Consider the following 72,089-nt stretch of genomic DNA (forward strand, 5'->3'; position numbering starts at 1 on the left):
GAGTCAACTTCAAGGACTGACACTCTGAGCACAGGACATTGTGAAAAGGTATCAGGCCTAAGTAGGGAAACAGACAGAATAATGGAATTCTCATGTCTATATTCTAGTGATTCTTCCCTCACTCCTAAAGAAGTCCTGTTGTTGAGGTGCGTTCTTCAATTTTAAAGATCTTCTAAAAATAAAGTTAAGACAAAGAAACGCTTGAGTTCACTAGAATATTTGTTTGCACGTTTTAGCATCTTCTTAGTATACAGTCAAACCAGTGTGGTATAACATTAATTAAATTGTTCTAAGGTAACCACAGTACAGAGTGTGTTTATCCCTCATGGCATTTCTGCTGATAAAAAGTATATAACATGGCTGAGGAACACCTGTTAAGTCCTCATAAGGATGTATCGAGAAGCCAAAATTGGAAATCTAAGAATTGAAGGGGAAAAGAGCAGAGCAACATCTGGTTATTTCTGAAAATCATTTTCCCCTTTTCATTTCTTTCTTCTCCTTTGTTTGTCTGGGTTTAGAATAGGTATAGTTTTCTCATGAAAAAAACTGCTAGCTGGCATCAACTTTCACAAACATAAAAAGAAAATGTTAAACGTTTTCTAATTGCTAGTAGGTGTTGTTGGAGAATTTCAAAGGGAGACTGTGTCTTGTCTTCAGAAACAATGCAGAAGCAATCCCTACTCATGGAATGTATTCCAAATAACACTTAGTCTTTTGAGAACCTTAGTTTAGCATTTTTGGAAGCACAGGATAGAATCTAGGCAGTTGGAGGGCTGGCATAGTATTCTAAAGTGAAGAGAAATGAGTGATATGTTAAAGGTATTGGTGGGACAGAGAGCAGGAAATTATACTTAAGCAACGTTAAAAAATGAATTGTTACAAAGAGACAGTATTTGGATGTATCTGCCTAGGCTAACCTATGTATCTGGGTGTGTTAGTTGCTTGGTCATACCTGACTCTTTGCGACCCCGTGGACTGCAGCCCACCAGGCTCCTCTGTCCATGGGATTCTCCAGGCAAAAATACTGGAGTGGGTTGCCATGCCCTTCTCCAGGGGATCTTCCTGACCCAGGGATCAAACTCAGGCTGCTGCATTGCGGGCAGATTCTTTACTATCTGAGCCACCAGGAAAGCCCCTAAACAGGGGACACTGTGGCTGCATAGGCCAGAAAATGAACCCGGACCTCCTGTGTGACAGGTGAGAATTCTACCACTGAACAACCTATATCTGCCTAATTCAAGAATATAGAAGATGACCTGATAAAGCAGGCGTGTGGATTGTGTTTTAAAATACATCTTTGAGTGGCTCTTCAGAATGTACAAGACTAATGCACATACCTTCATGGGGTGGCTATTAACCAACTGTTTAATTGTATGCTAGATTAGTCTTTAAACCAAGAATTATGGAAACCTGGGGGCAGGAGGAGAAGGGGACGACAGAGGATGAGATGGCTGGATGGCATCACCGACTCGATGGACATGAGTTTGAGTGAACTCCGAGAGTTGGTGATGGACAGGGAGGCCTGGAGTGTTGTGATTCATGGGGTCACAAAGAGTTGGACACGACTGAGCGACTGAACTGAACTGAACTGATGCTTGAGTAAATAAGCATTCAAAGCATTCTCTTGTAACATTTTTATATCCAACTGAGCTTTCATCCTTCTTCATTTGCATAAAATTTTGTCCAGAGGTTTGAAATGTGACAATTGTATCTACCATAGAAAAGTTTTCTTTTATAGCTATGTCAGAACAGCATTAAATTATTTTTTACTCTTTGAGATATATCCTCTCTCAATGGTGCTAGTGAGCTTGGGGCTTTTGGAATGCACAGCATTTTCCCCTTTGTTTTTCTGAATATCAAAGGTGCAAATGATGCTGTTGCTTGAGATTATTTCTAAGAGAAAGGGTGGTAAGAGATGGTTCTCTCCAATCCGGCTTCCCAGAGACCTTTTCATTGGCTATAATTACACTATGACCTTGTTTTTATTTTTGTATGAAGGATTTGACTTAGCTGGGAATAAAGAAGGACAATGAGAATTTGCACTGTGTCAGTGAGTGGGGTTATTCCTCGGCTAACTGTGGCATCATTTCCACCCCTAGAAACATACCACCAACAGCTCTGGAGATGGTTTGTGTCTTGTGGAAACGTAATGTGCAATATTGCTTGAATTTGAATTGTGAAAACACAGGAGAAGAAAATAAAGTGTCTCAAATAAATGGAATTTCAGGCTTAAAAAATATATGACTGACACCTTCTTTCTATGTTCCACCAGTTTATCATGGCCCATATACCAGTTCTTTTTTGGTGTCCACATCAAAAGGAGAATATGAGAGGATGGTAGAGAGTTATGGGAGCTTCACTGCTTCCAGTACCATGCTCTGGACCAAGAGGCAGGAATAAATGTGGGAGATCTTGGATTGCAGTGAGAGTCACTACAGAACAGTAGCGAATGGGAGAGGCCAGCAGGGATTTATGGTTCTGAATGCTGGCTCAGCCCGAGTTTAAGAAGGAACTGAAGGATCAGGGAGAAGTCAGTGGCTATCATGATGGTTTTATTTCTATAACAACTTCCAAGCAGGCTCTGAGGTAACCTCTAATGGTGTATTATACTAAGATCATCATACGAAAACTGACCATTGTTTAGCCAGTTAAAGGAATTTATTTTGTTTTATTTTAGTTAATATTGAATCATAATAATTTAATTTGCCTAAGCAAATTAATGAAACAAGTTTAGATCCCTATGAGTTATTGTTTTTCACAAGGAGAAAATTATACTTTTCCCTTGGAGAAAAGTATGGAGATATTTTACAAGGATTTCCTTCTTTTGTTTATAACATTGTTGATTGATTTCTTCTGAAATACAGAATTTTCTATCTGAATTGCTATTGATAGGGTGAATTTCAAAGAAAAGAAACAATAAGCAATAGAAATAAGGACTACATTGTGGCTCAGACAGTAACGAATCTGTCTGCAACGCAGGAGACACGGGTGCCATCCCTGGGTTGGGAAGATCCCCTGGAGAAGAGAAAGCTACACACTCCAGTACTTTTCCTGGGAAACCCCATGGACAGAGGAGCTGGTGGGCTACAGTCCATGGAATTGCAAAGAGTTGGACGACTGAGTGACCAACACTTTTAAGCCACTTTTCAGTAATGGTAGATATGTGAAGGCAAAATAGAAAAGAGTTGACGGCTGAATGTTACCTTTCTTTTTAAATGAGAGGTTTATTGAGGTATAATTCACATACTGAAAAATTTAGTCATTTAATGTGTATAAGTAAATGCATTTTTTGGTATATTTACCAATGTGTGCAACTTTGACCATAGTCAGTTTTTTTTAAATTTAAATTTACTTTTAATTGGAGGTTAATTTATTAAAATATTGTGTTGGTTTCTGCCATATATCAACATGAATCAGCCTTTCTATGTTGTAGAGTTGACCAAACTATTGAGTTTACCACATAACTCTGTAAATGGAAATTTTCAAGTTAAGCGTGCCCTACTATTTATGTTTGAAATCAAACCAGTAGTATTTCATTTCCTCACATGAAAGTGTACATTGAATTTCAGGGGTGCTTTTGATATTTAATTACTGTCCTTGTGCTTCTATAATATTGTCTCTTCCTGCTTCCAAAGTCATAGTATATTTTCATCCCAAACGTCATACCCTCCTAACACATAGAGAGCACTTTAATACGATTTTTTAAAAGAATGCTACAGAGGACAGCTAATTCAGTACATTCCAGTACAAATTCTTTTTAGAAAAAAAAAGAAAGACATCTCTACAGGCAAAGATACTGTGAAAATGATGTTAGGGCAAAGTATTACATGAAATTATAGTTTAGGATAACTGGTGGATGTGATTTAAGTATCTAAGGGCAGCTTAATTTCTTGAAAACCGGTTTTAAAGGAAAGGAAATTTTAAAAGTATTTATGGTCCCAAACTATGTCAAATGCTGGAGACAAGTAGGTTCTAGAGTTGACTTAAGCAAAAGGGTTTTCATTAGCATGGGCCTAGGGGGATGGGCAAAAGGTAAACAAAGCTGTTTTGGTTTTGACCTAGAGCAGTTACTATGAATACATGTCTGTTCACTCTGAGATAATGGCATTGAAGACAAAAACCTGTCTCCTCATTAAAACCAGTTTATGTATGACAACCAGGGTGCTGGCAAACCAGGTTATTTAGTGGGTGTTCAAAATCACGGAGTTAAACATCAGCTTCCTAAAGAGTTACGTTAGTACCATAAGGATGATGTTAGTTTACACCCTAAAATCATACTTACCCACAGACAGAAGTGCCTTGTTGGTTCTCTGTGACTTCATGTCCTTGGTGTGGGATGTATTCCAAACAAGGGCAGAAAGAATAGCGTGGCTTCTAGCTCTGTGTTAATTATTACTTACATGCTTGTTGCATGGGCTTCCCAGGTGGCAGTGGTGGTAAAGAACCCACCTGCCAATGCAGGAGACATATACTTACTGCATACTTCTCCCCACAGATGTCATTGTACTTCACCCCCCGACTCCTGGTCATTAGAGCAGTGGCAGCTGTTCCACAATGTGGTCAGTACTTAGATGTCACTCTGGCTACTTTGATGGCACTGGCAGTGCCCCTCTTTGGCAAAGTTGTAATGTGTATGTAGTTTACCTTTGATGCTGTTAGTTAAGCACCAAGCAGACTCTGAATGTGATCTGGGCTCAGGTTGTTTTGGAAGAAATCCAGATACAGGAAAGTCAAAAGCTAGGCAGTGCTTTTATATATATATTTCTTGGACTACTTGCACCAAAATCATTTGGTCCATATACAAAACAAATGCAGGTTTCGGGACCCCAGATTTACTGAATCAGAATCTCTGGAGGTGAAACCTAGAATCATTTATTCTTAACAAACTTTCCAGGTAATTCTGGAGTTGCAGGCTGAAATTAAGAGTCACTGAACCATGGTAATTAACCAGGACCCATGGATAATCCAAAATGGCAGCAGAAAAACATGGACATTTTTCTAATATGGTAAGATGAGCACCTCTTCGTGGGAGGGAAGTGCTATTGGCTTTTAGTGTTTCTTTTTCTGTGAAAAGTTTGCTTCCTTTTTCCTGTTTGAGGTCTTAATTATGGATTTATAAACACTCTTCACATGTAAGGGAAATTAACCTCTGTCATACGTGTTGTAATTATTTTCAGCTATTTTTTCTCTTTTGAGTTTCTCTTGGGTGTGTTTTAATTTTGAAATTGAAAAAGATTATATTTTTACACTGAATAGGCAGTTATAAAGAACCCTGCTATCTCTTAGTTCCCTATTGCTGCTGTTAAGAAGTTTTCTCGTGAAGTTTAGCTGGATAAGTCTCTGGGTTACACTGAATGTGCTGTAGTGTTCTCTTGCTGCCTTCCTCATTTCTATGGAGTCAGAAAGTAAAGAGGACATCTTTAAGGAGTCTGCCTTTCAGCTTTGACTCATCTACTGACCAGTGCTATGGAATGGGTTTCCGAAAAATGCTCTCTGATGATTCTTTAGCCTGCCTACATCACTAAATCTTGAAAGGCTGTGTCATTTGTTTTTAGAGAAATCTTCACAATTCATCTAGAGGAATATCTACTGCCTCAAAACTAGAACTTCCTAGTTTTGGCCCACGTTTCAGTGTACTTAGTGGATGTTGCATGTGTGTATGTAGGCTTTTGAAGGTAGATTGTTATTTTCAGCTATTACTTCATTTCATAGAGTTGAGTAGCATAAAAATATCTTGACTCAACTATCATTAATTGGAAATCTTCATTGTGTTCACTTTTATCACATTATTAGTTTTTACTGTTAGAAGTTAAAATATACTTTTATTTATTTCACATACTTTATCTCTAATTATAGCATCTTATTTGTCATGCTCATAGAATTACCTATTTACAGTTAAGGTCAATGTGCTATGCCAGTGTGGCATATTGAAATGGGTAAAAATTTACATATGGTTCAAATTCCAGAAATTTTTTTTTTTCAATTCCAGAAATTTTATAAACTGGGTTTGTTTCCATGAGTGAGTTAATTTATCTCTGTAAATAGCAGATTCCTTACCTATTTCTTTCCCTTGTAGATTTTAGGACATCAAATTAGATATATTTTTATAGAAAAACTAGCACTCAGTGCATTCTCTTTGAGTGCATTTCTTTCATGATTTATAGAGTGTATATATCTTTAATAGATTTGACATTTATTAAAACTTTTGGCATTAGGTGTAGATATACACTGTTTTTTCTATAAACTAGTATTCAGTTTTTTGTGTTACATATTAAATGTGATTTTATTATTGTTTTCTACTCTAGGTTGTAACACATTAATTTCTAACAATTTTGTATGTGTTTAAAATTTCGTTCTATATAGTTAATTTTTAATCCTCATCTTGGTTTTAATAATTTTAGAAATTCATTATATGTCTTAAAAATATGGCTTATTATTCTTACTTTGTGAATAATAATGTTTTAGACGGAGAGCTTTTAGGTTGTTAATAATGAGTATTGCAAAGAGAAGTCCAGCCAGATAGTTACTCAAATAGGACCTATAAATTACCTAACTTGGCCTGAGTTCTCCATTGCAGTTTACATCTGTGTTTTCTAGGGTCACATTTATTTTTGTCTTTATATTGAAAACAGATCAGTTTTCCTGGTGATAGATGTTCAATAATCATGTTTATAGAAGACAATCTATAAAGTGGAATATTAACTTATGAGTTTGTAGTGGGGGATTTTTGCCTTGGTAGGAAAACTGTAAAGTTAATTTTCTCTCTCCAGGTGCCCTCTACTTGTCCTAGCATTTAAGTTACCAACCACAAAATTGTTTATTGATCATTAATAGAGAGCAATGGAGAAGGCAATGGCACCCCACTCCAGTACTATTGCCTGGAAAATCCCATGGATGGAGGAGCCTTGTAGGCTGCAGTCCATGGGGTTGCTAAGAGTCAGATACGACTGAGCGATTTCACTTTCACTTTTCACTTTCATGCATTGGAGAAGGAAATGGCAACCCACTCCAGTGTTCTTGCCTGGAGAATCCCAGGGATGGGGGAGCCTGGTGGGCTGCTGTCTATGGGGTTGCACAGAGTCGGACACGACTGAAGTGACTTAGCAGAGAGCAAAGATGGATAGATATTTTGACATGCTCTTCACCTAAGCAGCAGGGGTATCTAGTAAAATATTCTTCCCATGTGAAAGAAATACCTTTATTTTTTCTCCCAGAGAACAGCATATGAAAAGGTATGAACGTCTACATATATTTGATTTCACCTGTCAGATGATCACTGATACAGGATTCTCAGAGCACTTCTCTATTACTATCATGATCTTTGTCATATGAAGAAAGCAACATTCTCATTGCAGTTTTTTGGACTCATTTTTCAGATATTTGAAAAATAGTTATATTTGGAAATAAACTATTTTTCTTTCATTAACCACTTAATTTTAACCACCTGCTAGTAAGGTCTAAATTTTTATATATCTAATTTTTCCCCAAATGTATTTAAGACATTTTAAGGAAAGGTACATTTTACAATCTAATGAATTATATTGTTCCTCACAAGACATCATCATGCCAAAGAATAATTTCAAAAGAGAATTTCTGGTGAGAACAGTGGAATTTGACATGCTCTGTGATGTAATCTAGGGGCTCAGTTCTCATACAGACTGTCGAGGTGAGAATGGATTTTAGAAAAACTGAAGTGTGAATGAATTGCATTTATTCATGTATCCAGAAAATAATGATTGAGTTTCTGCTTGTCACTATGCTGACCTCTCTGCATCACACATTAATTCAAGGCTCATCATTTAACTGCTTCCATATTCAAATAATGACAATAGAAATTTCAATGTACATTTTTCAATAAGCTAAGTGCAAGAATATATCTTCAAAACAGAGTAAATGATCATGTTGTCTTTAGAAATAAGTTGTTTGAGTGTTGGGACTACATACACAGAAAATGATGAATTTAAATGACTCATAGCCCTTGTTTTTGACAGTGAGTAGACATCAAAACCGATTATCTATCAAGGTCACTCCTAAATGGGTAACAGTAAAGCTAAGTCATGTATTATAAGAGAATGATTATATGTCTATACACTTTACAGGGACAAGCATCTAATTAATATAAATGATATAATATCATAAAGGTACAAGTTAATGACAAGGGGGACCTGAAGACTTTCCTATTTTACTTCATTGGATTTTATTATCCACTCTGTTGCTATATTAACTCATGATCATTCTTATTTACAGTGGAGAAAGGCCTGTCAAATCAGAAGATTCTGAGGTTTCGTGTCACATATTTTATCAGAGAGTGCTCTATAGAGGGTACCAGTGTTTGTGACAGATCCTTTCAGTACCCTCTGCATAAATTGCCCTCATTCCTAGGATAGTTTATCTTTATGGTGCAAGTACCACGCCAGCTCCCAGGGTTTTCCCCAGGAGGGATTTTCCCTTCCCAGACATGCTGAGCTTCAGTTGTCCATGATGATTCCTAGCTTTTATTGCCTGCTTTCCCTCCTCTCTTTCATCTCACCATTTACTACCTGTGGTTCCTCCTCTCCATCCTTTCCCTACAGATTACCCTCACATCCTATCTTAAGGTCTACTTCTGGGTGAAACCAATTGAAAATGTGATTAAAATAAACCAAGAAGCCTGGAGGAGTAATTTATCAAGCAGAAAACAGGCATATGTTTGGAGAGAGATATCTATTAATTTGAATGCAGCAAAGTGTTTTCCTTTGAAAAATGTGACCAGTTCCATTCTGGGTCCCACCGGATAGGAACTTTTATTTATTTATGTGTTTATGACTGTTCTGGATCTTCGTTGCTACGGGCTTTCTCTAGTTGCGGTGTTCGGGCCTCTCGTGGCAGTGCCTTCTCTTGCTGTGGAGTGTGAGCTGTAGGTGCATGGGCTTCAGTAGTTGTGGCTCTCTGGCTTAGTTGCACCATGGCATGTGAGATCTTCTTGGACCAGGGATTGAACCCATATCCCCTGCATTAGTAGGCAGATCCTTAACCACTGGACCACAGGAAAGTCCCAGATAGGAACTTTGATAAGAATTATAGCCTGAGATTTTGAGCAGTTGCAGGAAAGCTCTAGAGGCAGGGGATTTCGTCCCTAGGCTTTACATAAGGATGGCTAGGACACAGGCACAGAGCAGACTGGGATATCCCAAGTCTGGCATAATTAAGCTTGGTTTGTAAAACTAGAAAAAGTTAGCCTCCCAGAGTCAGCTGGAGTTTGTATTATTTGAACTCAGTCACCAAGTCCATGCTAAGAAACTGGCATCTGTTCAAAATTTTTGGCCAGTATTCTCCTTTTATATTTATTATACTTGAGTTCTTTCAAGATACTTTATAGTGGGATTTTAATTTACTGCTCAGTGCTTTCCAGTTTCTTTTTGCATGTTGCTGTTAAACTGTTTAGGGCTTTTGGTTTATTTTTGTCACTTGTTTTGCTACCAAATTGTATGGTCAAACCAGGTACTAGGACTCCATGGCGTCACAAAGAGTGGGCAAAACTGAAGCAACTTAGCACACATGGACACATGGAAGAGCTGGCAACAGGTGATCTTTTAAAAATACAAGCCTGATCAGAGTACTCCTCTGTCCAGGCTTTCCAGTGGCTCTCCATGTCACCAAGGAAGTCAGAATTCTTACAATGACCTGTGAGGTCAAACTCCATCTCACCCCTGGTACCTCTCAGATTTCATTTCTCATTGCTTTCCTTCTTTCACTCCACATGTAGGTCTCTTCTTCTTCCTTGAATCCCCCAAGCCACATGCCTACCTCAGAATGCTTGCAACTTTGTTGTCCCCTCGGCCTGTGCCTGTTGTCCCCTGTGCCTAGATAGACGAGGAGGGAAGTGAAGCTGACAGATGCGGAGAAAGTGGTGGGAGTCCAAAGAGTAATGAAGTGGAGGAATTGCAACAATCGGAATTTGTCAGCAAGTGAGCTGGGAGGATAAGCAGAAATTGAAAGAGAGGCATTTGAGGTCCTGCCATGCTGGGTTATGATGAGGAAGCAAGTGACTGAGGAAGCTGGGGGAGTTTGAGGTGTAGGAGCTGAGAATGTGGGGTACCGAATGCTTTATCCATGGAGTTGGAGAAGCTACAGAAGACAGAGGGCCAGAGTACAAGAGTCTTTAGTAAAAGTGGGAATGTTATAAAGAGGTCAGTAAAATAGCACAAGAAGAGAGGGAGGGAGAGATAAGCAGATTCCGTATGTCTGAAAAGGGGAAGATGATGATGATGAAGATGATAATGTTTTGAAAGTGGCATTGGAAAGCAAAAAGGAGATGTACCTCAATAAAGATGATGATATGATAATAAAGGCATGATTTTAAAAGTAAATAAGAAAATCTACTTAAAAGATATAAAATGCTGTAACAAAAAAATCAGAGTATGAAAGAAAAAGGTGAAAACATAAACATGCTTCAAGTATCGAATAAAAGCTTAAAATGCGTTATTGATCATTGACTTAGTTACATGATGCTGCTTAAGGCTGTGTTCTGATATAACTGAGTAGCATTCTAGAGCGAGGGTTCCTCAGTAAACATGAGAAGAAATGAATTAGGAAATCAAAAGTAAAAAATTTTAACAGCATGAAAATAAAATGATTTCTTCCCTTCTATGGACTGCAAATTATAACTAGATTTGATAACTCCTAATTATTCTTTATATGTTGAAACCCATCCCCACCTTGCAATTCAGAAAAGATGATGAAGGCATATGAATCATTTTATTGCTGTAAACATAACTCTTTAGAAATTACAAACCAACTTAAAATAGCCAACAGATGACCATGCAAGGAATTAGGACCCAAACAATCCCAAAATATTTGTACTGAAAATGGAAGAAAAGCACCTTGTTATAAACATCACCCAAGATGAATATTAGAGTTTAAAACTAGTTGTAAAATAGCGAAAGAAAAATAAGTTAGACTAAGTACAGTTTGATGATAAAGTGTTTAGTAATTCAAATATAACAAAATGGAGGAATGTAGACAACTAAACAATAGCTTATTCATTGTTTTAAAATTATTTGATGGAGAATAGATTGATCCACTTATGCTTTCATCCTAACATGATTTGAATAACTTAGAACTGGAAGACAAATTCTCTTTCATGGACCCGTGTATTCTAATACAATGTGAAATAAGTCTTACAAACACCAGGAGTCCCTCAAAAGTTAGAATTGATTAAATAGGCATGAGGAAATGTGGCAATTCCTTCAAAAGTTCGTTCTGGGTTTCATACGTTTTTCTGAAAAAGTGAGGGCTGTTTTGGCCAAGATTAAAACACCTTTAAACTCCTGATAAAGTCAAAGGCTGTCATATATGTTATACCCTGACTAACATTCAAATATTGGTATAAACTTAGAAATGAATTGTATATGTAGCAACTGAAAACATCCAGAATGAATATGTAATTTTTGAAGCTATATAATTAAAACTATGTCAGAATAGTACATTGAATAAAGATTATGAGGCTAAAAACTTTATACAAAAATGTAGAGCAGATGTCCAGATGAAGGCCTATAAATGACCCCTAATAGATACTTTTTCTATAAATTTTTCAGTGCAAATATGGTTATATCATGCAAGCTAATACTACCTAGCAGATGTATTTGAAATTCAGTGTTAAAATTAGCTCAAAATGGAGAGTAGGATGTTTTGTAAATATTAAACACTTTATTTTCAAACTATATATACATAACATATAAATAACTCTTTCTTCCTTCTCTTGTTAGGAGCAAGGTGATCTGAGACTCAGCTTGCAATACGGGTTTGAAATATAACTATTCATTTATAAAGATATTTTCATATCTTTACATCTATGGAATGATATAAGGTATATGAATTAGAGTAAAACATCTAAAGAGAAGGATTAAATTCTTCCTAAAGGCTGATCATTTAAAAAAAATTACGTGCCTTTAAATGACTTAGAATGGTTGCTGTCTTAAAAAGATTGTTTTAAAATTTAGGGATAAAGAATTATAACATCAATGTGTAATCCTGAAAAAAAATTTTATTTTGAAATTATCTTCCTAGGAAGATTGATGACTAACACTGCCATTTTTCTCTTTTGTCTCCCATGATTTTATGTAACTAATGGATCTTAATAACAATAGTTATTAAAGACAGTTACTCTGGCATTTGTTAGATTATCTAAAAAATGCCTCTGGAAGATACCAGGAGTCTTAAGAAAATACTTCTGTATGATATGTCATATCAAAATGACAAATACTAGCAATTAATTAATAATTATTTTTATTTCTTCAAACTCCTGGATCTAGGCATACTCAAGTATGCTTTATTTCTGGAAAGATTACCCATTATTTATGGAAACTCTAAATGAGAGAAATAAAAGAAAGACTCCCTGTGAATGATTTTATTTACATCTCTGCATTTTGGCATGCTAAAGACTATCAAAATTTTACATAGTCTACAGAGTCAATATAAGATGTATATTGTGGATTTGAAAATATTGATATCATTTGCTGTAACATAGAGCAAAATAGCTCTGGGTAAAATAATTCACTCACCATCCCCCTTTGACAAGTGTTGGAAGTCCAATAACTATTCTTTGATCTTATAACACTCTGGAAAATTAAGTAATTGGGGAAGACTAATCCTTAAAAGATTTTTGTCATATCTAGTTTCGCATTAGTGAGCACATATTAACACTGAATTTAGAAAAGAGAAAAAAATGCCTCTACCATACAATAGTAAATTTACCTCTAAGAATGCTTTGATTCTATTCAGAGATTTTTTTTAACCAGGTAACATTATATAGCAAATTCACGGAAATGACTTACCATAAATAGCATGTTACTAAAATTTTGAAGTTATAAAAATATATCATAATATATAATTTGGAAACTATTTATAAATTGGAGCATAGATAATCCAAGAGCTTATGACAAATCAAGAATGTAAAATTTAGGCTAGTGAGAAAATTCAGTTTGAGGGTGGAATAGAATAAGAAAATGGTTTATCTAGTACAACTTCACTCATGTTAACACAATATCATCAACTCTGTTAAAAGTTCCTAGTTGACCTCTTCAAAATAGCAGCAGAAGGTTGTTTTAAAAAGTACGAAACTTAGTTAAAACCAATAGTATGGTATTAATTTACTGAAACATTCTAGCTCCCCCCATTAAACATTTTACATTTTCTAAAAACAATTTTTTTAGATCCCCTTCAAATAATCTCCCCAAAGCATAACTATACTGCAGGCTTTTTCTCACAGCTCCTCCCAAATTCTTTAACTTAGAAAATGTGTAATAAAGAGCTGGAAATATAAAGGAATAACACTAAAAACACAATCTGAAAATGCAATCCTCTGGTTCTTTGGAAGATAATTTACCACTAGTGATGACAACAGTGTCAGGTGTTACTTGCTTCAGTCAGAGAAGTACACCTGGTAGGTTCTCCTTTATTAGGTCAGAGTCACAGTGGTAAAGGGAGAAATGAGTGTGATACCCTGCAACCTCACCAGTATACAATATTCATCACTATTGCATCTACCACTAAACACAAACTAGAATCAGAGAAGTCCTTGACTCCATAGGAACTGTAGCTGAAGCTCCAGCGCAGGATCCAGGCTCACACAGCACCAGTTCACCCCTAGTCAGTCTCACTCTGTTGTCACTCTTTCAGGGAATTTCCCTCCCAGGAAACACTTCCTAATTTGAGGTTTGTTTCATCTAATGCCGTTATTAAGGTGGGAGTGGCTGGTCACTTCTGGACTTGGATGTGTAGCCAGGTTTTTACTCTTTAATGGTTAAAGTGAAAGTGAAAGTGTTAGTAGCTCAGTAGTGTCCGACTCTTTGCGACCCCATGGGCTGTAGCGCACCAGTCTCCTCTGTCCATGGGATTTTTCCAGGCAAGAATACTGGAGTGGGTTGCCATTCCCTTCTCCGGGGATCTTCCTGACCCAGGATCGAACCCTGGTCTCCAGCATTGCAGGCAGATTCTTCACCCACTGAGCTATGAGGCAAGCCCTCTTTTAATGGTTAACCCTGGTCTAAATATGTGGTTGAGTTTTTATTTATATCATCTGTGACACTGACCAGACCAGGCATTTGGGGCACATTTCAAATTCTTCTCACATACTTGAGTGTCTATCGCATGTTTAGTTGTCTTTAAATATTGCCTGAGCTATATGAAATTTAAAAACCAAGCAAGGAGAATGATGACCATTGCCATCTTAAGGTCAGTGTTCTGTTCCACGTGCTGGAGATACACTAGAGGCCACACAAAAGCACAGAAGACCCTACAGGCACAAAGAAGCCCCTGTCTCAAGTTTTAGTTCATGGTCATGATTGCCTTAGTATTCATATACAAAAAAAAGTTATAAAGGCTCAGGAGAGCTCTTGCCCAATGGCACTGTTTCCATCGATTTTTCTCATTGTGGTGTCTCACCTTGTGCCACAATTTTCTTAGCACGTGGTTGTGCATCCTAAATCACATTGTTAGTTTTCTGGTGATGGGAATTAAACCTAAATCACAACGATGGTGAAAAAAGCATGCTGGGGTCCCCGGCTACTTGGTATACTGAACTGTACTGTACTTTGTGATTCGACTCCGGGTTGTGGTAGGGGAGGCGGAACCGAGCGTGTTGCTAAAGTGATGCTCAGAGGAACCCCTCAAGTGGCCAATGGTGGCTGTGCCCCCTAGGCTGCTACTCAGGCCCGCGCCACCTCCTAGGCTGCCCAGCCCGATGCCGCCACCACTTCCTCCACCGGCACTGCCCAGCAGGCTGCTGCTGCCGGTGATGCCGGAGCCGGAAACTACCCTCTCGGTCACAATCACGTTGTGGGTGTTCGATAACTCAGGGTGCATGCTCAGATTGCCCACTATGCCGGAAGTTGGCTGGATCACTCTTTCCGTCACTACTACATTCGAAGACTGCCTAGGATCAGGGATGGTCAGAGTGGTGGGCAGACTTGAACTTGGTGCTATTACCCTTTCTGTCACTATCACATTTGACCCGTCTCTCAAGTCAGGCATCTCTAGAATCCCTTGCAAGTCAGCACCGGAGATCGGACCGACTACCCGCTCTGTCACTACCACGTTTGATGCGTGTCGGTTATCGTGAATGTGGACAGTGGGCTTCAGAGTGCCCGAGGAGGTGTAAGACTCGGTCACGGTGACATTACCATAGCCCAGAGGATCAGGAATCGGCGTAGGGTGCTGTACCCCAGGTCCCGAGGGGTAGGTGTTCTCAGAGATGACGGTGGTGGTGCCGAAACGTGGGGAAATGGGTGGGTGTCCACCACCAGTGGGCTCTGTTCCCTGCGGAGGGCAGACCGGCTCAGTGTTGTCCGGTGGCCAAGAGGGATCAGAGTCTGGAAATGGCTCAACGTCTTTTCCCAGGCTGATGTCTGCCAACTTCTTAAACTTCGGCCCCAGTGTATCCAAGAAGCTGTCATCCAAGTCTTCTCCAATGAAGCTACAACAGCCCACAGAGCCCGCAGGGGAGCCTGCACCTTCAATATCGTAGATGAGCAGACAGTCATTGGATGGGCGTCCTTCGTCTTCATCTGCATAAGCATATGCTTTCTGAATTTGTAGATGAAAGAGAAAATGGAATGATGAATACATTTTTAATAGCAATAGAGGTCTTTATCATTATTTCTTCTTCCAGGGGTTTACCAGAAAACTACACGTAAAGCAAAATTCTAACATCTTCCAGAGACCCTTGTTGTTTAGTTGCTAAGTCGTGTCTGACTCTTTGCAACCCCATGGACTGTAGCCCACCAGATTCCTCTCTCCATGGGATTTTCTAGGCAAGGATACTGGAGTAGGCTGCCATTTCCTTCTCCACAGACTCTTTAGAAGTCGTTATGTAATTACTTGAAAGAGTTTGGTTAGAAATTACCTTAACTGTAATTTTGATAATATATTTTGATATTTATTTAGATGGACTTTTTCATGTTGGTGCACTTTGGACACAAAATCATGAAAAGAATCACATGAATTATTTTTCAACCAACTTAGAAGGACATACTTACACAGAACTTAAAGTATGCCAGAATTGTGTATTTTTTGGATTTGTTTAAAAGACACAGTTTATAGTTGATTTGGATTCATTTGGGATTGTACTTGTCTTCCTTCAGATGAAGTGAATATGGTGATTTATTTCAATGTGGTTTTTAAAGCAAGATAAGAGGAGAATTTGACCTTGGGTCTATGCTACTTTGAGGTTCAAAATCGAAGGTGACCAAAGACAGTTCTTAAAAATGGAACTTCTGTCAAGTTAAAGTGAAAGCACACAGACGAGTGTGCTTTTATCTCATCTTTCTTGTCTGCGATACTGGATTGCAAACTTTCAGGTTAAACAGAAACACCTAGCAAACCACTCATTGTGCCATTTCAATTCAGAATTATGTTTTGAGTCCTTACTGTTTGCCAGACACTCGATTAGGAAGTTGGCAATAAAGTAATGAGCAAAACCAGGTAAAGTCCCTTTCTCATAGGGTTTACATTTCAGTAGGATGAACCAGAAAATAACACATAAAGGTATCTGTCAGAAGGTGCAGAGTAAAGGAATAGAGAGATGGGGTTTCTCTTTCAGACAGAGTGGTCAGGGAAAGCATCTCATAAAGTGATGTTTGTTCAGAAACTGGAGTAAAGTCACTGGGAGAGTAAAGCAGAGAGAGAGAGAGGGTTCTGGACAGAAGGAGCTACAAGTGCAAAAGTTTTGAGGCAGAAATTGTACTTTTCATGAAAATAATATTCATGGGTAGGGACACAGATAAGAAATATGCCTATAGATTTCAGCAACAGTTTTCTTATTATTTGCTACTATTTGAAAGATTTTTACTGGTATTTCAGTTCAAAATATCAGCCACTGGGTTCAATCCCTGGGTCGGGAAGATTCCCTGGAGAAGGAAATGGCAACCACTCCACTATTCTTGCCTGGAAAATCCCATGGACAGAGGAGCCTGGCAGACTACAGCCCATGGAGTCAGACATAGACACGACTGAGCGACTTTTTCACTGTTTTTCTGATTAGGAGAGTTAATGAAGGTGTTTTAGGCCAGGATGTATAAGGACATAAAGGTATGAGAGACAGTCTCAGAGGTAAGAAATTTTTGAAGGTTTAAGTGTCCTATGAAGTATGCTACTGCTAAGTCGCTTCAGTCGTGTCCGACTCTGTGCTACCCCATAGACGGCAGCACACCAGGCTCCCCCATCCCTGGGATTCTCCAGGCAAGAACACTGGAGTGGGTTGCCATTTCCTTCTCCAATGCATGAAAGTGAAAAGTGAAAGTGAAGTCGCTCAGTCGTGTCCGACTCTGTGCGACCCCGTAGATGGCAGCCCACCAGGCTCCTCCATCCATGGGATTTTTCCAGGCAAGAGTACTGGAGTGGGGTGCCATTGCCTTCTCCGCTAATGAAGTATAACTAAGGGCAATTCTGTCTCTACCTGGAGATAGAAAAATTAATTATCTCTGGTTCTTAGAATATCCTAGAAGTGTACTATGGCTCTTGGGCCTACTCTTTCTTTTTTTAAAAAAATTTTATTGGAGTATTGTTGCTTTACAATGCTTTTGTTAGTTTCAGCTGTATAGCAAAGGGAATCAGTTATATGTGTTTATATATATATATATCCCCTTTTTAAAATTGCCTTTACTCTTACTATATCACTCCTTTACTCTGTGCTTGAAACTGAGCCAGTTACCAGCAACATAATGTAGAGCATGTACGGACGTGGGCATGTGACTAACAGATTCTAACAATGGAACATTCCATAAAACGTACAAAGTACTACAGAAATACACATAGAGAAACATCAATCCTATTTTGGATGAGAGAATGAACAGTTAACAATTTCAGAAAGGTGGAAATGTTTGAAGTGGATTGAAAGATGAGTGGGGGTTGGTAAGAGAGATGATCAGATAGAAGCATTCCAGGATGAACACAGCATGAAAAAAGACATGGGGGGGAGTGGACCAGCGTGAATAAGGCAGAGGCGCTTGGCAAGTGGGGTTGTTGGTAAGGAGTAACTGGAGATGTGAGGGCAGAGGTCAGCTGGTTAACGGCTATGTGAAGGAATTTTGGATTTTATTCCACAGGCAAAATAGAGCTGGGAGCCACTGGCTGTTTTAAAGCAGGGGAGTGCCGTCTATGGGGTTGCACAGAGTCGGACACGACTGAAGCGCCTTAGCAGCAGCAGCAGCAAAGTGCTCAAGTCAGAGTTTTAGAAATGTTATTCAACTGGAATATAGATTGCCAGCATCCATATCTAAAGACCAGAGGCTGGGAACCTAGTTAGGAGATGGCCACCATAACCTCGTTGAAAACAGTGGGGGTCTGGGGTAGAGGTGGGGCTTCCTTGATGGCTCAGCGGTGGAGAATCCACCTGCAATGCAGGAGACAGAGGAGATGGGTTCAATTCCTGGGTCAGAAAGATCCCCTGGAAGAGGGAATGGCAACCCACTCCAGTATTCTTGCCTGAAAAATCCCTTGGACAGAGGAACCTGGTGGGTTATAGTCCAAAGGGTCGTAGAGTTGGGCATGACTGAGCTACTGAGCAAGGGGTAAAGATATGGGTGCAGGATGGAGGGAAGGCATGGGGACAGAGAGCTTACCTGGCAGAAGTAACTTTCCATGAAGTTCATATTCAGCCCTCCTTCTCTACATTCCCTCATAGAATTTCTTCTTAGTGTTCCAGGATATTCTTGACATATCTCGGGTCCTCCTGACATTTTAACTCCATCTGTTAGTTCAAATCCTGTTGTTCTTTCTCCTCCTCCCAGATCTTGCATTTCTCTGCCACCATACTCATTTGTGTAAACTCCTAAAAGTGTTGATCAAATTAAATTTTACTTTCCAGTAAATTATATTTTAAATCTAGTAAACTGTATTTTCTCTAGCATATTATAAACTAAAAATTAGTAACTTACTCTAATGTATAGTTTCTTCATTTAGGTATGCAGTTGTGAGCGAGCAAAGAAATAAAATGAAGGTAATACATAAAGAATGGAGATTATAAATATGATATTGAGTTCAAAATAATATTATTAACCAATTTGTTAATCCAGTAATTATTTTTTGTCTGTTACATGTGTTAGTCACTAAGTCATGTCCGACTCTTTGTGACCCCATGGACTGTAGCCCACCAGTCTCCTCTGTCCATGGAATTCTCAGTAGCCATACCTTCTCCAGCGGATTTTCCCAACTCAGGGATCGAACCCGGGTTTCCTGCACTGCAGGTGGAATTTTTTACTGTCTGAGCTACCAGGGAAGCCCATCATTTGTTGAGAGGTTACTGTATGTTGTACTGGGATAAGAGGGCTCCGTAGAGGTTACAAAACCCTATCTATACTTAAGAGAGTTTGATTTCAAATTGGAGGAAAATACCCAAATTCTAAAAGTTAAAGAAAAAGTATAAGAATACTCAGCGTATATATATTAGACTCTAGCACAGGCACTCCAAAGCTTTCAGAGAAGAAAACACGGCTATGATGAGGGCAAAGGTTTGCATGGAGACTCTGGGATTTGCATTTGAATGTGAGGAGTGAGTAGAAGTCTGTTATAGTATTCCATGTAGATGAGATAAAAGGGTGGCCTAGACTACGCAAGTGCCATTGACAGAGAGTGTTGACAGTGGAACAGTCCTATGGCTTTCATATTTTAAAGCTGTTGAGTTTAGGTACAGCATTTCGTACTTCTTATTCGGATGCTGTTCATTGTGCTTTGTTCAAGGTTTGTAGACTTAATAAGGGAATAAATGCATAAATAAATCCTCGTGGATTTGAAGATTTGTCAAGTCTTGAGAACTGATTGGGTGTCAATGAATAGGAAGCTATGAGAGTCAACAATAAGTTTCTGCTTTTGAGGTGGAAGGTGTTGGTGTCATTAACAAAAATGGATGCCTCATGGGGAGAAATAAGTTTAAAGACTAGCATCTCCCGCCTTTTGAATGTGGTCTAGTTCTGTAAGTTATAAACATTCTATGTCTTTTCCATTTTGAAGAGTTCAAAGTGGAAAGGTCATGATCACAAGTTTGAAAAGGACTGAAAAAAAAAGAATTGGTAATATTTATTTACCTTGAAAAGAAGCAAGATGGTACAATTATTTTCAAAATATGAGTTTTTAATTAATTGCTCTTTTTATTAGACTGATTTTGTGAATTGTAGAAGCAGAGGCTAGCCTCAGTAAATGAGCATACATCTATTTAATAGGGTTGTTTTTAAGTTCAAATGAGTAGTTTTTAATAAATAACAATTGCTCTATTAAACAAAAAAATCTCAACCAAAATCTATTTACAGAAATCCCAATCATCACCTGTGTACTTTCTGATGATTACGGAAGATTTAAAAAAATACCAGCTTAAAAGAATAATAATTACTGTAGGTTTTTCTTTATCATTTAATTTGCAAATTAGTCATCTAAAAAAGAATGATAGGAACAATTGTAAAGATAAGACGGTTGGGAAATAGTAAGATGTACAAAGACAGAGAACAGAGTTCCTTCGTAGTAATTGAATTGTTAAAACTTTAAAAAAATTTTTCTTACCTGAGTTGTCAACGTACTCAATTACATTTGCATTAGTGCCTGGTATGCATGGTACACCAATATTGGTCAGAGCCTAAAGGACAGGAAACATTTTCCCATTTGTAATGGTTCTTTTCTTTCAATGATTATACAGTGGGCTTGTTCTCAAATTATCTGAGACATTAAAAAGAAAAACGCTAAAAGCAATGTGAACCTTATTGATAAAGGCTTTCTTGGTTACTGTCACCCAATTCTGATGCACCTTTGATTTCTCTTGGTTCTCCCTTTTGGCTCTCTCAGAAAAAAGAACAGTCTAGACTGTGAGTGATTCCCTGTGTCTTGGTTCAAGAGTTTTGAAGCCTGTGAAGGGGCCACCTGTTATTGATGAACACTTACCCCAGGATCGGCCTGTGCACCTTCCACTGCCCACGAGTGAATTGCTCCGTCGGAACATTCAGGAACAGGCTCAAAGCCAGCCCCGCCGCCAGGGGCGCCTCCATAGTCACAGCAGATCAGCAAGAACGGGACCACTGATGGGGAAAAGACAGGAATATTGGAATTACCAGTGGGACCACAGTAAAAGAAAACGACCTACCCTTATGATTAAATTTGAATCCCTAATTTAACTCCACTTGATCAATAACCTCAGATATGCAGATGACAGCACCCTTATGGCCGAAAGTGAAGAGGAACTAAAAAGGCTCTGATGAAAGTGAAAGTGGAGAGTGAAAAAGTTGGCTTAAAGCTCAACATTCAGAAAATGAAGATCATGGCATCCGGTCCCATCACTTCATGGGAAATAGATGGGGAAACAGTGGAAACAGTGTCACTATTTTTTTGGGCTCCAAAATCACTGCAGATGGTAACTGCAGCCATGAAATTAAAAGACGCTTACTCCTTGGAAGAAAAGTTCTGACCAACCTAGATAGCATATTCAAAAGCAGAGACATTGCTTTGCCAACTAAGGTCCATCTAGTCAAGGCTATGGTTTTTCCTGTGGTCATGTATGGATGTGAGAGTTGGACTGTGAAGAAGGCTGAGCGCTGAAGAATTGATGCGTTTGAACTGTGGTGTTGGAGAAGATTCTTGAAAGTCCCTTGAACTGCAAGGAGATCCAATCAGTCAATCCTAAAGGAACTCAGTCCTGAATATTCATTTGAAGGACTGATGCTGAAGCTGAAGCTCCAATACTCTGGCCACCTGATGTGAAGAACTGACTCACTGGAAAGGACCCTGATGCTGGGAAAGATTGAAGGCAGGAGGAAACGGGGACGATAGAGGATGAGATGGCTGGATGGCATCACTGACTAGATGGGCATGAGTTTGAGCAAGCTGTGGGAGTTGGTGATAGACAGGGAAGCGTGACATGCTGCACTTCATGGGGTTGCAAAGAGTCGGACACAACTGAGCGACTGAACTGAAGTGAGATGAAGTCCCCTCAAGGTCAACCCCTGCCTGTGTTGGTAGTACCAGCCCTCATCACACTGTCAGACATCCTTTATTTCTTCTCTGCTGGAGTCCTTTATTGCGGTTGCTTGTACTCTCATTCTTTTGGGACTGTGCACATGGATTTTTTCTTCTTCTTGTCCAGTAGGCTAGCTCCTAGTCATCTGTTAAAACCCAACTCAGAGTTTACTTGCTCTATGTAGCCTTTTCTGATTGTTTCAACCAATTGTTTCTTACTGTCTTCTTCACTCAAACAGCAATTTGAACCTGTCTGTTATGGTGGTGGTTGGTGGTGATTTAGTTGCTGTGTTCGACTGTTGTAACCCCATAGACTATAGCCCACCAGGCTCCTCTGTCCATGGGATTTCCCAGGCCAGAATACTGGAGTGGGTTGCCGTTTCCTTCCCCAGAGAATCTGCCCCTCCCAAGGATCAAACTCAAGTCTCTTGCATTTCAGGCAGTCTCCTGCCTTGCAGGTGAATTCTTAACCAACTGAGCCACCAGGGAAGCCTGTTATGGTACTTCCCTATTACATTGAGACTCAATGCAAACTAGTTTTTATCCTCCACTGGACTCTAAGAAATCAAACTGATTTTTTTTTCATGTCATAAACCCAACACCAAACATAGAAATTTCTTGATAATTTTGCACAAAATAAGAATGTATAGAATATATTTCATCAAAGAGAGAGAAAACTAATTGCCTCCCTAGTTTTTTTGGAGTGACACATAAAAACAGAACTGTTCAAATACTTACATCCTAGGACCAAGAATCCCATGATGAGTAGTCCAATGCCAGCAGGACCAAAATGTACATTATCTCCTAGTGGCTGATAAACACCAGGTTGACCTCCAGCATTACCATTTGTGTCACCAGCATAAGTATTTTTGTCATTACCAACACCAGTTGTGTAGCCATTAGTGGCAACATGTCTGGAAGTAAGGCCATATTCAGTGGTAGTACTTCCATTTAAATTTGTACGATCAGTTTCCCAGCCACCGTTTTCAAGGTTAATAATAATTGTACCAGTACATGTTCTTTGAAGAGCATCTGTAACAAAGTTTAAAATGAAAGAAATATTTTATACATGTAGGTTAATAATTGTTGGACGATACAAAACTATTTTCTCTTTGCATAAATACTTATTTCAGTGTCTTAATTCCTACCAATTCAATAACCCCCCCCCCCATATTGTCTTTTGTCTGTGACTCAGTTTTTAAATCAAATCATTATGAGTCAATATTAGTGCTTTAGAAAAACTGTTCCATGTGTTGAGAAACATACACAATAAACATCACGTTATGTGTTGGTCAGCAGTGTGTTATAAGCCCATGTGGAGACATTTCTAGACTATGTGTTGCATACTTCTCCATATTTTGTTTGCTGTTTGACTGTCTTTCATCTTCAGTTCTCGTTTTTTTTGTTTTTTTTTTTTCCCTTTTATAGCCTGACAAAACCAACAGACTTTGAGCAGGTTGGTCTGTCATTTGTATAGAAATCACCTACTGATAAAACATCATATCCTCAAACTCACAACTGTCAGTTCAAACGACTCATAGGAGGGAGAATTTGGCACTATTGGAGGTGGGGGGTGGATTTTCATTATTAATAAAGTGGAGAACTTTTGTTTCACTATCAGATATTCCAAATTTGCTTTCTTCTTGTCCTTCGAAGTTTCAGTAAATTATTGTCTTTGTGGGCTACACATGAGAGGAGAGATCTTTGTGATTTGTTTGAACTTAATGGCTCCACACTTGCTATTGGTTTCAGCAAGTTACTATAATTGTTATTGTTGTTCAGTTGCTAAGTTGTGTCAGACTCTTGCAACCCCATGAGCTGTATTATCTCTATTTTATAGATGTAAGTTTTGTTGTCAGACTTTGTTCATCATTGTCATTCTAGAATCTGGCACAACGGCTAACGTTTGGTTAGAATTCAACACATAGTTTCTGAATAAATGGATAAGAGTATTCCTGAAAGCAGGTGATAGAGACAGGCTCACATCCTAGTCTGTGTGCACGTGTGCACGTGTGCCCAGTCGTGTCTGACTCTTTGCAACCCCCTGGACTGCAGCCCAGCAGGCTCCTCTGTCCATGGAATTTTCTAGTCAAGAATTCTGGAGCAGGTTGCCATTGTCTACTCCAGGGGGTCTGCCTGACCCAGCGATTGAACCCACATCTCTTGAGTCTCCTGCATTGGCAAGCAGATTCTTGGCTACTGCACCACCCAAGAAGCCCACATCCTAATCTACCTGAAATCAAAGTCCATGTCATTTCAGTCAAGCTAAGCTGATTCTATTGTTATTGCTGTGTCAGAGTACAACAATTCTGTTGTTACTGTTTTTGTTATTTTTATTATTATCATCAGATCCAATGTTTATCCCAGAAAACTGTATTTTTTAATGACAAAGCTAATGTTCGCTACTTGCCCTAAACCAACAGTTTTAGTAAGCTTAAGTTTCAATTTCCCCTTCATGTGTCCAGTTAAGCTTGATGTTGGGTGTAAGAAAAGGAGTAAACTAGCAATTGCTTAAGACAATTTCAGCACTGAAATAAGCTCTATCTGTGGATGGAATAAACATTTCTATTTGTAATATACTTTCCTCCTAGTGATCTAACCTAGTTTAAAGCTGTTGGTCTTGAAAAGTAATAAACTTGCTAATTCCAAATTGTTTACATGAAGTTGTACATCAAGTAAGGATCATATAAAGTTAAGCTAGCTTGGCTTTGTGTCTATTTGAAAATAATTTTACAATATCATTAAAAATTTTCAATTACCGACATTAATAGGAACTAACATTTATTGAAAGTCAGCACTTGTCTAGCACTTTACTGTAATGACTCCTTGAATGTGAAAGTGTTAGTTCCTCAGTCATCTCTGACTCTTTGCAACCCCATGGACTGTATAGCTCACTGGGCTCCCCTGTCCATGGAATTCTCCTGGAAAGAATAATGGAGTGGGTTGCCATGCCCTTCTCCAGGGGGTTTTCCCCACCCTGGGATCGAACCCAGGTCTCTCACATCGCAGGCAGATTCTTTACTGTCTGAGCCACCAGGGAAGTACCTAATAACTCCTTAAGTACTTCTAAATCCATAATGTTACTGTCCCACTTTATGGAAGAAAATCTGAGGGATAAATGGGTTAAATAACTTCTCTAAAATCTGTAGCTAGTAAGTGATGGTACAATATACCAATCCAGTTTCATCCCAGAGCTCACTGTCCTAACCATAAATTATAATGTCTCTTGTATCATTCAGGATTTGATTCTGTAATGCCCAGTATGATAATTTTTGTTGGAAAAAGGGTACTTCAAAATACAATAATTAAAATTTTAGTTTCTGAATGAATATGTATATACAAATTCCATATATATATAATATAACTATACATAAATTTCATGAGAAGGGAAAAAAATAAGTTGATTTCTTACCATCAATAGATAGAATTGTTCCTTCGTATTTTCCCCCAAGTATTTTGTATTGTTCCATAGTAACTTTATTTCTCAAAGTAATTGCGGCTGTCTTTGAGTCAATAGCGAGCAAGTCAGTTGGATTTCTTCCCATTACATATCTGTTTTTGAAAGACAGTGGTACAAATTAATCTTAGTTATGTAGAGAGAGAGAGATTGATTTTGATTTTTTTTTTTTAAGGATAATTGCTTTATAGTGTTGTGTTGGTTTCTGCTGCCATCCAGTGTGAATCAGCCCTAGGTAAACATATGTTCCTTCCCTCTTAGACTTCCCTTCCACCCCCCCATCCCCTCCTGCCTCTCTAGGTTTTCCCAGAGCTCCCTGTGTTACACAGCAACTTCCCACTAGCTATCTATTTTACATATGTTAATGTATATGTTTCAATGCTTCTCTCTCAATTTGTCCCACCCTCTCCTTCCCCTGCTATGACCACAAGTCTGTTCTCTATGTCTGTGTCTCTATTCCTGCCTGCAAATAGGCTCATCAGTACCATTTTTCTAGATTCCATAGATTTGCATTACTATACAATATTTATTTTTCCCTTTCTGGATTCACTCTGTGTAATAAGCTCTAGGTTCATCCACCTCACTAGAACTGACTCAATCATTCCTTTTTATAGCTGAGTAATATTCCATTGTATATGCGTACCACATTTTATCCATTCATCTGTCAATGGACATCTTCCATGCCCTAACTTATTGTAAATAGTGCTGCAGTGAACGTTAGGGTACATGTGTCTTTTTGAATTATGGTTTTTTTAGGGTATGTGCCCAGTAGTGGGATTGCTGGGTCAAATGGTAGCTTTAGTCCTAGATTTTTTTTAAAAAGAAATCTCCATACTGTTCTCCATCATGGCTGTGTCAGTTTACATTCCCACCAACAGGAGGGAATGTAGGAGGGTTCCCTTCTCTCTATACCCTCTCTAGCATTTACTGTTTGTAGATTTTTTATGATGGCCATTCTAACTGGTGTGAGGTGATGGTTTTGATTTTAAAACATGTTTCCTGCCAGTAGATGTAACCCCTGGATATAATTTTCAATCATTAGAAACTTTGTCTGAGGACATTCAGAAATGGAGGGAGATTTAAATTTAAGAAAAAGAATTAAGCAACCACTTGTGATGGAATGTCTATTACACCCATTTGGATGTCTGAATAATCCCTTGATACTTTCAGCCTCATTTTCATTTGATTTTGGTAGCATCAGAACTGTCCTGCACAACCCAGATACTGGGACTTCCTGGACTGCTGCTAATTCTAAACTTTTCTCTTACCAAAGAAGTTATTTCTTCAGAGCTTGGCTTTCATCCCTTTCCTATTTCTAACCCCTCCCCATATACACAGTGAATTTACAGGATTTCTTGTGGATTCCAAACTCCATCCTTGTCTTGTACCTCTATCCTATTCTCTGTTCTCTTCCTCTCTTCATCTTTGACTTTGAAGTTTTCCTTCCATTTATATGTTTGTTAGACGTACATTGGTTAGAGAACTCTCTGTGTTGGGCATTGTGGTAACGTGGGGAATAGAACTTGGAAAGGAGTCAGAGGTAGGGGTGTGATCTTCCCTCAGTGAACTCACATCAGTGGAGTACAAGAGAGCTTATCAGCAATGGTGGTGCGAAGACCGTAGATAGTGGAATCTGAAAACAATTCGTGTGGATGATCTTATTTATAAAGCACAAATAGAGACAGATATAGAGAACAGATGTATGGATACCAAGGTGGAAGGAGGGGTGTGATGAATTAGGAGACTGGAACTGACATATATACTCTATTGATACCATGTATAAAATAGGTAACTAATAAGAAGCTACTGTATAGCTCAGGGAACTCTAGGCAGTACTCTGTGGTGACCTGTGGGGAGGAAACCAAAATGAAGGGATATATATACATGTTTAGCTGAATAACTTTGCTGTATAGTAGAAGCTAACACAACACTGGAAAGCAACATGCTCCAGCTCCTGCTCAATCACTCTTTCATATCCACCTCTTTACGACCCCATGGACTGTAGCCTACCAGGCTCCTCTGTCCATGGAATTCTCCACTGGGGCAAGAATATGGGTTGCCATGCCCTCCTCCAGGGGATCTTCCTGACCCAGGGATTGAACCCATGTCTCTTGCTTCTCCTGCATTGGCAACTGGATTCTTTACCACTGAGCCACCTGGGAAGCCTTAAGCAACTATATTCCAATAACATTAAAAAAAAAAAACAAAACAGTAATGGCACAGTGTGGTAAGAGCTATAATACTCATATGGGTGAGTTGACTACAGAGCAAAAATCTTTTAAAACTAATTTGTGAGATCTTTCCACCCCACCATTGTTCTTGACTACAGACACTTTTCAAAATACATGTGCACGTATAATACAGTGATTTTTCAGGATCAAGTAGAAACATTTGGATATGTAGAGTTTAAAAAAAACTACAAAGCATGACCTTTTCCTTAATGTAACCAACTTTTTCATATCAAGGTTATTGTTGATCAATATTAAGTGCTGATTAAAGTAAGAAAGTAACTCATATGAGTTAGCTAAATCTAATTGATTTCAATGTGTGGATTTGCAATGGGAAAATCAATCAATCAAATCTTCCAAGGGGAATACCATGATGTGTGGAAATCAGCTAACTGATCAATAAAATATCTAAACACAGGAGTGTCAAACTTTCAAGATACAATTATTTTCACATTTTAAACCTTCACACTTTCCATCTTACATTTTTCACAGATTTTTATACTTTCTTAAACACTCTTAAGTAACAGTTCACCAGTTTGTATATGATTGAATTTCAAAAATAGTGAAAACTATTTTAATTCAGATACAGTTCAATATGTGGTGAAAATTAGTTGGAAAAAATCAGTCTTACCTAACAGTTGTTGAAGGCCGACCAGTGTCAAGATCCAAAGCGACATAGTCTCCCACTTTATAGTTTTGTCCCATATTACTATTTATTACAAATGTCCTTGAACCTGGACGGAACACTGAGCCTTCAATTACATTTAACACGGTCACAGAGACTGCAGTTGCTGTGAGTTTATATTGAGACATAATTGATTGATGAAATTCAGCTTTATTTCTAACACCAAGACTAAGCTGCAGATTATTCATAGCTTCAAAATCTAGGGGCTAGAAAATACAGAGTGAAATGGTTTTACTAGAAGGAGAAAAAGCATTCTAGAGGAAAAAGACATTCTTTGATTAGAGGCAAAAGAAATTCTTATATCTTCAATAAAATATAAATACATATAAGTACACAATCTATTCTTACTTTATGTTCAATTCAATACAAACACATGAAAATACAGTAAGAAAAAAATCCAGTAGTCAGATCCTTTGTTGAAAAAGTTAAAAATGTGTGAGTTCTAACTGTTCACCAAATTAAAAAATTTAAAATAATACAGATGGTCAAATCCATTGATTTTGTAGTGCAAAGAGAGCTTATGTTAGTTGCTATCATTTCACGTTTCTCAGAAAATAGCCCTATTTATTACAAACAATGGGCCAAATACACCTAGTCTCAATCATTTGACTGATTTTATCCATAAAGAACTATTTACAAGAAATTTTATTTTGTATATGTGATTTCTTTCAATAAATCAAGTAATAGAATAGAATATGTAAATAATGAAATCCATAGTTTATATATCCAGGAAAAAATTCATTTTACATTATAAAATTATCAAGTAGTCTTTTTCATTATGAAAGATGTTGTCAAAATCCACTACTCATATAATCCACAACTATGCAGTATGCATGTAAATACCAACTACATTTTTCTAAATTTTCACAAGAGTAGATTAGATGACCATCAATTCACACATTGAGCTCTCCAGTTAGCTAAAATTTTCAGTCTTTGCTCTAAAATTATCTCTATTTGCAACTCCAAGAATGGTTATAAAATTATGTATATATACACATCATATGCAATTGTTGTGGTGGACGGGGGAGCCTGGTAGGCTGCCGTCTATCGGGTCGCACAGAGTCGGACACGACTGAAGTGACTTAGCAGCAGCAGCAGCAGTCACTAAGTCATGTCCAACTCTTGCGACCCCATGGAATGTAGCCCACCACGCTCCTCTGTCCATAGGATTTTCCAGGCAAAAATACTGGAGTAGATTGCCATTTCCTTCTCTAGGGGTATCTGCCCGACCTAGGGGTCGAACCTGGGTCTCCTGCACTGCAGACAAATTCTTTACTGACTGAGCTACCAGGGAAGCTCTATGCACTTACTATATGCATATAATCCTAACACAAAATTGATACATGATGTCACACACATCTGGGAAAAAAAATCAACATTAATCCCATTTTACAGATAGAGATATTGAGGCCAGATAGATAAATCAACTTTCTAAAGTAACATCATAGTTTGGAGTGTAATAGATTAGGACTCAGTTTTCCCAGCATGGAATTCTAGATAGGATTGTGGAAAAAAGAATGTGAACTTAATAGCTAGAAAAATTGAGGTTTGAATGTCAGTTATCCCACTTACTAGAGATGAGAACTGAGCAGGTTACAAACTCTCTCTGAACCTCAGTATGTGGGCATAGAACCTAATTTGCAGGGATACTGTAGAGAATAAATTAAGGCATGTGCTCAATGAGTAAGTGAATGGGAGCTCTAGGTATGGTGACATTTATGAAGACATATGAGACAAATGATCACACATTCCTATAGGGACACAATTCCTCAGGAGTTCATTTCCCAGGGCAGTTTTGAAGGAAGGAAATAGTGAAAAAGGATTGCACTTTACCATGAGGAATACGTGTTGCATGCATCATATACAATCCATGCACAGCTATTGCAGATTTTAAAAAATTGACTGACAAGTCTAACAGCAGAGGGTGAAACTTTCACTGTCGACTCCCTAGGAGTCAGACATTTTTTCTCATTGAATCCCAGAGAAAATTCTACTGCAGTTAAATTGGTGGATAAATAATGTAGTGGAGACACAGAAGAACTCTGTTGACTGGGATGATCTGGACCAAATCTCTAGTGTATGTATGCCTGTAATAAGCCTGGGTCAGCAGCCAATGTGAGATGAGAATTTGATAATCCTACAATTACAGTGGGCTTCCCTTGTACCTCAGCTGGTAAAGAATCTGCCTGAAATGCAGGAGACCCCGGTTTGATTCCTGGGTTGGAAAGATCTGTTGGAGAAGGGATAGGCTGCCCACTCCAGTATTCTTGGGCTTCGCTGGTGGCTAGGCTGGTAAAGAATCCACTTACAATGTGGGAGATATGGGTTCCATCCCTGGGTTGGGAAGATCCCCTGGAGGAGGGCATGGCTACCCACTCCAGTATTCTGGCCCAGAGAATTCCATGGACTGTAGTCTAATTTTAATTTTGTAAAAAACTCTGGATAAACTAATAACTTTTAATTCATATGATGAATATTGTTAGTGAATAATAATTGTGTACAGTATTGACAAGGACACCTTTTTTTAGGCCATGTTGAATCTGCTTCAAAATAAAATTCTTCAAACTGAAAGGATTAATCAATTATTGTTGCAAGCATAAAACAAGATTCATGTTTAAGAATGCTTTCCCTTTATATGATCCATGAGGGAATATTGTATTGATAGGGAAGAGTTTCAAGTAAAAACTTCAGTGCCTATTTTTATAAAATGATATGAGCAGAAAAACTCTCTATAAAAGGCTCTATATCATATATAACCCTAAAACACAGTAATTTTTATTCTTTTGCCTATTCAAGTTTGTGAAGTGTCAACATCATTTTAAGATTAGCACTTTGAAAAAAACCAAGAAAACAAAATATTGGATAGGATATAATATAATAGAGTGCCATACCTTGACAACCTTTAAGGTTCCCACATTTGTTCTTTCATTCATTTCTATTTCAAACCAATTCCCCTCATTTCCAGAGATGAAGAAAATGACTGCCATCCAGTTAGCTGAGAACTCCTCATCCAAATCTATTACTCTAATCTGGAGCAAATTTGAATTCAGAGTATTTTCTTCAATGCTTATGGATTGCTGAAACAAGAAATAAAAATATTTTAGCACAAACTATGTGAGAAAGAGAATTATACTAGTTTTATATAGAATGTTTATAATTATTCATGATATAGAAAGGGGGCCCATGTTTGTGGTCTGACTTTTCATTGTTCAAATAAGGGTTTTTTTCATATGTATTATATAAACAAACATGAGATGAAATATGTGTGTACCTTTGTGTTATGACTTAAAAATAACTAACATGTACATCTGTAAAGAGAATTGTTAGAACAAATTTTAGAAGGTAAGGAAACTAAAGTTATTAAATTCAAGGACTGGACTTTGCTGGTGGTCCAGTGGCTGAGACTCCATCTTCCAGTGCAGAGGGTAGGGGTTTGATCCCTGGCTGGGGAACTAAGATCCCACATGCTGCATGGTGCCACACACATACACACACACACACACAGACCCCAAACTTTGGGACTTTCCTGGTGGTCCAGTGGCTAAGACTGAAAGCTTCTAATGCAGGGGGCCCAAGTTCAATCTATGGTCAGGGAATTAGATCCCACGTGCTGCAACTAAGACCAGGTGCAGACTAATAAATAAATACTTTTAAAAAATTCAAGGACTATTACTTACTGTTGGCAGTTCTATGTATGGGATGTTATCATTGACATCGAGGATTTTAATGTTGCATTCACACTCTGCTGACATACCATCTGCCCCACCATCTCGGTCTGAGCCTCTTACAGCTAGAGAGTACTGGCCATATTGCTAAAAAGACACAACAAACAATATCACAGTTGATGTAGACAGTTCTTATTTTGTCTTGTACAAAGATCTTTTAAAATGTTGGCTCAACATTTGCATAAATCTATGTTGAAGATAGAGGTAACACAGAATGTTGAAAATTCACAAATCTCACATGAATCAATATGAAGTTGCCACTTCTATTCCTAACAATGCCTATCCAGCGTTATTTAAAAGAAGCAAAAATTTTAAAAGCCCTCATTCCTTATTGTATGCTGAAAAATAATATAAAGGATGAAGCAGACCAAAATTGTCAAGAGGGGAGAGATTGTTTACCAGGAATTTATAGAATGAAAATTCTGTACCTAAATTATTAGCCCCTGAATGTGCAAGTAGAATAAAGAGATAGCAAATGTTTGCATTTCTGGGGAGTGGCAGGATGTGGCAGTACAGTTACTGATGATCTGTTTTCTCGATTCTATTCAATAGTACTTAAATTTTTAGAAGCTGGTAAAAGCCATGAAGCCTTTTCTAGATATAGGTATGTGTGCATCCTCACTCAAAGTTCATATACTTTTAGAGGATTCATAGTTAGGGATGTCTTGAGGGCTCTCCACAAATCCCAGGTTAAGAATATCTGTTCTGAAAAAAAGGGAGAGGCCTCAAATTAATAAGATTAGATATGAAAAAAAGAGAAGTAACAATGGACACCACAGAAATCATGAGAAACTACTACAAGCAACTGTACACCATAAAATGGACAACCTGGAATAATAAAGACAAGTTCTTAGAAAGGTACAATCTCCCAAGACTGAACCAGAAAGGAACAGAAAATATGAACAGACTAGTCACAAGTACTAAAATTGAAACTGTGATTTTAAAACTCCCAACAAATAAAAGTCTAGGACCAGATGGCTTTGCCAGTGAATTCTATCGAACATTTAGAGAAGAGTTAACACCTATTCTTTTGAAACTATTCCAAAAAATTGCAGGGGAAGGAATATTCCCAAACTTATTCTATGAGGCCACCATCACCCTCTTACAAAAACCAGACAAAGATACCACAAAAAAGAAAATTATAGGCCCATATCACTGATGAAAATGGACATGAAAATCCTCAACAAAATACTAGCAATCCAAATCCAACAATGCATTAAGAGGATTATACCCCATGATCAAGAGGGATTTATCCCAGGCATACAAAGATTTTTCAGCACCTGCAAATCAATCAGTGTGATACATCACATCAACAAATGGAAGAATTAAAACATATGATTATCTTCATTATCATCATCAAAAGAAAAGCTTTTGATAAAATTCAATACCCATTTATGATAAAACTCTTCATAAAGTGAGCATAGAAGGAACATACCTCAACATAATAAAGGCCAAATATGATAAACCTACAACTAAAATTCTACTCAGTGGTGAAAAGCTAGAAAATATTTCCTCTGAGATCAGGAACAAAGGAACAAGACAAGGATATCCACTCTTGCCACCTTTACTCAGCATAGTTTTGGAAGTCCTAGCCACAACAATCAGAGAAAATGAAATAAACTGAATCCAAATTGGGGAAGAAAGGGTAAAACTGTCACTATTTGCAGATGACATGATACTATATATAGAAAATCCCAAAGATGCTCTCAGAAAGCTAGAGCTCATCAATGTATTTGGTAAAGTTGCAGGATACAAAATCAATACACAGAAATCTGCTGCTCTCACAATGAAATCTATACTCTCACAATGAAGGTCAGAGAGAGAAATTAAACAATTTTGTTTCTCGTCACATCAAAAAGAATAAAATACCTGGGGATAAACCTACCTAAGGAGACAAAAGACCTGTACTCTGAAAACTATAAGATGCTGATGAAAGAAATCAAAGATGACACAAACAGATGGAAGAATATACCATGTTCTTGAATTGGAAGAATAAATATTGTCAAAATGACTGCAGTACCCAAGGGAATCTACAAATTCAATGCAATTCCTACCAAATTACCAATGGTGTTTTTCACAAAACTAGAACAAAAAATCTTAAAAGTTGTATGGAGACACAAAAGATCCTGAAAAGCCAATGCTCTCTTGACAAAAATGAAGCTGAGAAAATTAGACTTCCTGACTTCAGACTATACTGCAAAGGTGCAGTCATCAAAACAGAATGTAACTGATACAAAAATAGCAGCATAGATCAATGGAACAAGATAGAAACCCAGAAGTAAATCCATGCACCTATGATCAGTTAATTTACAACAAAAGAAGCAAGACTTTACAATGGAGGAAAGACAGTCTCTTCAATATTAAGAGGTATTCAGAGAATACCTCCGAGAAAACTGGACAGCTACATGTAAAAAATGAAACTAGGAGATTCTTTAACATCATATACAAAAATAACATCATACACAAAATAGATTAAAGATTTAAATGTAAGACTGGATATTATAAAACTTTTAGAAGGAAAGATAGGCAGAACAGTCTTTCATATAAATTTCAGCAATATTTTTCTCTGAGCCATCTCCTATAGTAATGGAAATAAAAACAAAAATAACAGGACAGCAATGGAGAAACAGACATAGAGAATACACTTATGGACACGGGGAGAGGGGAGGAGAGGGTGAGATGTATGAAAAGAGTAATGTGGAAGCTTACATTACCATATGTAAAATAGATAGCCAACGGGCATTTACTATATGGCTCAGGAAACACAAACGGGCTCTGTTATCAGCCTAGAGGGGTGGGATAGGGAAGGAGATGGGAGGAAGGTTCAAAAGGGAGGGGATATATGTATACCTATGGCTGATTCATATTGAAGTTTGACAGAAAACAATAAAATTCTGTAAAGCAATTATCCTTCCATTAAAAAAAAAATAAACAAGTGAAACCTAAATAAATCCAAAAGCTTGTGCACAGCTAAGGAGACCATAAACAAAATGAAAGGATAACCTAGAGACTGGGAGAAAATGAGTTAACACAAGGGATTAGTCTCCAAAATTTACAAACAGCCCATGTGGCTCTATATATGAAAAAACAACCCGATCAAAAAAATGGGCAGAAGATCTAAGTAGACATATATTCAAGGAAGACATCAGATGGCCAAAAGTACCTGAAAAGATGCTAAGCATCACTAAAAATTAGATGCAAATCAAAACTACATTGAGATATTACCTTACACCAGAGGTAGTATCAGCAAATCAAAACTACATTGAGATACTACCTCACACCAGAGGTAATTTCAGCCAGAATGGCTGTCATCAAAAAATCTACACACAATAAATGCTGGAGAGGGTATAGAGAAAAGGGAACCCTACTACATTGTTGTTGGGAATGTAAATTGCTGCCGCCACTATGAAAAATAATATGGAAGTTCCTTAAGAAACTAAAAATAGAGCTGCTATCTAATCAGCAATCCCACTCCTGGGCAATATCCAGAGAAAAACATGGTTTGAAAGGATACATGCACCCTAATGTTCACTGAAGTGCTGTTTACAATGACTAAGACATGGAAGCAACCTAAATGTCCATTGACAAATGAATGGGTAAAGAAGATGTGGTAAATACGTACAATGGAATATTACTCAGCCATTAAAAAGAAAGAAATAATGCCTTTTCAGCAAGAGGGATGAAACTGGAGATGATCATACTAAGTGAAGTAAGTCAGACAGAGAAAGACAAATATCATATGATATTGCTTATATGTGGAATCTAAAAAAAAAATGATGCAAATGAACTTATTTACAAAGGGGAAACAGGCTCACAGACTTAGAGAACAAACTTGTGGTTACCAGAAGGAAGGCTGGTTGGGGAAGGATAGATTGTGGGTCTTGGATTGACTTGTACAAACTGCTATATTTAAAACAGATAAGCAACAAGGACCCATTTTGTAGCACAGGGAGTGAAAGTGAAAGTGAAGTCGCTCAGTCGTGTCCGACTCTCTGCAACCCCATGGACTGTAGCCTACCAGGCTCCTCTGTCCATGGAATTTTCCAGGCAAGAGTACTGGAGTGGATTGCCATTTCCTTCTCCAGCAGATCTTCCCGACCCAGGGATTGAACCCAGGTCTTCCGCAGCGTAGACAGACGCTTTACCGTCTGAGCCACCAGGGAAGTCAACTCTGCTCAATATCATGTAACAATTTAAATGGGAAAGAATTTGAAAAAGAATAGATATATGTATATGTATAGCTAAATCACTTTGCTGTGCACCTAAAACAAATGCAACATTGTTAATTAATTATACTCCAATATAGACTAAGATTATAATAAAATAATATGTGCTCTAGTGGCTTGCCAGTGACTGCACAGTTCCTTTATTGTTTAGAGTTCTTCACCATTACAACTCTTTTCATGTTAAAGGTATCCCACTGGGCTCCTTAAGAAAGTTTGAGAGGGAAAAAACAGCTAAATAGTCAATTTTTTCTGATGGTAATTTTCAAACAAGTAATAAAGGACATAGTGATAACCTGGAAACTGATGGCATTTGGGTTATTATAGAGCACTAAAATAATCTGATTTATCCTAAATCCTGAATTGTTAGCAGGGAGATGGTCATTTCATGTTTGGGAACACATGTAAGAATTAAAGATTTTAAAATTAAAAAAATAAATAATTAATTAATTAAAAAAAGTAGCTATAGCACTTAAAATTTAATTTATCAAGTATAAAATAAAATTTCCTTATTTATAACCCTGAAATTATGCACATCAGTTATATTCTATCAATATTAAAAGACATAATGAAAAGTTGCTATTTTAAAATTAAATCAAGGGACCACATGGTATTATAGAAACCATGTGATGCTGATTCTCATTTGGTAACAATCAGTAATTATTTTTAAATCTGTAAGTGAATAGACTGGTCTGGATGTTACTGAATTCCTCTCCATCCTTCTGATTCTGTGAGTCATTTCCCAAAGTAATCAGTGGGCTGTCAGTATGTGAGACATAGGAAGAGAAAAGGGAAAAAAGAGTTCTCTTGTCAAATGAGCCTATGATAGGCTGGATTAAAGAAAGATCAGCAAACAAAACAAAAAAGAAAGATAAGCAAGTTTCTTAACCTGTAAAAATTCTTGGGGCTTCTACTGTGTTCACCTGCATTGTGACTCACCAAGATGGGGGACATTACAGCAATTGTTTCTTAAATTTATTTCATTGTAGAACATACTTGGAAAAAATAGAGCTTTTACATCGACCTTGTGTGTATTTGTATGTACTTTTAGAATGTAGTTTTCTCAAATTGAGACAAATTCGGTAAATTAAATGGGAAATGAGTATAAAATCTATTTGAGGAATTATTTTCATCTCACAGATATTTCTTATGTCATTCCCATTATGTGAAAAGTTTTAAACTATTGTTTTCTTTTCCATTTCTTTTTCTTAGAACTCTTGCTTTTAGAATCAGTTCCATTGAGACTACAACCCACTGAAAAGAAAAAAAAATACCTCTCTGTCTAGAAAATTATTCATTGTTCGAATTTCTCCAGTGTATCTGTTGATAATAAACATCGGTGAATCTGAAGGTTCTTGTCTTATGATCTTGAAGGCTATTTTTGAGTTCAAATTATTTGGTTCATCTGCATCAGTGGCATTGAGTACCATCACCAGTGTATCTAGAAGTCAAGAAAATTGATTGCAAATGGACAATTTGCATTTTTGTTGTAATATAGTATACTGCTTTTCTAAAAAGTTAGTCCATGTAATGGGAACTCCACCATTTCCCCTTTCTATTTTTTCAACATATCAATATCTTAGCTCCTTTTCTATACCTTTGTCTTGATGAAAAGATCACATTTTACCAGGAACTTTAGACATTACTGATATTTAAAACACAAGGAAATATTTTCTTCTGCTTTTACATTTCTTATTCTAGTGTAATTATTTTTTAAAGGCTTCTATGGTGAAACAGAGTGATATAAGGACAGACTAACTCTCCCAGCTACAGCACTTTCTAGCTATGTGATCTTGGCTTCAGTTTCCGCATCTATAAATGGGGATGAAATTGGATTGTCCTCACTGAGTTCATGAAAGAATTAAATAGTTATAAGCAATAAAATTATGTGAAGTTCCTATTGAATAATACACATTCAGTAAATATATTTCATTATTTTATTTTGCGTGGTCTCTAGTAAAGTGCTAGATACCTAGTGGTTTAAAGAGATGCATATGTAATTACATACTGCATCTGTTCTTCACCTTTTCCGGTAATCTTGTTGGTAGTTTTGATGAAGGATACTGGAAATGTGAGGAGCTGCAAGCATTCATAAACTAGACTTTTCTATACTCAATTCTGCACCATTGGCCTTGTCTTTAGACATAAACTATCAGCTCCTGTCTCTCTCTCTCAATCTCTGTGTGAATTTATTTCAGCAGTTTTAAGTGTTTTCAGAGGCAATTATTTCATTAATTATGGTGCATTCATACAATAAAATCTCATGAAAATCTTAAATGATGAAACCTGTATTTCCTAATATGAAAATGTGTTCAAAATATATTTAAAAATTCACACTGTAGATTAGTATGTAAAATATGGTCATATTTGTTTCTTCTTTGGAAATATGTTTATATATATTTACATGATTATAGAAAATATGTACCTAAGTAACTAGTGATTCTATTTGCCGCTGAAGAATGGTACAAAGGAGAGCAAAGAATGCATTTTATTCCATTTTTACTCACATTTGTGAAATTTTTATAGTAAACCTTCTTATAGTAGTATTTTTAGAAGTTTAAAATATAGGTATAATATTTTAACAAATAAAAATTAAAATGTAAGAATTATTTGAATTTACAAGAAATTATACTGCTTAAAGGAGAAGGCAATGACACCCCACTCCAGTACTCTTGCCTGGAAAATCCATGCACAGAGGAGCCTGGTAGGCTGCAGTCCATGGGGTCGCTGAGGATCGGACACAACTGAGCAACTTCACTTTCACTTTTTGCTTTCATGCATTGGAGAAGGAAATGGCAACCCACTCCAGTGTTCTTGTCTGGAGAATCCTAGGGAAAGGGGAGCCTGGTGGGCTGCCGTCTATGGGGTCGCACAGAGTCAGACACGACTGAAGCAACTTAGCAGCAGCAGCAGCAGCAGCAGCATACTGCTTAAAAGTACTATGGTAAGTTGAAGTTTTGAATTTAAATGAGACAGTATCTCTGGTGTTTTTTGATATATTTAGGACAATCTTCAGTGGTAACCTAAGAAGTTAATACACTATCTGCACAAGTGATTGAATATTTGGCAGTTAAAATATTGCTTTTAACAGTAATCCACAAGGAAGTAATTGCACGTTTAGATTGTGAAAGCTCTTGAGAGTAAATACTGGATCTAGTTTCTAGATTTTCTGGTTCCCTTCCACTGGCATCTCTTGAGATGGTCACCTTTAAATCCACATGGAGGACCAAACAGGATTAGATTTAAAATACATTTCAAATACATAAAATGGGTGATTTGACTAAAAAGCAAACAAAACGTATATTTATTAACATGAAGGGAGAAATGCTTGTTTTGTATTTAGTGAAAGTTAGTCATGTCTGACTGTTTGCGACCCCATGGACTATAGGCTCCTCCGTCCATGAAATTCTCCAGGCAAGAATACTGGAGTGGGGAGCCGTTCCCTTCTCCAGCGGATCTTCCCAACCCAGGGATCAAACCCAGGTCTCCCGCATTGTAGGCATTTTGTTTTTCTTTGCTGTCAAAAAAAGCTCTTGAAGATTATGAACACCAAATAGATTGTCTAGAGGTGATTTCTGTGAGTTAAAGTAGTTAAATTTTTTTTAAAAAGCAATATGAATAGAAGCGAATGAGATTCCCCTTTAAGTAGTCAGTGTGTGTGTGTGTGTTAGTCACTCAGTCGTATCTGACTCTTTGCGACCCCATGAACTGTAGCCTGCTAGGCTCCTCTGGCTATGGAATTTTCCAGTCAAGAATACTGGAGTGGGTAGCCATTCCCTTCTCCAGGGGATCTTCCCTACCCTGGGGCTGAACCCAGGTCTCCTGCATTGCAGGCAGATTCTTTTCCCTTTGAGCCACCATGGAAACCCTCAAAAGTAGTCAGACTGGGAGGCTAAATTCTCTGCACAGTGCCTCTGTCATCACTGTGCAAAACACTTTGGGAATTTTTCCTTAGGAATCTACTACAGAGGTGGTGTGTGAGCAAATTCCTCCCATTTCTTTAGCGTTGCTTCTTGTGTATGACAGCTGGAGCTGCTTCCGTGGTTGAAGGGAAAGCCATCATGGAGCCTTCCTCATGCCCTCCTGTTCTACATGCTTCTCCAAACTTATCTTTCACATTTGTGGTGTGGTATCTTGACAGAGTTTAGCCTCTAGATGCCTGACTGTTAAGAATGATCTGGAAACCCAATAGTCTTGTTTACTTAATAAAGTAGAATACTTACTTGCATTAGAATTTTCTTCTATTTCTCCTACAAAAGTAGACATAGAAAATACTGGAGGGTTGTCATTTATATCCAAAACCCTGACTCTAAGCTCAAGAGGTTTCTCTAAATCTTGGCCCAGTGAATTCAGAGCCCGACAATAGATCTAGGAGAGAAAAGAGGAATAATTACATGGTGCAACCCATAATTATTAAGTTCTCGCTTTCTCTGAGCATTATGCTTAGGTATTGTGGGAAACTAAAAGGACAGTGAGACATATGATTTCCTACTCAAAGATAGGCACAAGCAGTACTTACAAGGGGAGGCAAACACAAAGTCAAAATCCCATTCGAGAAAAGGTAACATGATAAGTTATATAAAGGAAGAACAAAATAGCTATGACTTCATAGGAGGATGTAATGATTGAGAGATCTTCAAAGAAAATTTCAACAGGTGAAGCAGACAGTTGACAGAGTGTTCCAAGAAAAAGGATTCATGTGAGGAAGGAAGTGAAGTGGCAAAAACTCATTGCTTGGAATTAGGAATAGGGGTTATGGGGTTTGAGAATATGACAAAGGAGAGTCACACAGGGGCTTCAAAATATAGCATTCATAGGATAAGTGGTAGCTATGTGGGCGTTTATATTATTATTATTTGTTTTTGTTGTTCATTCATTCAGTCGTGTCTGACTCTTTGTGGCCCCATGGGCTGCAGCACACCAGCTTTACTTATTGGGTGTTACATAAGTGTTATGTGTACTATTTTGCCTATTTGATATACAGTAAGTCCCCTACATATGAACCTTCAAGTTGCAAACTTTCAAAGATGCAAATGTATTATAAATCTATTCCAGTACAGTACCATATAGCCAATTGTATTAGTTGGGTACCTAGGCTAACTTTGCAGGACTTACGAATGCGCTCCCAGAACAAAACTCATTGGTATATAGGGAACTTACTGTGCGTGTGTGCATGCTCAGTCACTTCAGTCGTGTCCAACTCTTTGTGACCCTATGGACTGTAGCCCACTGGGCTCCTCTGTCCATGGGATTGTCCAGGCAAGAATACTGGAGCTGGGTTGCCATGCCCTCCGCCAGGGAATCTTCCTGACCCAGGGATCAAATCTGCCTCTCTTACCTCTCCTACAGTGGCAGGTGGTTCTTTACCACTACCGCTATGTGGGAAGCCCAGGGAACTTACTGTGTTTCATACAAAAATGCATGTGTTTCAAGAGAAGCTAATAGGCTGGCATGTTGATTTAGACTTTTCAGGGAAACATTGTGGGAGACAAGGCAGGAATACCGATATGGAATAGAAGACTAAGGAATTAAAGCAGTTTGAGGCATACAGACAAGCAGTATGAGTGAAAACCTGTAGGCATAGATTACTATTTGAAGACATTTTGGAAAATTATAGGGTTTGAATTGGAGAGGTTACAAAATCAAAGAAAGATATTAAAATTTCTCTATTTTTGTTTTTACGGTATTAACAAGTGTTGACCCTAGTGATAGATGGAAATTGATTAGCAGCCAACGGAGCAGTCAGAAGAGAGATGAAAAAACAAAGTAGATTGAGTAAGGTTCTTGGACAGGTAATTATGGGAAAATAGCTAGCTCTTGTGATAAGTCATTGGGAAAAAGCAGAAAATCGATCCTTTTTTTGGATTTAATTCAGAACATTTCTGAACTGGAGGAGAGAGAATTAATTATGGGAGTTTGTGATGGAAGGCCTCAGACTTTTTAATGAAGTGGGTCATCAGGTCAACTGCGTAAAGTGGAAATGAGGTTGAGAGTTTGAAGTTTTGTCACAGCGACTGTAAAGAATAGAGGGAGATTCATTAAGGGTGAGTAACAGTGACTGTGAAGAATAGAGTGAGATTCGTTAAGGGTGAGTTAAAGTTTCTCCAGGGCACATTCTGAGCTCAGGGGAGTCGAGCAATATGAATTTATCATCAAGTACGTTCACTCAGGAAAGGCTCCATCTGGAGTTCCAGAAATCATCATTTGGCATTGGAGTTAAGAGGAACTGATATTTTCAACTGAATTAAAGATAAAGAAGTAAGTTAGGCACTTGCTCTTCTTGACGAACATTTAGCTTAACACGGGAACTGACGAGAGGTTAGCCCTTTGGCTAAGGCTGTTAAGCTAACACTCCTCCTTCTCTTAATCTTTTGTTTCTGGGCATTGGATGCTCATGAAATAAGAGACAACCACAAACGCCCAATATTGAGACTCTTGAAATCAAATACATATGATCTGAACTTAAGATATTTCAAAAGTAATATAGGCCTGAACATACATATCCATGCACTTACAATGAAAAAAGGGGTGACCTCTCGATCGACTATGGATGTTATATTAATTTCACCAGTTTTTTGATTAATAACAAAGATTCCATAAGGTGGTTGATCAATTCCTACTCCAGAGATGCGGTATGTGACTTGCTGGTTTGCAGCACAGTCTGAGTGAATCTGCAAAGAGAGCACAGGTGAAAACCTTACAGAGAGGAAATCAAAAGTGCGACTGTTTGATGTAATAACTGTTGAATGTGAGTTATCCTGTTATCTTTTGAGAAATGTTGGAAATAGGAGTTATTTTCCTAGATAAGTGGAATAATTACAGTTCTAGTATTTTCAGCAGTACATGACAATGTAATAAAAGAAATTCAATTTTAGTTTCTACCAAATAAGAAAAAAGTAAAATATCACTCTCATAAATCTAAATCTGTGTAGTTCTCATTCATGCATTCACTCATTCAACATTTAAAATGGATCATATTATTTTTAATGTCTGTGCTAATGTTGAGGCCAGTAGGAAACTCCTTACCTTCTTAAGGAGTTTCTCAATGTTATTATATAACTTTGATCTTCTGATTAAATGTTTTTTTAAATGTAAGGTTTTTGAAGAAAGTTTTAAGTGGATTTATGTAGGTGACAAGAGAGAGTTATCCAACTCTAGTGTAGAAGGTTTTAATTCTGAAAATAGGAAGTTGTATTAGCAGAAAAATCAGAGACCACCCCAGATAAATTTTATGGAAACCAGGGATCTCTTTGAGATTAAAAAATATATGATTATAAGCAATCTTATGGGGGAATCTCTGTGTAAATCTGTGTATATATATATATATATATATATATATGTGTGTGTGTTTGTATGTGTGAATCTGTGTGTGGAGATGTTTCCGTGTGTGTGTATGTGCACATGTGCATGTGACTGGGTGTTTACTAAAGGAAAATAAGGGAAAACGAAGGGAAAAGAGAATGTGAAAGAGGGTACATTGTGAATGTTCATAGAAAGCTAAAAGTAGAAAGTCAATTCTAAGAGATTATGAGGCAGAAAGAGCACGCATTTAAATGGTTCCTGTGAATGTGCTGAGCATTAAATTCATTGTTTAAATCACTGTATTTTTTCATCTAGAGTTTAGGGTGACACATGATTGTGTATATTAATTTCATTAATGTTATGAGTCAGTGTTCAACTGTCTACCCAAGTGGATAAATTTCTTAATTTACACTTTTGATGGCTTCAATTTTTATAATCTGAATAGCTATAGTTTGTTCTGAATCATAACTTCTCAGTGAGATATGCTCATAAAATATTTCAAAGATAGGTTCTTTTGAAAATTTAACTCTGTCTGTTATGATTTTCGGTTTTTGCTTTGGGGTTGATACTTACTTTGGCGATCGGATTCCTCTTTGAGTTGTCCTCACCTTCACGGCAGGCTGCAGCGAACTTGATCCACTCACGCTTTTGCCTCCTGATGGAATGCCACTTGATGGTGCCATTTTTAGTGTTATAATCTCTGACCTTGGGTGGGCAGGACAAAGTAATAGTATCTATTAACTTTTATTCATAATTCACATTCCACTGGAGATTTTAGAGGTCAGGGCAGTGTCAGAAAGAGAGGATGTTTAGTAGGAATAATTGGTAATTTTGATAATCCATTAATTTTAGCAAAACATTAACTTTACTTATAAAGGATAAATTTTCATTGAAAAATACATTACTTCTCCCAAACTATTTTTTTTACTTTCAGTTTGGAAAAAATTAATTTGCTATATATTACCTGGATTCTAAAGTCGCTGTTAACTTCCAGCACCACCTATAAAAAATAAGATAATCATAATAGTTAATTTTTAATTGAATGCTCTACAATTCATGCTATCCCATTGCTTAAAAAAAAAATTAAACAGTCTTGTGGGTCATTAGCAGGTGGATTTGGTTTCTCTCTCAAGGTCTGAGGACAATACTAAGGATTCTTTTATGTTTGGTTTTTACCTTTAAATTTTGCTCTTCTTTTCATTACTTTTTATTGTTAACTTTTTTTTCATTCTTAGCCTGTACAGATACTTGTAATCATATGAGCTAGGATATTTGAAACTAGAACCCAGGGAGAATGAGGGCTGGAAACTCAAGATCTCTTAGTAAATCTTATGCCTGAAGAGTTGAAAGCACTTGGATGGTATTTAGTGATTTCAATAGTATGTAATGATACTAACATATTTGACTATAGTTTTGGGATCTGACTAGCCACAGATGGAAATAGAAAAGAAAATCTGAAGTAAAGAAAGCATGTAGAGCAGAAAATATCTGGAAAACTTTGGAATGTTTGCTTTTTCACAGTCCAGTTCTAGATGGAAGATTTTCGAGTATTCTTGAAAATCTGAAGATGATAAATCTTTAATTTGCTTTGAAATATGAGATCAAAACAATTTTCTTCATGTAAAAATGAGTTCATATTTGATGTTTTATTGCTGGCACTAAACAAAACAGATGATATAAATGCATCCTTCCACAGCAATGAAAATAAATTATAAGACTGTAAGGACAAATTGCTGTGTAAGCAACTTTCATTAATCTTTCCTCCTGCATTGGACAATTTCCCTGTCAGATAAATGAAGTAGTCAAACAGAACTCTCCCTAGTTTCAGCTCTAGCCTTGATCTTTATATATGATTTGTAAAATTATACATATAATTTAAATTATTTTTTTCTAAAGACAAAGGCACTTCTAAAAATATACACATATATTAAGTCTACTCTATCAATATACTAAAGACATTGTAAAATATCTAAAAATTAAGTGTGGATTTGAAGGATTTGTTTACATTCGTTAAATTTAACTTAGAATTAGTTAAAGATGGTATAAATTCTTAGTTTTTATTCACCCCTAAATAAGAAAATTTTAACTTCTGTTTTTTTTTCAGAATTGCTAATTATGAAAGCTGTTATCATAGTTAGACTTTATCTGGACCACTAATAAAAGAAAATTATAGTTTGTATTTTTAAAAATACTAATAATAGTAATTTCAAAATGTAATAATTACTTTTTATAGTCACTTTCAATTTTACCCTTAAATAAAAATAAAATTTTAGTCTCCAAGTACATATTTTTAAAAAATTTCCATAATTCATGATGGTTAATATCAGTAGTATAAAAAGATTATGTTTTTATTTTATTTTATCATGGTATCAAATATTAATCATTATCATTAATCACCATTACAATTTACTGGATGATAACTAAGTATTGGAAAATGTGTTTAGAGAAATCCATGCACTCAATCTTCAGTAGTATATGTGGTCAATACTATAATTCTTTCCACTTTAAAGATGAAGAAATTGAGGTTTGGATATTAATTTAGGGCTAAATACAAAAGCATCTGCCTGCCAATGCAGGAGACTCAGGAGACAGGGGTTTGATCCCTGGGTTGGGAAGATCCCTGGAGGAGGAAATGGCAACCCACTTCAGTATTCTTGCCTGGAAGATCCCATGGAGAGAGGAGCCTGGCTGGGTCACAAAGAGTTGGACGTGACTGAGTGACTGAGCACATACTCACAGTCCAAAACAATTCAGCCTGAATTTGTGTTTGTGGTATGTGTAATATAAGATGGCTTATTCCAAGTAAATTTCTAAGTAAAATATACTATGAAGAATTGACATTATCCTTCCCTGGTGGCTCAGACGGTAAAGCACCTTGCTTACAATGCGGGAGACCTGGGTTCGATCCCTGGGTAGAGAAGATCCTCTGGAGAAGGAAATGGCAACCCACTTCAGTACTCTTGCCTGGAAAATCCCATGGACAGAGGAGCATGGTGGGCTATAGTCCATGGGGTTGCAAAGAGTCGGACACGACTGAGCGACTTCACTTTCAATTGACATTATTACAACTTTGAGAATTCAAAATAATTCTGATTTTAATCTAATCTCATAATATCCTTATGAATTATTAACAAGAATGCTTATATACAATAATAACAGCTATAACAGTAATGCTATGCGTGGGGTAGGAGGGGAAAGAAAAATAAATGACCCAAATCGTCCAAGTTACTTTGGGCAAGTAACTGAATTGTTATTGTAGAGTCCCTCTTGGGCACTGAATTGAAATGATGGTAATGCAGGTATGTGTTTCTTGCTACCTGTGAACTCATGAACACTTTTTCCTCTAATTTGTAGGTGTGGAACTGGGGAGTGGGGGTATCTTATTTGTCTGGGAGCCATTTCTTCATAGTTACAGAATTGTGTATGCATCTGTTATCTGTCTTGCGCTTCCCTTACCACACCGAAGTGTCAGTGCTTGCTGTTTGTTTTGGAGAGCTATGCCAGATGACTAAGAAACCTTCCAACTTTATGAAGCTGGGTCATTCTTTTTCCCATGAGTAGCAACTCAGGCAGAAGACCAAGCAAGTTGCACCATACAGTCAGGCTGTCAACTGGATTAGTAATTAAAAAACTGCCAAGTCTGCTTAAAATTATGTTTCGTTAACATAATCTTACTGTGATTTGCTCAAAGTCCAGAAAAAAAAAAAAAAACCAACTCTGAAATAGTCATTCTTGGACTTTCAAAGGCAAAATAATGAAATAAACAAAGTACTTCATAGGATCAGAGAACTTTCAGTGTACTTGCTGAATTCTCTTAGTTTAGTTTTCTCATTTGTGAAATGACAGGGATAGACTAAATTATATACAGTTACCTTTTCCATTCTAACAATAAATCTCTGCATGCAGTAGGAGAATATTGAAATTTTTTGATCTTGGGAAAGGCATGATAAAATTGTGGGTTTAAAAGATTACTCCAACCACAGGGAAGAGGCAGTGATTACAGGCCACCAGCAGCGAGTGTTTTACATCAAATTAGGCTGGAGATGCAGAGCTGAACGGGAACAGTGGGAACAGACCAGAAAAGATTAAGGGAGAGATACTGCATGGGTGAAACTGACAGGGCTTGAGAACCAATGGGACGTGGGAGTCAAGAGAGGGAAGAATTTCAGGTGATGGCAGTTTTAAACAGGCAGATCAGGAGCAAGGGCATAGCAGAATTCAGCAGGTTAGAACACGGCAAGTTTAAGATGCCAGAGAAGGGCCTGGGTGAAGAGGCTTAGCTATTTGAAAAACACATCAGCTCCATGAACAGTGATGCTTCAGGCCTGATATACGGAGGAATAACTGCTCAGTTTGCTTAGTTGAAATCATGGGAGAATTTGAAATCCCTCAAGAATACAGCCAAGAAACAGCCTGGGGATGAGAATGAAACATGGGAATTCCTACATTTATGTAGCTGGGAACAATGACGAAAAATAAGAAATGAAAAGGAGAAAAAGAAGTTTCTGAAAAAACAGGAAGAAAATGTCATGCAAAATCAAGGATGTCAAAGGAAGGGAAAACTGAAAGACAGATGGGGTGTGAACCATATCAGATGATATAAAATAGCTGAGCAGAGTGATTCCTGAAGAAATCTGAGGTTTTCTAGGACTTTGAATAGGATGCTTTCAGTTGGACAGAACAGGCTCTTTCTGACTGAAAGGAATTGGGGAATAAGATAGAGGGGAAAAGGACATGAAAATGGTCACTTTCCCAAGGAATTTGGTGATCAAAAAAAAAAAATCAGAAAGGTGATAGTAGAATTAAATTACTAATAGTGTGCAAGGAAATATTTTTGGAGAGGGAGACATGTGTTGGAGATGAAAGTCACTTGGTTGGAGAGGGAAGTTGAAGGACACTATCCTGAATAATTTAGACTTTGTCTCTAGAACAAGGATAAGGTTATTTGGGGGAAACTAGAGGACTAGTTTGGATTATGAGATGTGTTGGGGATGTGTTCTGTGGAGACCATGATGGAGATGCACTTAGGTATGAAGACTGGTCAAGCTGAGTACATCTCAGCTCTTTTGCCCACTGGATATGGGTGTTGGGGTGAGTCACTTAGCCATTCAGTGCCTCAGTTTCCTCCTCTGTATATGAGACTAAACCCTTTTCCAATTAAAATATTCTAAGAAAGCAGTGAATGATTCACTTAAAACACATCCTCAATGAACCCTCCCTGCATCTCTATTTTAGGAGCCAATCCATATATATATAAAATTTTTTAAAGCCACAAAACACAAAGTTGCATGCTAATATCAATGATTCTAATTAAGCTCATTTTTTTTTTCTTTTGACATTGAGGTTTACATTTCTTTACATATAGTAAAAATGGTCTTGAAAGTAATAAGTAGTCAGGACAACTTCTTGCATTTAATAATTGTATTAACCTTCAACAGTCACATGACAGTTTTTAAAGCATTACATTTTGTGTCTAACTGTTATGTATATCATAAGAATGAACCTGAGATAAAGCCAAAATATGATAGATGGATTCTTTTTAAAAAAACCTTCTGTTTTGTCTTTCCTTTGTGTTACTTGGACCATAGCTGGAGTTGACAGCATGTTGGTAGGTCATTCTTCTTATCTGTTGATTGGTTTATTTATTTCTTTGACAAATACATATCAGATGTGTGTAACCAGGGCTTTATTATTAAGACTTTTGAAGGACTTAAGCCCTAAAAATATTATGGCAAGCCTTAGATAAAATATAAATGTATACTGCATCATGAAAGTAACAGGAAAATTCGCTGTGGCTGTTTTCATGTGTAATACCCTCATGATTATTGGGAGTGTGTATGTGAGGGGGAATAGAAACCACCCCAAAATTCCCCATTTACCTCTTTTATTCCCTATTTACCTTTTCTTTGTGAATTAGATGTTTACTGAGCAGTCTCACACAGGTGCAAGGCACTATGAAGGATACAGAAGTGACTTGGACACAGAACCTGCTCTCTAATAACTTACAGCCAGGTAGTTTTATGAGCAGCAGGCAGTCCTTAATTTGTGAAGCTGTGGTTGTTTATTAGCCAAGGGTGTGCTCTGTGCTTGTAGACCAACTGAGATCAGCAACTGGTGGCATTTAAACCACTTTGACTTGCCTAAGTCCATTAGAGGACATTGCATGCCAGGCATAGCCAGCAAGAATGACATGACCCAGCGCTCTGGAAGAAGGCCCCCTCACTGTGGGGAGCACAGTAAGTCTAACTGCTGTACCAAGTGTGCATCCTGCTTCGAGTGTCAGGCCAGTGCCTGTTAGGACACGGAGGTAGCCAACAACCACGTTCTTGAAAAATGTGTAGCAGACGAATTATCAGAAATAAAGTGCTCTGGGAATAGACAGTGTTATTTTTCTAGATTCATGAGCCTTGTTAAGTAGGTGAATCTTGTCCTTTAGCAGCCACGTCATCAGATTTATCCAGTTAGCATTTCCTAGTTCTTTAGGTTTTTCTATTGCCTTAATCAGACACAGCAAATGATTTTATTCTGTAGCAACTCAAACCAATTAAATGATGACAGATTTGTACTCTTTATTTTCATAAATGTGAAAGAACAGGCCGATCTTAAATCTGCTGTGAAATTCCAAAGCTTTTAAGAGCATCATGATTTTGCTTAAATACAATTTATACATTTGACTTAACAGGTGAACAGAAAGGCCGCTTCCATCTTCTAGAAAATACTTTACTGAAACTCTGATATCTGTAATATGTATCACTATAATAGGAGCGCGAGAAAGCATAGATCCCTCCCTTTGGTTCTCTTCTGTTGTATCTGTACTAGTTCATTAGTTCTTCTCTTGCTTTAGGCATCAATGAACACAATTATGGAAATTTAAGATTCTGGTTCACATAAGTTGATGAACTATGTAATAAAGTATATATTATAGTCCGTGTATTTTAGCCCTGGGCTTGAGAAATACTCCAAATAAAACCTGCTTATATACTTAATAATTTCAGCTAAGTTCAAACTGTGGAATTAGTTTATCTGGTGGTCAGAATAAGTTTTTTTTTTAAGAGAAGTATTAACCATGGAAAGAGGAGAAGCGAGGCTGGCATGATCAACTGAAGAAATCTATCATTCTTGGTAGTAAAGATAGGTTTATTTGTTCTTTGTATGCTGCAGACGTTGACTTTTATAGGAAAAGACACCTTGATATCTGTATTGATTTGAGTTGGTCGATTGGACCTGGTGAAGTTGCAGTGAGTTTCAGAAATCAATAGAACTATAAAATTCTACTGGTTCTACTTTGCTTTTTTCACAGTCACCATGCCATCCCTTATACCACAGTTATAGCCACTTACAAAGATTTCTTATATTTGATACAAAGTTAACTTTGTTTTCTGGTGTAGAACTCATTCTAACCTTCCCCAGCCCCCTGCTAACCACCCATATACACAACAATCTCATGGAAACAAAAAGAAAGAAAAATAAAAATAAATGTAGCATTAATAACATTTCTTTGGCCTGCAATGTTATAACAGCTGTAAGCTAGTGTCTGTTCAGGCACCTTGCCTAGATAATGGAATAGTCCTGTGGCAAGCTTGGCCTCCATAAGAAGTTTCTTCCGCTTTATTCTCCCTGATCTAACCCTCTAATTTGAACAAAGTCTTAAAATTTAAAGGAACATTGAGCAGATTACACAGCATACTTGCAAATACATGGTTGCCCAGCTCTCAGTGGGTTTGCATTAAAGATAGTATCAGTTTAAATGTCTTAAAAGTTTTCAAAATTGCCCAAATATGCTCCTTAATGTAGATTTTCACTTACCAATTTTGAGCAGAGGATATAAAGACTTAGATTTCTTTTTTTAATTGATAAAAGCAAACATTCAGAATAAGGCTAGCAGAAAAGTTTGCTATAGTGATGGTTCACATTCAGAAACAGTATTTTAAAGCAAAAATAGATTGGATAATTCCAAAGGATATTTATCCAGATCATCTGGTAAAATCAGTAGTAGAAATAACTTGTGATTTTTCTAAACCATAGAAAGTGAATTTTTAAAAAAAGTTATGATATTTTAAATGAAAGATTTCAATTCTTTATAAAATAAGTTCTTCACGAAATAATTTCCCTAATGTGTATGAGAAACTTATGATTGATTCCAAAGTAAAATATGGCAAAAAACAAATGATTCACATGCAAACAGGCAAAAACTATCCAGACACAGAAAATAAAGGACGAAGGCCCAGAAATCTCTCTACAAAGAGAGAAAGTTACATGAAAATACATGGTTTTGATAAAATGATATGCTGTACTGAAGAATGACTAGATACAAATGGCTATTTAAAGGAATTTTATAGGGTGCAATTAATTAGAAATAATCATAAAAATTTAAAAAGGCATCTTATAGATTCAATGAAAATACATAAGCATCTGAATAAACTTTAATCAACTGACACTATAATGGACCTGAATTAGATCAAATATATATGAAATTAAAAATAAAAGCATTTTCTTATTTCATAATTAACAAACACTCCTACTTTCAAATGACATACTGTGTGGTACTCATTAATCCCTGCCATGTCCCAAATTATGAAATTCTCAGTATCAAGTCCCTGGAATAAGGCTAGTGTTTGAAGGGTAGTTTGGAACTATATAGCTACCACTTACTGATGCTCATTTATTAATAAATCCACTGGTTATGGCCTCTCAATAAAGTGAATTCAAGTTAACCAGCATATGTTGAATCAAAGATCTCACTTGTTACTATAGACACCCAACAATCCAGTTCAAAAATGAAGCAAGTAGAGACAAATATTCACCACAGCGCTACATCCTGCCAAACTGGAAGACACAATTTACCTGGCATTTGCCTCTTTGTATTATATTAACATTATTGTGAGAGAGACTACAGTTTTCAATTTTTCAACACAAGAGAAGTTGATACAACACACTAATGCTGCACTTAGAAGTCGTCTCTAAAGAGAGAAGACTAATAAAATGTAGGGTTGCAATAATAAAGTATTTTGTTATAGTTTCTCTGACCATCAAACGTACAACTTTTGTCTCATGGTCATTACTGACTTTCCAGTAGTAAGAACCATTATCATAATAATTATACTTATTCCTTAATTATAGCCATTCCTTCACCTACTATGTCATTTATAAATCTCCCATACTGCCATTCTTTTTGAAATTAAATAAATGTTTTAAATAAAATTACAGTTTAGAAGTGTGGGGCTTCTGATATTAGTGATATGAACCCCCAACCACATACAGAACTGATGAGACTGTTTGGGTGGTGAAGCCAGTTACAAACAGCTATGATTTTAATTTGTATGGATCCTATTTTTACATTTTAAAAATTATAGTGAATCTACCAGCAAAGATACCAAAAGTATGGGAAAATGTCTAGATTAAAACCAAGATACGCCTATGAGATTAGTTTACCAAGACCACCTGCAAAAGAGAATTTGAACAACAGAACGCTATTAAGTAGTGATCTGCCTTTCCCAAGTTCAGTGTTTCCCCGGCATGACATGGCAATGACTCCGATGTCAGAGATATGATATGGTGAATTGACACTGATGCACTAATATGATCTTGGAGTCTTCAATTAAGGAGAGAAACACTATTTAAAAATCTAGTCCATAAAAATCACCTTATCATTAGCATAAACTTTTAATGGGTTTAGGTGAGAAATAACACAAAATAACATTTTTCTGAAAGTTCTCCCTTGTTTACCATGAGATCCATGATGGAAACTTTTTAACAGGATTCACTTACCAGAAAAATGAGCAGCACCACAGCTGCTCCGAAGAAGGGCCAGTTCATCGCTGCTGGGTTCTCTTACATCCAAGATCAAGGGAGTTTTGTTTTTTCTTCTCTGTTCTTTCTCTTCCCCCCACTCAGCTGGCGTCTGCTTAAAAATAATTTCTCAGTAGATGTTCTTACATGCAGGCTTTGAGGTGTTTCTGCCTTCTCTGGGAGCAGGTCTGAAGGTACGTATAACCTGTCTAGATCCCCACCCTAAAAACTTGGGCTGGTCTCCCTGAAATGCTTAACAGGATCATCATTGCTCGCAGGTAAAAACTTAGGGACACACCCTCTTTCAGCTGAAAGGCAGCTCTCTGTGAGGCAGGGAAGATTCACCCCTTTATTGAAGGTTTCCAGTGGCAGGCATTTAGAATGATCAGAAGTGTGAAGAGCTGTACAATGGATAGGGGTTTTTCACCCCAGGTTCTATTTATAGGTTGTTCAGCTTCTTCCCGTATTGAAAAGGGAAGTGGAGTCTGAATGTTTATACTATTCAAAGAGGATTATGTGACCCATGTTCATTGCCAGACCTTCAGGTCACAATAGAACATTATAAACTTTCCATTTCAGTGGACATTAGGAAACAGTCATTTTCTGAACTATTTTTAAGAGACAGAAACTCTGCTAATGTTAGGAGTGAGGATTTTTTTTTAAGCATTCGTTCAAACAAACAAAACGTACATACTTACAATTTTACTTACAATTTTAAGGTCCCTTGCGTAAATCACAGTTTCCTTTAAGTGACCAGCCAAAGTCCAGGGATGTCTCTGTTGTTTCTCTAAATGAATATCTTCTTTCCCCAATTATTTCTCTCTTTTTAAGGTTCTGTCCTTTTCAAATGGAGTAAAATAAAATGTAAAATATCACTAGGGAAGATTAAATGTAAACAATCAAAACCACCAATTAAAATCTCAGTGATAATTTAAAAAGTGAGGATCAGAGCCTGAAATACTAATAGAAACACAGAAAGCTGTTTTTCAGGTGAGGTGGGTTAAAAGTCAGTGACGATTCCCAAGCACAGAGCCAAGAATCTGTATAGTGAGCCAATTAGAGCACAGGGTATACACTGGAGAAAAAGCTGCCCACACATGCAAATAGGAAGCTGAATGTAGCCCTGAAGTCTTTGAAAATAAGTAGTGACTGTTGCAGGAAAGCCTTTGGAAGTGTTCTAAGGGTAATCTCCTCTTCACCTGACAATGTCTAGTATAAATATTGTGAGTGGCAGGAAGTCTATGGAGCTAGAAATAGCAGTCTGGAACAAGAGATCTATCTGGTAAGATGTTGATTATGGTCAAAAGGATGTTAAAAATTGTCCCAGAAAGGAAGGGTATCTCTGAGAGTCAGAGGTTCTCTAGAATGCTGTCATTTCACTACAGGTGTGTGGCTAAAAAGGTTACTCCTCAATGGTTTGGAAATGTCATGCTCTTCGTCATGGAGCTTAGAAGGAGGAGATGGGCTGCCTATATTTACTTGAATAAATGGTTAAAAAAAAAGTGAATAAGAATAGTTATGATAGGAATTGGTTGATGTGAATAATTGGATCAACTTTCTCATTAGTCAAGTAGGATAGAATGTATGTATCGACCCATGACTTAGTCTGAGCAATGTATTAGTAGTAAGAAAGTCTGACCACAAATGGCTGAAGACTCACTGGGCATGGGAGATGGAAGGATATACATTTACAAGCCTCCCAGTGGCAAGTGAATGTTCTTTCCACCTTGAATTCTGGGCATGGTGCTAAGATGTACACTGGTCCTCTTCATCCATGGAATGACTCTTCCCCACACCCAACCCTGTCTCCACCCCTAACTCAATGACTTGCTCCACAATCCCAACCAACTGGAGCACGTGTAAGGCAGCAGTGTCTCCAGGAGCCTTCTGGAGAGGAGGTGTGGAAGAACCTGGATGTTGCGGAGCAATGGCTGTCTTAATTGTCATATGAGAACTAGTGACATTAGGTAACAAGTGGAGAAGGGAGGTTATGAATCACCATTCCTCCTCCTTCATCTCCTTCTCTACCTTTTTTTCCCTACTCATTTTAATGTCCTTAAAGCAGTCTTGTTCAATAGACAACTTCCTGAAATGTGGAAATGTTCTCTATCTGGGAGAACACTTGAATCGATTGTGCATCTGTAGATCCATTATGCTAGCCACTAACCATATGTGGCTATTGAGCAATTGAAACAGAACTCAGAAACTAAAATTTTTACTGTAAATTCCAACAACTGCACGAGGCCATTTTTCTTGTTTAGTCGCTAAATTGTGTCTGACTCTTTCATGACCCCATGGACTGTAGCTTGTGAGGCTTCTCTGTCCATGGGATTTCCCAGGCAAGAATACTGAAGTGGGTTGCCATTTCCTTCTCCAAGGAATCTTCCCAACCAACCCAGGGTCGAACCCACGTCTCCTATACTGGCAGGTGAATTTTTTACCACTGAGCCATCAGAGAAGCCCAACCACATACGGCCAGTGGTTACCATATGGCCCCAGTGCCAAGAGGTTAGAGCATCATTGTTTTTATTATCTTCTATCTTATCCTAAGCCTAGTTGCTGTTCTTTATCAATTCAGCTCTTTCTAGTGAAATCTACCCTATTCTTTTTCTCAGTTGAGGGAACTCTAGCTTTCTGCTTTTCCATTCAGCACATTTGATTCTTTTCCTATTATCTCAGTTGCCCAGTCCCTTATATTTGACTCCTTGCTGATCATATTTCCTAATGCCAGTGGGCTGAGAAACTAAAACAGAGGCAACAGCACACAACTCTCGTTTCTGTGGTCATGTTTCCTTAGACATTCCTTCCAGTCCCCTTTTCTGGAACCCTCACCCCACTAAAGCGTAACTGTGCTGTACAATGTTGCTTAACCTTCTTGGTCTCATTTCATCCTGATTCTACTGTGAACAGTGCTCAGGGTGTGCATGTCCATTCCTTCATGGGAATTTGATGAAATCTGGGGTGATTTTTCTGTTTTGTTTTTTTCCTGGTGTTTTCTGGTAAAATGGGCAGATTTTTTCACAAGGATCAAAATTCTTGGGGGAAAGGATTTTGCTCTTTTCTAAGGCATTGCACACCCTAGAATGTCATGTCTACATTTCTGTATTTTTTTCACAGCTTGGAATATTGTAGTGCCCTCTTGAAAGACAAAGTAATCAGCATCTTTCACAGAAGCTGATGGATTCTACTGATCCAGAATTTCTTAAGCCTTATTTAAGCAACTGTTCTATCCCCCTTCGTTTACATGGCACCCATAGGGTGGACACATACATTCCAGAAAAACTCTTTGGAATATGTTTTTATGTTATATGTGAGCCTCTGGTGTCATATATATATCTAAATTACATAATAAACTCTAGAAATTGTTTTAAAAATAGGTGAAAGATATTTTTTAAAATCTTAAAAATGGAGAAGAAATTGAGAGAAATGTTAAGGATAGTAGAACCAAAACCTTTTGTATTTGCCTCTATGTTAGTGTTCCTATGAGAGGTATTGAGTCTAGATCTTGCGCAAGTTGTTTAAAATCAGACTATTCCTCAATGAGTCAAATAAAAAGTCTGGGGGATGGAGGCAGCATTTGATTAAATGAAACTTTTCTTTTTGTGTATAACAGTCAAATGCAATGCCTGATCCTTAGTTGGATTCCTGATATGAACAAGACAACTCTAGAAATAACTTTGGGGATATTTGGAAAAAATTTTTAAATAGACTGTTAAGGAATCATACATTTTATTGGTAATGTATATATTAATAATTTGTTATATTGATTAATTTATATTTATGACTATATTTTATAATCATATAAAATTATACAATTGATGTGTAACTGATACCAATTAGCTAATTATACTTTTATTTCTATGTATTAATATATTTATTGAGGTGTCTTTATTTTTTATTAAATTTATTTAGTTTTAATTGGAGGATATTTACTTTACAATATTGTGCTGGTTTCTGCCATACATCAGCATGAATCAGCGTGGAAGCAGCCTAGATGCCCATCAACAGATGAATGGGTAAAGAAGTTGTGGTACCCATATACAATGGAGTATTACTTGGTCATAAAAAGAACGTATCAGATTCAGTTATAATGAAGTGGATGAACCTAGAGCCTATTATACATAGTGAAGTAGGTCAGAAAGAGAAAAATAAATATCATATATTAATGCATATATATGGAATTTAGGAAGATGGTACTGATGAACCTGTTTGCAGGGCAGCAGTGGAAACACATTGTGGCCACAATTGGGGAAGGAGAGGATGGGATGAATTGGGAAAGTAGCACTGAAAGGTATGTCTTTCTTTTTAAAGATGCATGCTGAATTATGTAGGAACAAAATCTCATGATAACAGAAGTCTTCTTCATGGTAATTCAGCAGTAAAATGGATGAAGTGAATATGGCAAAATGTGAACTGTTAAATCTATGTGATGGCGTGTGGTTTTCTCTGTTTTCTGTATAGTTGAGAATTTTTGTAATAAAATTAAAAATAATGATAGGTAGATATTGGCAAATTACAGCCATGGGCCAAATCTGGCTCACTGCCTTGTTATTTTATTGGGACACAACCATTTTCATCGGCTTATGTATTACCTATGGCTATGTTCCCTAGAACAGCAGAGCTGAGTAGTTATGACAGAGACCATGTAGCCTGCAAAGCCTAAAATAATTACTTTTCTGGCCCTTTATAGAAAAAGTTTGCTGACTCCTGCACCAGATGGATAGATTGTATTTTGTAATACAAAATGTGATTCATTAATACATTAGTTGATTTTAAGAGAATTCAGAAGATTGATCTGGAGATTATGAACAAAAATCAGGAAGACTGAAAATAACTACCAAAATTAAAGCAATTAATCACTGAGGAAAAGATACATCTTTATAATCAAATTATATTTTTAGCTTTTTATTTTGGGAAAGACTTTTTAAATTCACTAAAATAGCCTACAGTCTAACTCTTCTTCCTTTCCTTTAAATCAGATATAAGGAGACTTTTCATTTTTCTCTAGTCAGTTCTAGAATGAGAGTCCAACATCATCACATCTTTATGTGGTTTTCTCTATACATAAAGATTATTCATTAGCAGGGGAATCCTATATGACTCTGAAAACACTGGATTCTACTGAAATATTTTACCCTCAGAGTAGTGAAGATCTCTTCACTATCTTAGCTATTGTCAATACTTTTTTAAAAATTAAAATAAAAAATTTTTTTTTAGTTCTACTGGGTCTTTATTGCTGCTTTCTCTAGTTTCTTTTGTTGTGGAGCAAAGGCTCTAGGTGCGGACTTCAGGAGTTGCAGCACGTGGGCTTCCTGGCTCTAGAGCGTGCAGGCTTCGGTAATTGTGGCATGTGGGTTCAGTCATTCTGCAACACGTGGAATCTTCCCAGACAAGGGATGGAACCCACGTCTCCTGCATTGGCAGGCAGATTCTTTATCCACCGCACCACCAGGGAAGTCCCAAAACTAAAAAAAAAAAAAAAATCTCATTGAACATCCACCGCATGACTGCATATTCAGTATTGTGCCAGGTGGAACTTTGAAAATAAGTTTGAACTCTGTTTTTAAAGATGTCACCAAAAGCTGAGACCCAGCCATGCTCATTGGCTTATGTATTGTCTATGGCTATGTTCCCTGTAGAGCAGCAGAGCTGAGTAGTTATGTAGCCATCACTTAGATTTAACAGTTCACAGTTTGCCATATTCACTTCCTCCATTTTATTGCTGAATTACCATGAAGAAAATTTCTGTCATCATGAGATTTTGTTCCTACATAATTCAGCATGCATCTTTAAAAAGAAAGACATATCTTTCAATGCTACTCTCCCAGTTCATCCCATTCTCTCCATCCCCCACTGTGTCTCCAGTGTCTGCGTTTCCATTGCTGCCCTGCAAATAGGTTCATCACTACCATCTTTCTAGATTTCATATATACTGAAACAGAAGTATTACCACTCCCTTCTGGATGACTGTCCAACTCACACATGTGTGTATTAGGTACCACTGCAGGGGACTCTTTGAACTTCATGTACAAGTTCAGTCTTCCCTTTTACATGTAATAAATTGTCATCAGTTTAGTTCTATGAATTTTTTTTCTTTGGCTTTCTCTCAGGGAGTCATCTCAGATAGTCGTACATGACTAAAGCAACTTGGCACGCATACACACACACACACATGTGCTTATACTAGGGACTGGAGTTACAAAGATGGGTGCAACATGGTTTCTGCCCTTACGTGGCTCCAAATGAGCTGGGATGAGAAATAAAACAGATTTTTTTTTTTTCTACCAACATGTTAAATAGAAATGCACACAAGTGCTTTGGGAACCTACATGTTTGTGATACAAAATTCTTGATTTCTTCTTTTTTCTGTAGCTTACCTAAATCAACTCTTGTTATATTAATACTTTAAATTTGTATCTGTGCCTTTCTGTCTTTATTATTGCTGTCATAACTCCCTTCCTGGCCCTCTTCACCTGGCATTGCCAGGCCATACCTCTAATTGCACTTCTGTTTTCTTCTCTTTAGTCAGTTTTGTATTCATTTTCCAGAATACTCTTTCTGCAGCATTGCTTTCCTTAGGCCATGTCTCTTCTCAGGAAACTGCAGTAACCATATTTCCTCCCAGGTCAAAAGGTCTTAATATTGCAACCTCTTGGAGACAAATTTGTGTCTCCAACTTACTATATCTGATGCAAACAAAATGCAGTCAGCCTCAGTGATTTTAATATTTTCCACCATGGCCTTTCATTTTGGAAGACTCTGCTTTTGATGATGATGATACTGATATGCTTCAGCAACATAAATTCATTGATAGCTATCTAGAATATTTTCTATTTAAGGGTGAGTGTATAGCCTATGAGATGGTTAAAAAGTTTTCTTCACCATTTTCAGAAACAGTTATTTGACTGCAGTTTTAAAAAATCAATCCATCAACATTCTTGAGCCCTGCTAGGGACTGTACTAGTTTTTAGGAGAGGTGAAAATGGATAATAGAAGTTTCTGTCTCTAAGAAGGCTAAAATCTTGACTGGCTCCCACAGGCGTGATGAGGCTTCTATTTCAAGGTACTCTGAGGTATGTGCGGTAGGAAAAGTGTATAGTGAGTGTTTTGAGTCCTGCAAAAGGGAAATAATTTCCACACTAACAGAATTGGAGAATATTTCATGGAAGTGGTAGATTTTGAAATTTTTAGGATGACTACCTTCTCAACAAATGGAAATGTAGATGGCAAAGAAGGTAAAAAGGGATATGTATTTTTCAGGCCAAACATGAGTCAGATTAGATCTAAGTATATTATTTAGGTTGTTCAAGGTAGCAGGGTTGATGAACTGGCAGAATGTGGAGGACTTTGAATGCCGCGTTGAGGAATTTGCATGGTATTATACTGCAGACCAAGAACCAGTATTTACCTAGTCAAAGCTGTGCTTAAGGAATTTGTCCTGGAAGCTTCATGGTAAATGATAGAGAAGAGATACTGGAGAGAGAAAGATGAATTTGGAGGCCATCATAATGGTTTGGGTAATGAATCTGAAATAGTGTGGTTTCAGAGAAAGGAAAAAGGAAATGGGTGTATTATGGAGTAAAATAGACAGTATTGAATGATAGAGTTAATGAAGATGAAGGAATAGGTCATGGGAACTAGAGAGCAACACCTCCCTCCTTTTGAAATTGGGTGCAATGGAAGAAAAAGGAATCTATTCACGGTTTGGTGTAAGAACTGATCAGTTTTTAACATTTTGTTTGTGTTTTTTTCCCTCTTCTACTTAAAAAAATTCAAACCTTTATCCAGACTTAAAATCTATTCATATTTTGGCACATTAGCTCTCTCATTGTGAGCAAATATCTTCTTGGTATATTTTTTATAATTTGTGTATTTGTATATTTTGAATAATTTGAAAGTTGCATATATCATGACACTTCATTTCTAAATGCTATCGTATATATCTCCTAATAGCAAAACCTCCTGCTATGTAATCAGTGTCAGTGTCCTTGAACCAAAAAGAATGTTGTTAATGAACAATGACACACTGAATAAAAAAGAATATGCGAGTCCACAGTGTTGCTCAAAAAGGATAATGGTGCTAATAGTAAGATCTTCTTTCGAGGAGACTGTCAGCTAAAAAATATACGAAAAAAAGTAGAATTAGAAAATTTTAATGTTGCACTTAGTGAGATACTAAGTGATTCAGGTAAAGATCATCAGTGAATGTTAATATTACTGAATGAAGCTTGGTTGGGAAACCAGGTATTTACATGGTCTCAATATATCACATCATCTCACCAACTGATAAAACTAAGCATTCTTTTTTTTTCTTTTTCCATCTTTATAGTTTTTTATTTTTTTAATTTTAAAATCTTTAATTCTTACATGTGTTCCCAAACATGAACCCCCCTCCCACCTCCCTCCCCATAACATCTCTGTGGGTCATCCCCATGCACCAGCCCCAAGCATGCTGTATCCTGCGTCAGACATAGACTGGCGATTCAATTCTTACATGATAGTATACATAATAGAATGCCATTCTCCCAAATCATCCCACCCTCTCCCTCTCCCTCTGAGTCCAAAAGTCCGTTATACACAGCTGTGTCTTTTTTCCTGTCTTGCATACAGGGTCGTCATTGCCATCTTTCTAAATTCCATATATATGTGTTAGTATACTGTATTGGTGTTTTTCTTTCTGGCTTACTTCACTCTGTATAATCGGCTCCAGTTTCATCCATCTCATCAGAACTGATTCAAATGAATTCTTTTTAACGGCTGAGTAATACTCCATTGTGTATATGTACCACCGCTTTCTTATCCATTCATCTGCTGATGGACATCTAGGTTGTTTCCATGTCCTGGCTATTATAAACAGTGCTGCGATGAACATTGGGGTACATGTGTCTCTTTCAATTCTGGTTTCCTCGGTGTGTATGCCCAGCAGTGGGATTGCTGGGTCATAAGGGAGTTCTATTTGCAATTTTTTAAGGAATCTCCACACTGTTCTCCATAGTGGCTGTACTAGTTTGCATTCCCACCAACAGTGTAGGAGGGTTCCCTTTTCTCCACACCCTCTCCAGCATTTATTGCTTGCAGATTTTTGGATCGCAGCCATTCTGACTGGTGTGAAGTGGTACCTCATTGTGGTTTTGATTTGCATTTCTCTGGTAATGAGTGATGTTGAGCATCTTTTCATGTGTTTGTTAGCCATCCGTATGTCTTCTTTGGAGAAATGTCTATTTAGTTCTTTGGCCCATTTTTTGATTGGGTCGTTTATTTTTCTGGAATTGAGCTGCATAAGTTGCTTGTATATTTTTGAGATTAGTTGTTTGTCAGTTGCTTCATTTGCTATTATTTTCTCCCATTCAGAAGGCTGTCTTTTCACCTTGCTTATATTTTCCCCACCAGAAAATTACTAGAGCTCATCAATGAATATAGTAAAGTTGCAGGATATAAAATCAACACACAGAAATCCCTTGCATTCCTATACACCAATAATGAGAAAGTAGAAAAAGAAATTAAGGAAACAATTCCATTCACCATTGCAACGAAAAGAATAAAATACTTAGGAATATATCTACCCAAAGAAACTAAAGACCTATATATAGAAAACTATAAAACACTGATGAAAGAAATCAAAGAGGACACTAATAGATGGAGAAATATACCATGTTCATGGATCGGAAGAATCAATATAGTGAAAATGAGTATACTACCCAAAGCAATTTACAAATTCAATGCAATCCCTATCAAGCTACCAGCCATATTTTTCACAGAACTAGAACAAATAATTTCAAGATTTGTATGGAAATACAAAAAACCTCGAATTGCCAAAGCAATCTTGAGAAAGAAGAATGGAACTGGAGGAATCAACTTGCCTGACTTCAGGCTCTACTACAAAGCCACAGTCATCAAGACAGTATGGTACTGGCACAAAGACAGATGTATAGATCAATGGAACAAAATAGAAAGCCCAGAGATAAATCCACACACATATGGACACCTAAGCATTCTTTACAGTGGTAGAAGCTGAAAATAGGCAGCTCCTTGCATGATGCAGTCAAAACTATATAATGTCACCCATGTAATATTCCTGTCCAAAATGCTTAATCTGAATCTCCAAACGAGAAAACAATCACAAAAATCTCAGTTTTGGAATATTCTATAATAAAAAACCCTGAAATTTAAAAAAATGTCAATGTTATAATGCGTAAAATATAGTGGAGGCTTATGCTAGATTTGTTGTTGTCCAGTCACTCAGTGTTGTCTGACTCTTTGGACCCATGAATTGCAGCATGCTAGGCTTCCCTGTCCTTCACCATCTCCTGGAGTTTGCTCAAACTCATGTCCATTGAGTCAGTGATGCCATCCAACCATCTCATCCTCTATCATCCCCTTCTTTTCCTGCCTTCAGTCTTTCCCAGCATCAGGGTCTTTTCCATTGAGTAGGCTCTTCACATCAGGTGACCAAAGTATTGGAGTTTTAGCTTCAGCATCAGTCCTTCCAATGAATATCCAGGACTGATTGCCTTTAGGATTGACTGGTTTGATCTCCTTGCTGTCCCAGGGTCTCTTGAGAGTCTTCTCCAGCACCACAGTTCAAAAGCATCAATTCTTTGGCGCTTAGCCTTTTTTTTATTGTCTAACTCTCATATCTGTACATGACTACTGGAAAAACCATAGCTTTGACTATATGGATCTTTGAAGATAAAGTAATATCTCTGCTTTTTAATATGCTGTCAAGATTTGTCATTGCTTTTCTTCCAAGGATCAAGCGTCTTTTAATTTCATGGCTGCAGTCACCATCCACAGTGATTTTGGAGCCTAAGAAAATAAAGTCTGTGATTGTTTCCATTGTTTCCCCATCTATTTGCCATGAAGTGATGGAACTAGATGCTGTGATCTTAGTTTTCTGATTGTTGAGTTTTAAGCCAACTTTATCACTCTCCTCTTTCACCTTCATCAAAAGGCTCTTTAGTTCCTCTTCACTTTCTGCCATAAGGGCAATGTCATCTGCATATCTGAGGTTATTGATATTTCTCCCAGCAATCTTGATTCCAGGTTGTGTTTCATCCAGCCCAGCATTTCACATGATGTACTCTGCATAGAAATTAAATAAGCAGGGTGACAATATACAGCCTTGATGTACTCCTTTCCCAATTTTGAATTTGGCTTTGGAATTAAAACTGACCTTTTCCAGTCCTGGGGCCACTGCTAAGTTTTCCAAATTTGCTGGCATATTGAAGGACATCAAAATTCCACACAATATTTGATTCTTAATTGGATTCAATGCCATCAAGTAAAATAGCATGCTCAAAGGAAAAAATGCATACGAAAGTGATAAAACTAAGAGATTTTAATTTATATCTTTAGTCATTGACAGATTATAAATATATGATTCTGAAAATAAGTTAGACAAAGACAACAAAAACAAAAAGTAAGACAGCAACGAAACCAATGGAAAAGTATTATTCATGCTAAAATTGCTGAAGTTTGAAATAATGTATTAACATTCTAGTCAAGGCTATGGTTTTTCCAGTGGTCATGTATGGATGTGAGAGTTGGACTGTGAAGAAAGCTGAGCACCGAAGAATTGATGCTTTTGAACTGTGGTGTTGGAGAAGACTCTTGAGAGTCCCTTGGACTGCAAGGAGATCCAACCAGTCCATTCTGAAGGAGATCAACCCTGGGATTTCTTTGGAGGGAATGATGCTAAAGCTGAAACTCCAGTACTTTGGACACCTCATGCAAAGAGTTGACTCATTGGAAAAGATTCTGATGCTGGGAGGGATTGGGGGCAGGAGGAGAAGGGGATGACAGAGAATGAGATGGCTGGATGGCATCACTGACTCGATGGATGCGAGTCTAAGTGAACTCCGGGAGTTGGTGATGGACAGGGAGGCTTGGCGTGCTGCGATTCATGGGGACGCAAAGAGTCGAACACGACTGAGTGACTGAACTGAAATGAACTGAACTGATTAACATTCAAATTTGAGGAGCATATTAAAAGAGTGTCATAACCAGTTGAAAATCTCTTTAGGAATGTAAGATGGTACAAAGTTAGAAAAATCTATTGCAATATTTAACTACTGTAACAACTCAAAAAAATAACTTCCACAAGTGCTTTAAAAAGCTTGATGTAATTTACCACCTGTACTAAAGTCAAAGAATGAAAAATAAAGACATGGAATGATCATTAACTTTATAAAAATGATGTATCATACAAAAGTCTGCCATTTATGCTTGACATCAAATATGAAACACATTTTTAAAAAATATATTGCAATTTATTGTGAGTGCACAGAATCTTAGTTGCAGGATTTCCAATCTTTGTTGGGGTATGTGGGATCTTTAGTTGCAGCATGTGGGATCTAGTTCCCTGACCAGGGATTGAACCCAGGTCCTCTGCCTTGGAAGCATGGAGTCCCAGCCACAGGACCACCAGGGAAGTCCCAAAACACATTTTTTAAATCATGAAAATGATCCCACTATTATATAATATTTTCTGGAAGTAATAGCCAAATATAAGTATTGGAAGGGAGTTAAAATTATGATTATTCATAAAGGATACATTTTTCTACATGGGAATTCCAAGAGAATCAATTTAAAAATTAATGCAAACAGCAAGAGAATTTATTAAGGTGGCTGAGTACCTAATTAATAACAAAATTCAATAATCTAAACAATTATCAGTTAGGAATATAATATACTAGTTTATAGGAACAACTATAAATGTAAACTACCTCATAATGAAGCAGAGAAGAAATGTGTAAAATCTGCATGATGAAAACTTTAGTGCTTTCCTGAGGGACATAAAGACAACATGAAGTGACTGAAAGACATGCCTTGTTTTTGTGCAGAAAAACAATGTGATAAAAAGACTCTGAAAAGTCTTTTTTTGCTGAATTGACAAATTCTAGTATATGTAAAGTATAGTAATGAATGAAGTCAAATCTTGAAAGTGAAGTGAAAGTGAAAGTTGCTCTATTGTGTCTGACTCTTTGCGACCCCATGGACTATACCGTCCATGGAATTCTCCAGGCCAGAATACTGGAGTGGGTATAGCATTTCCCTTCTCCAAGGGATCTTCCCAACCCCAGGGATCCAACCTTGGTCTCCTGCATTGCAGGTGGATTCTTTACCAATTGACCTATCAGGGAAGCCCTACAAGGCATTAAATATAACACTACAGTAGTTAACACTTTTGGGGAATGAAAATGAATAAAAAAATCAATGAAATAGATTAAGAATTTCAAAATAGATTTAACATATAGTTACAGATCTCTAGTGCACAATACAAATGGCTTCTCAGATCATTAAGAAGTATGTGCATAATTCAAAAGATGGTGTTGAGGCAAGTGGCCAGCCACTTAGAACAAAATTAACCTGCCACTTATACCAGAAAAAATTCTGGATGGAGAAAGCATTTAAATGTAAAAGAAGCCAGACATAGAAGAAAAGAACTGAGTAAAAATTAATACCTAAAATTGGGGGATGTCAATCTAAACTTCAAGAGTAAAGGATTAATGAATTTTAGCAATATAAAAATTTAAACATGAACGTAGCAAATAAGCATGTGCAAAGAAAAAATGAGAGATAAGCTAGAAAAAATATGTTGTATGTATAACAAAGTTCAGTTCCCATAGTATGCAATGAACTCTTGCAAATCTGTAAGAAAAAGTTGACAACCCCTCCTAAAACAGGCAAACTATATAAATAGATCTTTCACTTTAAAAGGACATAAAGTGATTCATAGGCAAAACTTATTCAATCTTAGTCAGAATTAGATATATAAATAATAATGACAACAAAAACAAGTAAAAATACGTCACCAGTCAGATTAGCATTTGATAACAAAATCATTAGATAACACCCATTGTTGGGGAGGAAGTAGAAAAATGGGAAATCAACTCCTCGAGTGAAAGTGGAAGCTCCAGCTGGTAAATGTGAAGGCTATGTCTGGCTTCCTTTCCATTTAAATGCTTTCTCCATCTGGAATTTTTTCTGGTATAAGTGGCAGGTTAATTTTGTTCTAAGTGGCTGGCCACTTGCCTCAACACCATCTTTTGAATTATGCACATACTTCTTAATGATCTGAGAAGCCATTTGTATTGTGCACTAGAGATCTGTAACTATATGTTAAATCTATTTTGAAATTCTTAATCTATTTCATTGATTTTTTTATTCATTTTCATTCCCCAAAAGTGTTAACTACTGTAGTGTTATATTTAATGCCTTGTAGGGCTTCCCTGATAGGTCAATTGGTAAAGAATCCGCCTGCAATGCGGGAGACCTAGGTTTTGGGAAGGTGATTTAACAAGGTAAAAAAAGCATTCAATATACTTGTACTTTGATGCAACAATTTCTATTCTCTGAATTCAACCTACTTATGCATTATTTCATTAAGCTTGGTCCTATGTTTCTTTTCCATATTGATAATCTCTAGAGTGATCTCAGGCAATAAAAACCTCCAGCCCTGTTTTACTCTGAACTCCAGACCTATGTAACCAAATGTCCACTAGACATCTCCTCTTGGAAGTTTCAAATATAGCTCCATTTTAGTATGTTGAAAATTCACGCCTTTTTCTCACTTTGACCAGCATCCATTTCCCAAGCTTAATAAGACCACCAACTATTTCTATTCAGTTATTTAAGACTGAAGCCCAAGAGATGTTACTGACACCTTTTTCTTCCGTAACCTTCCACTTCTGATCTGTCACCAAATTCTGATTTCATGACCAAAATATCTTTCAAGTTCACTCCCTTCTCTCCATCTTGACCATCACTGTCTAAGGTTTGTGATAATGTTCCCTCACCTGGATTATTATCATTGTGGCTTCCTAATAGATCTGTATCCATTCTGATCAGCTTCCAATCAGTTTACTATGTGAGTGCAAGGAAAAGTATTTTCAAGAGCAAAACCCAAGCCTACAAATATGTCCAATGGCTTTTAGCATAAAAGGGAACAGAAGTTCTTAATTTAGGCTAAAAGGTCCTGAATTGTCTGGCACTTGGTAATCTTGTGACCAAGTCTCACCTTGTACCACCTGCTATTTGTAAGGAGTCTGAAGGGCCCTCATATACCTCCTCCCTTACAGGTCTCATAATTACAAGTTTACATGTATTTGTCTGATTTTACTCTCAGTCCTCACCCCTAGATTGTTCTATCCATGAGAATAGGAACCATTCAGATTAATTTTGGAGAAATGCAGGGTATAAGGATCTGGAGGTCTCAATGAGATCAAAGACACGTCTATTAGGAGCAAAGGAATGAGATTTATGGAAGAATAGAAGGTTGTTGTCCTAAAACTTTCCCGTTAGAATTTAAATGTTAGAAGTGGAACAATTTTGCAAGTCTTAGAGGTGGTCACAGGAACTGGTGTTTATGATGGTATGAATTGTACTCAAGATATTATGTACATGCTTCCTGAGAAATTAAAATCTCCTTAAAGTTGGGGAACAGAACTAGTGGAGGTGATGAATTCCAGTTGAGCTGTTTCAAATCCTAAAAGATGATGCTGTGAAAGTGCTGCACTCAATATGCCAAAAATTTGGAAAACTCAGCAGTGGCCACAAGACTGGAAAAGGTAAATTTTCATTTCAGTCCTAAAGAAAGGCAATGCCAAAGAATGCTCAAACTACTGCACAATTGCACTCATATCACACACTAGCAAAGTAATGCTCAATATCCTCCAAGCCAGGCTTCAACAGTACGTGAATCATGAACTTCCAGATGTTCAAACTGGATTTAGAAAAGGCAGAGGAACCAGAGATCAAATTGCCAACATCCACTGGATCATCAAAAAAGCAAGAGAGTTCCAGAAAAAATCTGCTTGCTTTATTGTCTTTGCCAAAGCCTTTGACTGTGTGGATCACAAAAAACTGTGGAAAATTCTGAAAGAGATGGGAATACCAGACCACCTGACCTGCCTCCTGAGAAACCTGTATGCAGGTCAGGAAGCAATAGTTAGAACTGGACATGGAACAACAGACTGGTTCCAAGTTGGGAAAAGAGTACGTCAAGGCTGTATATTGTCACCCTGCTTATTTAACTTATATGCAGGGTACATCATGAGAAGCACTGGGCTGGATGAGGCACAAGCTGTAATTAAGATTGCTGGGAGAAATATCAATAACCTCAGATATGCAGATGATACCACCCTTATGGCATAAAGTGAAGAAGAACTAAAGAGCCTATTGATGAAAGTGAAAGAGGACAGTGAAAGTTGGCTTAAAACTCAACATTCAGAAAACTAAGGTCATGGTCCCATCACTTCATGGCAAATAGATGGGGAAACAGTGGAAACAGTGGCTGACTATTTTGGGGGGCTCCAAAATCACTCCAGATGGTGACTGGAGCCATAAAATTAAAAGACACTTGCTCCTTGGAAGAAAAGTTATGACCAACCTAGACAGCATATTAAAAAGCTGAGACATTACTTTGTCAACAAAGGTCTGTCTAGTCAAGGCTATGGTTTTTCCAGTGGTCATGTATGGATATGAGAGTTGGAGTATAAAGAAAGCTGAGGGCCAAAGAATTGATACTTTTGAACTGTGGTGTTGGAGAAGACTCTTTTTTTAAAAAAAAATTTACTTTACTTTACTTTACAATACTGTATTGGTTGAGAGTCCCTTGGACTGCAAGGAGATCCAGCCAGTCCATCCTAAAGGAAATCAGTCCTGAATATTCATTGGAAGAACTGATGCTGAAGCTGAAACTCCAATACTTTGGCCACCTGATTCAAAGAACTGACTCATTTGAAAAGACCCTGATACTGGGAAAGATTAAAGGCAGGAGGAGAAGAAGATGAGGCAGGATGAGGTGGCTGGATGGCATCACTGACTCGATGGATGTGAGTTTGAGTAAAGTCTGGGTGTTGGTGAAGGACAGGGAGGCCTGGCGTGCTGCAGTCCATGGGATCACAAGGAGTCAGACAGAACTGAGCAACTGAACTGAAATTTGGGGAGTTTATCTTTTTACTTCTGCTTCCCTAGTGTTGCCTGGTGCCCCATAAATACCCAATTAACAGTTTAAGTTAAGTTGAATTCAAAGGCCCTATTTTAAAGAAATTCTGGGGACTTCCTTGGTGGTCCAGTGGCTAAGACTGTGCTCCCAGTGCTGATGGCCTGGGTTCAATCCCTGTTCAGGAAATAGATCCCACATGCTGCAACTGAGAGTCTGCATGTTGCATGCTGCAACTGAGACTTGGCACAGCCAAATAAATTAATTAATTTTTAAAAAAAGAAACGCTGCCACTCTTGTTATAGCATTTTTCTAGACTCATCCCACAATTACTTCCATCACATCTTGAAAAGAAATTAGTATCTTCTGTATTCATTTTTTTCATCACTTGATCTCAAGCAGTGATTTCTTATTTTAAAAATTTTCATACCACAGGAGATTTCCAAAGTGAATTGCTGTTGCAGTCAGTGAGCAGTGCATATTTTTTGGCAATTATGACAAACATAACAACAAGAAACTTGGGAACAGGTTTTTAAAACATGCTTCTGGTTCATGGGAGGATTTTTCAACTCAAGCAGCTGCAGACCTCATCAAAATTTCATGATATAATTAACTAGTTAATATGAAATGATGATGACTAACCCCTGGAACTGCACATCCAAGCAGTCAAACTAGTATATTATGAGTCACAGAACTGTGAACTTAGAGTCAGTGAGAACACCCAAGAAAATCTGCATCCATTCAGAGCTATTGATTGTGAAGTAAGAATAAGAGAAATGCCCAGTCCTATCAGAAATTGTGTCAATGTCACATCATCAACTCTTTGTCTTGGACTAATCATATCAGGGAATAGCTATAAGATATTATGAAAGTTTTTACCATTAAACATATTTACTTCCATTCAGAGGTGTTAAGTTCGATTCTCTGCAAATTAAGTGAAGAGTGTATAGAAAACTGTGTCTCAAAATGTCCTTAAAATATTGATTCTCAGGTCTTTGTATTTACTAAATTCGTATTTCTAGAGAGGGGGACCCAGATAATGAGATTTTTAATTTGTGTCCAGAGTGGCTTGTATGTGCTTTAAAATTTGAGAGCCTCTGATATAGAAGCTTACTTAAGGATTTTATTCCTAGATTCGGAGAAGGCAATGGTAACCCACTCCAGTACTCTTGCCTGGCAAACCCCATGGACGGAGGAGCCTGGTAGGCTGCAGTCCATGGGGTCGCTAGGAGTCAGACACGACTTCACTTTCACTTTTCACTTTCATGCATTGGAGAAGGAAATGGCAACCCACTCCAGTGTTCTTGCCTGGAGAATCCCAGGGATGGGGGAGCCTGGTGAGCTGCCATCTCTGGGGTTGCACAGAGTCAGACATGACTGAAGCGACTTACCAGCAGCAGCAGCAGCATTCCTAGATTGTCTTGGTGTAGACATCACAACTGTTACACAAATGAATAGAGACTCAATGACCCCAGGAGTATTCCCTGATTTAAGTTGTTATTGCCAGTTTCTGACATTTTCAGCAGTGGAGAAGGTTCTGGTGTTTCTGTTCAGTTCAGTTCAGTCGCTCAGTCGTGTCCGACCCTTTGCAACTCCATGCACGCCAGGCCTCCCTGTCTATCACCAACTCCCGGAGTTTACCAAATTCATGTCCATTGAGTCGGTGATGCCATCCAACCATCTCACCCTCTGTTGTCCCCTTCTCCTCCTGCCCTCAATCTTTCCCAGCATCAAGGTCTTTTCAGATGACTCAGCTCTTTGCA

At 37.4% G+C, this 72,089-nt stretch overlaps 1 protein-coding gene across 1 annotated transcript; it reads right to left on the reverse strand.

Moving 5' to 3' along the window:
• Window positions 1-14,544: 14,544 nt before the first annotated feature.
• Window positions 14,545-53,408, reverse strand: DSG1 (desmoglein 1). Its single transcript, XM_052660479.1, has 15 exons — window positions 53,361-53,408; window positions 44,557-44,592; window positions 44,166-44,297; window positions 42,806-42,961; window positions 40,514-40,658; window positions 37,565-37,731; window positions 32,020-32,154; window positions 31,234-31,419; window positions 28,289-28,548; window positions 25,385-25,524; window positions 22,711-23,004; window positions 20,905-21,038; window positions 20,530-20,602; window positions 18,600-18,808; window positions 14,545-15,564 (listed from the first exon to the last, which is right to left on the reverse strand). Exons 1-15 carry the CDS (start codon window positions 53,406-53,408, stop codon window positions 14,545-14,547), a joined length of 3,135 nt encoding a protein of 1,044 aa, XP_052516439.1.
• Between the last annotated feature and the right edge of the window lie 18,681 nt (window positions 53,409-72,089).

This window comes from Budorcas taxicolor, chromosome 22, assembly GCF_023091745.1.
Source record: "Budorcas taxicolor isolate Tak-1 chromosome 22, Takin1.1, whole genome shotgun sequence".
Classification (NCBI taxonomy): domain Eukaryota; kingdom Metazoa; phylum Chordata; class Mammalia; order Artiodactyla; family Bovidae; genus Budorcas; species Budorcas taxicolor.

What these genes read in the sequence shown, in the direction of transcription:
- DSG1 (XM_052660479.1), bottom strand. Translation starts at nt 53,408, where the DNA reads ATGAACTGGCCCTTCTTCGGAGCAGCTGTGGTGCTGCTCATTTTTCTG. An exon ending in AGAAGAAAATTCTAATGCAA is followed by an intron (nt 37,732 to 40,513) that starts GTAAGTATTCTA and finishes CTTGACTTCTAG; the next exon opens with ATACACTGGTGATGGTACTC. An exon ending in ATAATTTTCTAGACAGAGAG is followed by an intron (nt 32,155 to 37,564) that starts GTATTTTTTTTT and finishes GTGTCTTTTTAG; the next exon opens with CAATATGGCCAGTACTCTCT.